The 60,472-nt window shown below is 28.6% G+C and overlaps 2 protein-coding genes across 7 annotated transcripts; one reads left to right on the top strand and one right to left on the bottom strand.

Moving 5' to 3' along the window:
• Window positions 1-318: 318 nt before the first annotated feature.
• On the bottom strand, window positions 319-32,966 carry Arf1 (ADP-ribosylation factor 1). Of its 3 annotated transcripts, none has more exons than XM_075381739.1 (5): window positions 32,837-32,966; window positions 24,845-25,013; window positions 13,462-13,571; window positions 10,009-10,134; window positions 319-8,719 (listed from the first exon to the last, which is right to left on the bottom strand). In XM_075381739.1, exons 2-5 carry the CDS (start codon window positions 24,990-24,992, stop codon window positions 8,555-8,557), a joined length of 549 nt encoding a protein of 182 aa, XP_075237854.1. In that variant the 5' UTR covers window positions 24,993-25,013; window positions 32,837-32,966; the 3' UTR covers window positions 319-8,554. The 3 variants fall into 3 exon arrangements, with proteins under 3 accessions (XP_075237854.1, XP_075237856.1, XP_075237855.1); XM_075381741.1 differs by lacking the exon at window positions 32,837-32,966 and adding an exon at window positions 32,595-32,707; XM_075381740.1 differs by lacking the exon at window positions 32,837-32,966 and adding an exon at window positions 32,591-32,611.
• Window positions 32,967-33,381: 415 nt separating this feature from the next.
• On the top strand, window positions 33,382-54,223 carry LOC142333834 (NECAP-like protein CG9132). Of its 4 annotated transcripts, XM_075381386.1 has the most exons (7): window positions 33,382-33,558; window positions 35,588-35,793; window positions 39,200-39,390; window positions 40,151-40,344; window positions 42,081-42,171; window positions 43,513-43,590; window positions 49,436-54,223. In XM_075381386.1, exons 1-6 carry the CDS (start codon window positions 33,473-33,475, stop codon window positions 43,582-43,584), a joined length of 840 nt encoding a protein of 279 aa, XP_075237501.1. In that variant the 5' UTR covers window positions 33,382-33,472; the 3' UTR covers window positions 43,585-43,590; window positions 49,436-54,223. The 4 variants fall into 4 exon arrangements, with proteins under 4 accessions (XP_075237501.1, XP_075237500.1, XP_075237503.1 ...); XM_075381385.1 differs by lacking the exon at window positions 49,436-54,223 and having other exon boundaries at window positions 43,513-46,098; XM_075381388.1 differs by lacking the exon at window positions 49,436-54,223 and having other exon boundaries at window positions 33,383-33,558; window positions 42,081-42,204; window positions 43,513-43,531.
• Window positions 54,224-60,472: the final 6,249 nt, after the last annotated feature.

The following is a 60,472-nucleotide window of genomic DNA, read 5'->3' on the forward strand; positions in this document are numbered from 1 at the left end:
AAACACAAAATAGCAGAGATATGAAAAATTAAGTGTTAGACGACTGAAGTTCTTCAGTAAATTTCAGATGCACTTTAAAATAATGGTATTCATTCAATCTTATTATTATTATTATATAAAAGCAACACATCTGGTCATATAATTTTCAAAGAAATTGGTTAAACCCCAATATTTTGTAAACAAACGGTATTAAAAAAAAAAAAAAAAAACTAAAATAAAATGATCTACTTTGTAAACAAACGGTATTAAAAAAAAAAAAAAAACTAAAATAAAATGATCTACTACAAGCAAAGCAATTAAAAAAAAAAAACATGTACGTATAATAAAAAAGAAACAAGGAAACACAGTCTATATTATCAATAATAACCAATTAATTACTAATAATAATAATTTACAATCTTTATCCAACAGTTTTTTATATGTATATCGTAGCAATATTTAGTGACGTGTACACAAAAATATACACAACAAAATTATTAATAGTAAAATATATGTATATATATATAATAAAAACTATACATTAATACATAAATTTGTATTATTTAACTATATAAATTTTATTTATTTTTAAAAAACTAATAATTTAGAGAAATTAGAGTGAAAATAAAATGACGTAATTAAAATAAAATTGACGGAATGTAATTATAATCTATAATAATAATAATAATAGTAGTTGTACATAAAGTAATTAAACAATATATTTTATATAAGATTAAATATGAAATATAAATAATAATTATAATTATGCACAATGTTGTCTGTACTTAGTATAAATTCAACTTAAATGTACATTCTTTCTTTAATACCTTCTTTTTCTTCTTTGTATGTAATTTTAAGTTCATAAAACATGTTGCATAAGGTGAATTACTTTGTTATATATCATGCCATGTATAACGTTTAAATTTTAACGGCTAACCACCAGCAATGAATTTAAAAAAACTGACACACATTTTTTTATCACCTAATAATAAATATTACCGGTTAAAAACCTTTTTAAAAAAATATCTTCTTAAGTTCATTAATAAAACAAAAATGAGGGATACAAGAAACACGATGATATATGAAATTGACAAACAAATTTGTTCAAGTGTTTTACGTGGAATATACTGTATTATAAGATTTTGAAAAATACAATAAATAACAGAAGTATTCTTCTGATAAATGTATCATACGGGTCAGCAGAAGCAAGGAAGAAAAGGGATGAAGTTATTAGATGCGGTGAAACTACAAGGAGATGAAGGAGAAGGTTTGAGACAGAAATGTATAGAGACCACAGCAGCATAACTGTCGCACATCATACGTCTGACAAAAATCAGTTAAAAAGCAAAAGATAAATAGAGAAAGGATTCGAATAAACTTGCCTTCGTACATTCATTATTAATGATAATAAACCAAATAGATATAAATAAATAAGAAAATAATTAAAAGCAAGATACAAGATAGTAAGATGGGATTCAAGAGAACAACAAAAGGAAAAATAGAATAGGCAGGATAAAAAGACATATCTTTTTATCTTGCCTCTGCCTTTTCACCCTGACAATGTTAGTCCATGAACTTTTTAATAAATCTTTATTTTAAAATATCATATAAGTTTTTTTTAGTTAAGAAATAACCCGTGCCAAGTACTTAATAATTTAGGATCAAACTTATTTTTATTTATAAGAAATAGTCGGTCACAGTTCCATCTGTTATGAAAACAGAAAAACATATCTAGTTTTATTGTCTTCATTTTTAAATTTCATGTATTTTATGAGGTAATATTTGTATATTTATTATTATATTAAATTTAAAATTATTCCAAAAATTTTGGCCAGAAATAGAATGATTCTAATTATATTTATTTCCTTCTCTAGCAACTATAAGGCTTTGCCAGATAACAAATATCTCCGTACAATTTTTTTTATGAGAAATGAATTTTGTAATGCGAGGAAAATGTAACCCATGTGGTTATTTCATGGTTATGTAGATTTGTTTTATAATTTGGCATGATTAAATTTTAAATGAATTAGTTTTCTATATATATATATATATATATATGTATATATATATATAATTTAAATATTGCTAAATGTCCCAGGATTCCGAGTTGTAGCAGTTTTCACAGACTGTAGGCTTCAGTATTTGATGGTTATGATATATACTTTTACTGTACATAATTTATACATTGTCACACATAAAAATTCTTTTCACTAAACATTTTTTGTATTACACCCATCAGTATTTAATAAAAATTGAGAAAAACCAGATAAAACAATCCTTTCAAAGAAAAATGTAGAAAAGCCATTTATTTTCTGGAAATATTTTATTGGTCATATATGATTCTTGTCATTTTTCATTTTAATTCTGAACGATATAATATTTTGAACTTCATTTTTATACAAACATTACTACTTTTTTTATTACTTTACTACTTTATTAATTTTACTGTTTATAAATTATTATGCCGTGCCGTTCACAAACAGAACTTTATAGAAACATATATCTAAATAAATCACAAAGTGTATAATTATAATCATTAAATCTACATTTTTTTCCAATTTTTATTCTCTAATGATTTTTTTTTATGGCGAGTGCTAACTGTTTTTTAAGTACCTTTTACTTTTAATTTGGAAAAAAATACAAAACTCAAAAACTGTCAACAAGAATATTCAAAACTTTAAGGAAGAAAAATTATTTTATGTAAATACTGAAATTTTAAAATAACCAAAACATAAGGCAATTTTATATTAGAAGACAACAAATATAAACATAAGCCATAATTTTTATAGGGTATGTGGTATGAAATCTTAAAAAAAAACTAAGCTCGTTCAGGTTTCCTATGAAACATGGCATTTTTGATAACTTTTTCACACAGTAGAATATATTTTTAATAGCTGAATCTACCAAAAATGCTGTCAATATTTAAGTTTAAGTTAACATTTTAATTCTACTTACCACAGGAATATAAGTATAATCAACATTACTCTCAAACATTTACATTTCAAATTAATATTTGCCTACTATTTTATACAAAATACTGAAATAATTCCTGTATTAAAATTCAACCACCCAAGATTAAGTTTAAGTTATAAACATCTAAGATTTACTTTTTTTATAACATCATTAAATTCACTAAATTATTTGTAATCGGATATATACGAGTAAACTATTCTGTTAAGAAGCCAATTAAAAAATTATTCATTTTTTAGTAGGCCATAAAAAAAAATCACATAAAAATTATCTAAATTAAAAAGGATGAACAACATTTTACTCGCTGCCTCTGTAAGTAAAAAATACAGATGTTATAAAATTCATATGAAAAAGGCAAAATCATTAATCGCATTAAAAAATTTTATTTTAATCATTAATTAATATAAACGATTTACTTAGTAAATAATCAACCTGTGACGACTTAATTGTTTACAAAACTACAAATAAAGTAAACTAGCGCATATTTAACTTACATATCGTGCAGCGAAGATGACAATTACACAATTATACAGCAGCAGTTATGTTGTTTTCATATGAACTGCACAGACTTGCAGTTCTGGGTAAGAACTGAAAGTCCTTGAACAATTTAAGAGATACAAAACATTAGAAATGGAACAAGGGCGGCCACCAACAATTTCTCAACACACATCTGAATTCAAGAATAAAGGATAAGAAACAGAAAGGGAAGCGGGAGAACACAATTGATTCACAGAGACTGCCTATGATCGTGATATATTATATAATTTTGAAAAGGCTAGAAAGTAAATTACTTGAGATATAAAATAGCAAGGGAATAAATGAATTTTTATTAGGCAAATCAGATGGGGTAAATAATTTTACTTATATCTTTACCTGACAAAACTGTAATTTTAATCAATCTGTGAATCTTTTAGTGCGATTTCATTATTTTTACGTGCAATTGAATTCAAATTTGACATAAAAATTCTGTTAAATTTTGTTAAAAATTCTGTTAAAAATTCATAAAATTTTGTTAAATAAATTTTTATGCAAATAATTTTAATATCCATCCGCTCTTGATTAAAAAATGTTTGTCATTCTTTATACTGCTTCTTATGAAGTTGTTCAAACACTTTAAAAATTGGGTAGTTTCCCACTATTTGGAAAACTTTTTGTGTTAACACAGTTACATAAAAGCGGTGAAATATCAGCACAACTTTCTTAAGGATAATCAATTCAAGACAAATTTAAGTGTATATGAAGTACATTGTTAGCGCTTTTAAATAAGGGTTCAATTATTGACAATTCCCTTTACTCCTGACTTTAGATTGCATTTGATGTTGTAAATCAATTTACAAGGAAATTATTGACTTTTGTATTTAATGGACCTTTACTTTCACAGTTTCATTCGTTTTTCTTACAAATAGATTTTAGCTGGTCAAAACAAATAATTTTATGTAAAGACCAATCCATGTAACATTAGGAGTCAATCAGTCAAGGTACTCATTTAGTTCTTCCATTCTATTTAGTTTTTATAAATGATAGTTTAATTATTCCATTTCGACAGATTTTGCTACTTACAGATAATTAAAAATTTTATAAACAATAAATAACCCTAACGATTTAATATCATAACTTCAAACCGATCTGTGTTATACAAACGGTGCAAATCTGAGGTTTGTAGAGCAATCTTGAAAAATGTTTTCATATTACATTTGGAAAAAAGTTAATGCTGTCGATCATAATATTACATGTTAAATGACACTTGTCTCAAAAATGTTTCATGCGCTATAGATCTAGGTATATTTACCGATAGTAAAGTAACATTTGCCGATACCATTTTGAACATATTGTCTCTAAAGCTTTAAAAAACATTAATTTTATTAGGAAATTTACAAAATTTTTGTACACTATTGAAACTTTTAGAACACTGTATTTTTCATATATTTATCCTGCTTTAACATATCGTTCAGTTATTTGGACATCAAACTGATTATCTAAATAAGTTGCTTGAAAAACATCATCGTGTTTTTCTAAGATATTCTGTGAACAAAATAGGTGAACCAATGCATTACTCTAATCATGATTATAGTTATATTTTGAACTGGTTGAGAACTGCTAATTTTGAATTATCTTTAGATAGAATTGATTTAACGCTTAGTAATTATTTTGACAGCTCTGATCTATTACAGTTATTTAGTTTAAATATTCCCAGTTATTACCTTAAACACAGCAATTATTATTTTTATATAGATGTAGATTTGTAAAGGAGATCACTGATATCTTGATTATCTATACTTTGTAATAGTCACACTGATTGGTTTGGCACTTGTAATACTAGTGTATATTCAATTTCTTATTTATCTAAAAATATGTTATTATTTGAAAAACATTTACTTTGATTATTGTTGCAAAGTCTACCTTATGTTACTTGTCTATTTTTATCCGTATAAAATTTCCCTTAGATTTGAAATAAATACGCCAAATGTTAAAAACACATCTACAATTAATTCATGGCATCAAATAAAACTAAATTTTGGAAAACTTTCACACTGAATAATTTTACTGCAAAAAAATTAACGTTTACATCTGGAGAATCGATTATGTAGACTTCTCATTCTTAAAAAAATTATACATATATAAAAGGATTATTTTAAAATGAAAGTAATAAAAAAAGGAAGAAAATTTATATATAAATAACAAAATTTAATTTCTTAAGATAAACAAATAATCAAGACATATAAAAAAAATCATCTACAAATGCTTATTTTTTATTAAAATAAATCTGTGGCCAAATATAACAATGCTAGTTAAATTAGCACCTTATAATTAAATAATACTTTTTTAGAATCTATATAAAAATTGCACTGGAACTAAAAAAAAAAATCTGTTTCATGACGAAGCACTAAACAATTTTTGAAAATTATCTTCAGCCAACACCGCTCGATTTAGACGGTTACATTAGGCGCTGTTATAATGGCATGTTATTAACAAAGTTTAAACACAAATTATTTCTCCAATAAATCATTCGTAATAATAATTTTTATACATAAAGAAATAAAACAAAAAAAATATAATCGATTGTTTTTTTAATAATAATAAATTATTTTTAATTTTATTTTTACATTATATTTATTTCTAAATTATAAATATATAACATTTTCCCCCCACTCAAACAAAACTTTTCTTTAAAAAAAAGAAGTAAGAAAAAATAATAAAACACACATAATTAAAAATAACTTAATACTAAATATATATAAATTAAAAAAATTAAGCATTTACTTTAAATATTATTATAACATAAATTATCTGTACAACATAGAATTTCTTTTATTTGATAATCATACTTTTTTTACTTCTATATAGTATTAATCAGTTCTCTTAGTTAACGTATGTTTTATTTACTTACTTTTTAATAACAAATACGTATTACTTTTTAATATCATGATCACAAAATAACCATAATATATATATATTTTTTAATTAAAATTCTTAAAATAAATATTAAAAAAAATCTGATGATTATGAAGAGAGATTATCATCATTGATAAATATTGTACATCAAATGGAGCCATTTTTATATTATAATAAATTGTCTGATGTATATATTAAATGTTTTATATACTCCTAAAAACAGATTTTGTTATTTTGCTTATACTTAGACGATAAATATATTTAAATTCCACCAGTTGTGTTTTGAAGGTAGTTTATATGAAGAGATTCAACATATTCACAAGACTTCTTTGATTAAATTCACCATTTGGATAGAGTTTTCACTTGTATTAAATATAGTGAAAAGATTTTGATAATCCCATTAATTTATAGGGCAAAAGAGAAAAAATCGTAACTGATTACAAAGCTATTTCCTTCTTTCAGTAAAATGCAATATAGATATTGTTTTAATCTTGGACAGAGTTTTCGTTCTTTTATCCATTACAAAATAATCTCTTCAACTGGAGAATGAAGAGATTGTAAAACATTGTTTATAATATTCTCCATTCCTTATCGACTTGTTATATAAAAAAAATCTATGCCGACATTTCTATCGTGGAAATATGTCTTCTACTCGAATAAGTTTTTAATATAATAAATTAAACGAGGAAGTGGAACACAAAGGGGAAAATTTATAGAAAATAAATATAGTTTCGGGAAAGATGATTGGTTGCTTTATTAAAAATATATTTTTTAACAGATATAATGTAACAAATTATTTAAACTATAAAAAAGCTTCTGTACCGGCTTTTTCCACCGTTTTATCCTTCGATAAAGGTATAATAGAAAATGACTCCATTTCATTTCAAGGTGTACAAGATAAATCATTTGTAAACATCTAAAGAGAACCGACTACATAGTTAAAATTTAAATTTCATTTTAGTATTGGAAATGGAAAACACAAAAAAATTAGATAACAGTCATGTAATATAAACATAACATAACAAAGTACATTCGACATTTCTATTTTTAATTTTTTTTTTATCACATACGCACGCTACACTAGATTTATATAATTTTGACGACCAGTACATTATAGCCTATATGTAAAAAAAGAAAGGAAAACATGAGTGGGAAGGCTATATATATTTCTGATCTAAAACAAAAAAGAGCAGTGCACATAAGACTATATGAATATAAGTTATCAGAATGAGATAACTATCTGAATCTGTGTAAACAAAAAAGACAAAAGAAAGAACAAACCCCCCCCTCTAAAATACATTTAAAAAATAAATGTACCACATGATGCACTGCGTCTATTTTATTTTAAGTTTATAAATATTATCATACATAAGAGCAGATCTGAATTATGTTAGCGGTTGTATATATAATCATGCGATTATATAGACTACAAATTAAAATGTTTTTTTTTTTTATATTCTAAGCAAAAACTGAAACAAAAATAGTCGATCAGTTTAACGATTTCAATATTAACCATCAACATAATAAAATGCGACACAGTATTACAGCGGCACGTTCATTTTGAATCGATCAGTTGTGTGTATTAACTTATATTACTTATATTAGAGTCTTTACATTACTTATTAAGAGTCCAAAAGAAAAATAATTTGTCCATACATACATTATCAGTAGCGATTTAAACATGTTTTCTTTTTTAAATAATAAATAAATAAATAAATAAATTTAATTTTTTATTTCTTCATTTTCATTAACTTTTATAATTAATAATTACAATTAATTCTTAATATAATTAATCTTAATTATAAATCGTCCCACTTATCAATTATTTATATTTATTAATATATATATATATATATTTAATCATTGACAAAGATTGATCGATGAAAATTGTGAATTTTTTTTTTGAGAAGACAACCGCCTAGCTGATCGCATGTGTATTCTATTGTATAAATAATCAGAAAAAGACAAAAATTCAGATGAAATGAAAAAAAAAATGCATTATATACACTCAATACACAAACACAAAGTTTGTTCTTTTTTTTTTCATTTCATTTGAATTATTATCGTGTTATTTATACAATAGAATACATATTCAGACAACCGGGTGATCATCTTCTCAAAAAAAAGAAAGAAAAAAGAAAGAATTCACAATTTTTATCGATCAATCTTCATCACTAATTAAACCACTCAATCAAAATAATAATAAATCACACTAACGATTAGCATTTTTCAGCTGGTTAGAAAGCCAATCTAGACCTTCATAAAGGCCATCACCGCTTGTGGCACACGTCGCCTGTATATACCAATTGCGGTTGCGTAGTGAATGTAATCCCAATTTGTCTGTGATTTCAGCTGCGTTCATCGCGTTCGGCAAGTCCTGAAAAAAGAGAAACAAAGTTTCACTGTTCTAAACATTCATACAGATGAATTCAATTTTTTGAATAAAAGAAACACATGAAAAGGGAATTTTGAATCGTTCACGACAAAGCTGGAGTTCCAAGTCAGCAGGACCGATTAATTTTTTTATAATGAACGGTATCAAGTTATAAAGCAATCTGTCACAAATGCGGTTTGTGGTAAATGCATTTTACAAAAACGATTGTCATGAAGCCGCAAGAAATAAATTTCATAGTCATGACTAGATTCGATCGACTACTGCTGTAAAAAAGCGAGTTTAAAACTTCTTTTCAACCCGCCAACTAAAGATTCAGTGCCAAGTAAGAAGCATCCAGGCGTGAGGAGCTTCATCCTTTTAGGGATCCCGGTTTTCTACAAATTGAAATGCTGAGTTGTTTGTTTTGTGCTGCGCGCAGAATAATGAACATACTAAATATAGACACCTCGTATGTTTTTTCTTATCTATGGTCCTTAAGTATGGGTTACATGGGTAGTGAGGTTTGGGCCCAAATGAAGAAATCTATCAGCGCTTTCCAAAATAATTTACTGACTTAGTTCATGACGATTTCATTTGAAAGCCGAATTTTGCACAGAACCAGAGACATTCAATTTGGTCCAATGATTCCACCAGGTTGCAGCGCACTTACTTCAGTTTGTTGCATTATTACTGTACGGCAAACTTCTAACTGCACATGCAATTTTGTAAACTATACACACGTTTGGTAAGTAGACGCTAAATTTAAATAAAGTAAAAAAAATCTTCTTTACAGAAGATGATTTTGCTTCCAAATGTAGTTTATCATAAAAGTTGTCCTGATAACCTCAAATAAGAGTTACCTGACCCAAACTGGATCTGGGTCCAAGTGATCCTGAACAAAGTTTTTGTTTGTATATTTTTAGAAATACTTATTAATAATTAATGTTTCTAAAGAACAATGACCATTTCTCTTTGTTTTTACAGGTATGAAGACAAATATGCCTACTAAATGGAAAAGGCTTCCTGTTTGTCAAAATTATGCTGGCTACTTGAAAGATAAATTTTAGCAGTGTCTAGAAGCTGTGAGATCTAAGCAGATAAGCAAAGGGAGGCTCTGAAGCTTTCTGAAATATTAATGTATCCGCTATTAAGAGGAAGTTGAAAAATATGAATTCTAATAAATCTGGGCATTCAAAGAACCAAAGAACAGATTGTCTTATAACACATTGTACAAAGCGTATCTGATAAATAGCACAAATACTTTCATAAATTAAATTAAAAAATGCACATACCTGTTTGTTAGCAAATATTAAGAGTACAGCATCTCGTAGTTCATCTTCTGCCAACATTCTCATTAGTTCTTCTCGTGCCTCACCTATACGTTCTCTATCGTTGCTATCGACCACAAATATAAGACCCTAATAAAAATTAATTACACTGTTAAAAATTTAATCCAATAAACTTCACTGTTGAACAACTGAATTTACAATTGCAAAACACAAATGTGTTTTGAAAATTACGCCCTTCTAAAAGTCTATTTCGCATAAACCTACAAAAAAGAATACATGCCACTCAGCTATAAAATAAGTCATCCAATACACAAATGCCAAAGTATACAGTTGTACAATTGAGTGTGAGCTAAGGGTTTATGAAATGCAGGGGTATGTATTATTTTAAATTTCGTGGATTCACAAATATTCACATAAAATCTTAAATTATGAAATCTATTTTAATTTATGGAAGCTAATAGAAGAAATTTTCCCTCTGATTTTCAAATGAAAATATTTTGAATAACAAAACGACATCAGAAAATATGTAATTACATAACAATCTGGTACTAAGAAATAACTTGTTTATATGGACCGAATACTTGTTTCGGTTTGAATCTTCCATTTAAGTTATCTAAATGAATTTTATTACTTTAGCACTTCAGGGAATTTCATACATATATAAATGTATATTTAAATACTACCTTCATTTATAGTTAAAGGCATCTTGATATGGTCAAGACATGCCTAAAAATGAGACAATCATCCCTAATAACAAAAATCCCCTGTCATACTTATCAGGGAAAGTGAGGAGTGTAGAGTTTACTACAAAAAAAAAGAAAGTACATTCCGACAGGAAAACTGAAATCCACAAACAACTATAAACTGAACCGATCCCACATGCTGTTACTTCCTTTCAACAAAGTAACTGGAATTGATAAATTATGTCCTCCAGTTTAACCTTCTTGTTAAATAAAAAGAAAGACGTCTTTTGGTTAAAATAATTTAATAATTTCTTTTACTTTCTCAGTTACAGTTTTATTGCTGCTATACAACTATTGCTATAAAAGTAAAGGACATAGATCGGTCCAGAATTTCTTCTGGTCAGGTTTATTTGTTGAGAAAATTGACAATTCACGATCCCGAGTACAAAAAAAACTGTTTAATAGTCTGGAAGATGTACATACATAGTATATGTGTTTGTCTATATTTTGAATAATATCTCCAGATTGCTAAACATAAACTCTTATTACTCAAAATAGAAGGGGTAGTTTTCCGCTTTTCAATTTTTGACTTTGTAATCGTGTAAAATTGAGCTTTAGTATCATGAAAATACTGATATTATTTAGAATTCCAAAGTTTTATATCGAACAGATTTAGGGACGAGGGAAATTCAACATTATTTTTAAACCGGTTTTTGCCCCCTACTCTGGATAAACCAGTCAACTAAAAAAGTTGACATTTTGTTGCACGATTTTATCAGCTCTGGCCTGATTTTCGAATTTTCGTCTCTGATACCCATATTTTCCCTCCCTCCATGGCAATAGCTATACAGTGTCCCAGGAGTTGTTGGCAAAATGTTAAGGGACTGAGATTCAGGACATTCAAAATAAACAAAAATATTCATGCGGAGAAACACCTTATCTTACTTATTTTTCTGTATAACTGCCAATTTGTTTTTTAAATACAAATTTATATCTTAAAAACTAACAGTGACATATTAATGAAACCTTATATACATGCACCACCAGATATCTTTTACAAAATAAATAAATCTGAAAATTTTACCTTTGAAAGTGATAAAATAAGTCATTAACGTTTTTTAATCATTAATAGAACCATAAACATTTAATTGAATTACGATCTATTTGAAACAATTTTAAGCATTTGATTGGGAAGATGATAGCTCATTTGTTCAAATCAATTGGTAAACAGCTGAGATTGTTAAAGTGGATGCAAAATTATGCAACCTGCCTGTTTTAATGTACAATTTTTGCTTTCAAAGTAGTTCTTATCTAACATAAAGTATCTCACATAAAGGTAGTTCTTATCTAACGTGCTTTAATAAAATAAATATTTGTTTAAAAAAAATTTATATCATGACAGGTGTTCTGACAGGTTTTTTTGATATCAGATTTTCTCTGTTCTTAAAACCCCATCTACAAGCAGTCTCTCTCAAAATTTTAAAGATGCCTTGGTTCTTTGGGCCTGGGGATCTCAATGATCGGAAAGGACCAGCATCATCAAGGGAAAGAAGTGGTAGTGATTGATATTGAGTCTACACCCGTAGGTGCTACAGAATGAAACCAGCAACACATTACATAGGAGTACTTAAGGCCTGCCCAGAAAGAGATTACCTGTCGCTGTCTGTGAGTCCTCTCAGATTTAACTACATAAATCATTAGCTAGATCTTGACCAAGGAGTTAGATATAGTACTAAATATTAACTATAACTAAAATATTGTTAAATGAATACAAAACAGTAAAAATTTTGCTCACTGTAAAGAAATAATAGGACGGTTTTTAGTTTTAATAGACACAGTCATATTATTTATACAAAAGTAAAGTATTAACTACATCAATAACATCAAAATCAACATATTCATTTAATGTGATAACTGATTATTTTGATAAATTACAAGCGTTCATAATTAGTGATAACTTACCATTTCAGAGTTCTTTGTGAATTTTTTTTTCATTCATTCAAATTATATAGATAGTGTATTTATTGCCTTGGCTTAAAAATGAGTATTTAATAGATAGTAAATGTTGTTAATGTTAATTTGATTTGAGTTTCTTACATATTTTTTAAAATTCTAAAATTATACTTGTTTCATTAAGTAGCACTAACATTTTCTACTCTTAATTGTAATGCAGTAGAAAGAAGTAGTTTTTAACTCTGGCATATGGTACCTTAAAATCAATATTCAATAAATCTACAACAATAAACCTGATATATATATATATTAAGTATCATACTTCATGCTTCCTCAGAAGTGTTGTTAAGTATTAATGACGCTAAATTATTCACTATCTCTTAGGTAGGCGGAGCGCATTTCATTAAAACAACGCAAGGTAAACATTAAAAAAATCTTTTTGAATGACTATTTTTAATCTATGAAATCACAAACACCAAACAAAGAAAGCAATAATCCAGTAGCGGTTTAACAAAGCCTTTCTGTTGATGTACCTAGTTTTTAACAAACTATAATGACAACTTAAATACATAATCAGGCTAAAATTTCTTTGTTTTAGATGTTTGAGAAATCACATCATTTTTGGTCATCAGTAACTCCCAAATCAGATGTAATAATAAGACAAATTTTTCATCTAAGTATTGGTTAAATTCTAAACATTTATGGATGAAAGGGGAAAAGAGTTCAGTAACTTTGTGGCTAGTACTTTTTTCATCTTAAATTCTAGAATAATAGCGCTTTAAAAAAAATTTACATTTTTATATTTAAACATATAATTTACCTGTGTGTTTTGGAAGTAATGCCGCCACAAAGGCCGAATCTTATCTTGGCCACCCACATCCCAAACAGTAAAACTTATATTCTTATATTCGACAGTTTCAACATTAAATCCTGAAATATATAAATACTTATCATTAAAAAATATAAAAGTAACAAATTTACATCGTATTAATTAAACCATACTTGAAAATTTCAATTTACAGGCTTTTTTTTATATATTGAGCTCTCATTGAATGAGAGTTTTCTTTTTTCTGTTTAGCATCTGGGAATTACCGTTCAGGTATTACTTCAGAGGATAAATGAGGATGATATGTATGAATGTAAATGAAGTGTAGTCTTGTACAGTCTCAGTTCGATCATTTCTGAGATGTGTGGTTAATTGAAACTCTACCATCAAGGAACACCAGTATCCACAGCCAATATTCAAATCCGAATAAAAGTAACTGCCTTTACCAGGACTTGAGCACATTCAGTGAGAGCTAAAGATTATCATTAAACTATATCATGCTTCACTGTTGTACCTGGTTTAAATGTGCAGCAACAATTCAATGGTAATCACAAAAGAAATGTTAATGTTTGAAAATAATCATAATTTAGGAATGATTTTCTCTTTTTTGCATCATTCTTGAGAATGATGCAAAAAAGAGAATGATGCAAATGATGCATTTTCATTTATTTTGAAAAACTATCAGGAATTTTAACTGTTTTTCCCAGTAATGTGATTTCAAAAATTCATTGTTATAGTCAACAGATTTATAAAATAAGAACTAAGAAATAAGTATACTTAGTTTAGTTCTTTATTTACCGTAGTTTTTTTCATACCTGACTATAGGGGGAGATTTTTTCTTTTGAACTGATCAGTGTGTGTCTGTAATTTTAACAAAATTACAGACACAATTTGTTTTATAATTTCAATTAACAAACAAGACAATTTTATTTATTTATTAGAGCTGGCAAAATTGAGACCTATAGATCTGTATTTCCACTATTTTTTTATCGCATACTTATGTTAACTTATATAAATTACATATACTAATTTACGCATTCAATGTTTGAATTTAAACAATCTAATTTAAAGCCTAAGTATGCAATAAAAAGATAAAAATATATTTTAGGAGAAAATTTCATATCGATTAAAAATATAAAACAGAAAAAATCGTCTGAAAGGATATGATATGTATGCAAAAAAAGGTATAGATTGATACAAACAAATTCTGTAATTATATGCTACATTAATTTCCTATTTATACTGTATTTAAAGAGATAAAAAAACAACTGGACTCAAAAAAATTGAAGTCTTATTTTAAAAGGAAAAAGAAATGTTAAAAAAATTATCATTTAAAAATTTACCCATTCAAACAGAACTGTGCATTTATGTTCACATTACTTTATACAGAGTTCAGAAAGTTGCTGTGCACTGGAATTACGGAAGTGTAGTAACAAAATTTTCTTAATTATTACTTCGTATTTTTATTTCATTATTTTATTGAAACTGATGTTACAATAACTGGAATAGTTTAAGGTGTTTAAAATGGTCTCCTTCAACATCAATAAAACACTGCATACGTTTCAATTTGTTTTCAAACATTTCAACCAGCTGATGTAATGGAATGTATCATATATATATGCCACCATTTTTGGTTTGTCAATAGTGCATGCTCTGTTGCAAAACAATGCTCGTTTCACTATCCTCCCCCCACCTAGGCATATAAAGTTAATGGGGGGGGGGGTCAGATCGGGCATTGTGCAGGCCGCACAAACCACCCTCTCGAAATGATTTTTCACCAAATACATTTCATAAAAATATTGATGACCTGTTACGTTATCTGTGTGCACTGTGGCACCATCTTCTTGGAACAAACTGTGATTGATTGCCACTTCTGTTAACTGAAAAATGAAATTTGTTAAAACAGTACAATAACGATCACTATTAACTGTATTTTTAAAAAAGATTGAACCCACAGTGCATGTTCTACTTACAAAGACAGACTCCAATTTTCACTTTGTGCAATTCATAGGGGTTAGTTGTCAAGAATACCTATAGAACTTAAGTCGATAAAATGTTTATATCAATGACAATAATTAAAATTTTTTTGGCATGATCAGTGGGTTTTAGTTCTTGATCACAGTGCAGGGTAAAAGTTTCAGTTTTTTTCTTACAGTTTTATGTACAGAACCAAGTCCGATATATTATTGCTGTGCTGACTTCGCACTGATTTTTTATGGACTTCGGCCACAATATCCAAAATATCAAGCAGCTTCTGTCTGATTAGTTTAGGTGATCTTCCACTTTGATCAGCATCTTCAACAGAGGCTGTTGCCCAAAATTTTTTGATAAGAGTTTGAACTGCATCTCATTGGGGAACAGGAGTATTTGAAAACTTGTACTTCTCTAAATCAGCATATTTGTCACCATCACAAAGACGCACTCAACAAAAGACCATTACGTTTCTTGCAACTATTGATTCCGATAAATGAAATGAAACATGTTCAATCCCAACTAAACAAAGTTGAGCCTTGGTTTACTACTGAGCAACGCCCAACAAACCCACAGGGCAACCAACTCAATGCTGAAAGAAAAGAATACACCACATAAATCTAAAACATACTGTACAGCAACTTTCCGAACAACTGTATTTAAATATTAAATTTATAATAATTGATATATTTCTAGATCATTCTAATTTTTTATTACATAAGGTGTGATCAACGAATTATGAGAACTTTTAAATTCTGTAGACTATGTCTTTTTTAAACTGAGTTCATCTTAATACCATGTGATGGCAGCACTATCTATAATGTATATCAACATTTTCAATCACATTAGATGCGTGGTTCAAATTTGACAGCAGAGTAATCTGCTTCTGTGTTTATTATGAGCCAGAAATTCATTTGTTTTACATGACAAAACAAAGATCTTACGCTAAATTTTGCATTAAAAACTGTATGAAGTACAGTAAAGCAGTGATGTTAGAAAAGATGTTTGACACAAATGTTAAGTCAACACCAAGGATTACATGTGGCTCAAACTGCTTTTAAGAAGGCCTTGAGATGAAAAAAGGGTTGATTATTCTAATACATTAATAACCAATGAAAACATCAACAAAATAAAGGCCATTGTAATCTAGTAATCTATTATCAAATCGTTATTAGAGAAGTCACTGAAAATATGGGTAGTGTAAAACAATTTTTGTTATAAAACGGAAAATTTGTTCCATAAATGTTGAATTTTCAACAAAAGTGATCACTGATGACTCAAAATTAATTCAACATGTCATAAAAGGTGACAAACCGAGGGTACGAGCAACATGATTATGATATGAAGGTCATCCCACTGGAAGCAACTTGAAAAAACTCAGATATTGAGTAAATTTTGAGGTTCAGTTTAACTCCCTTTTTTTAAATTACAATGCCATTCGCTATTTACAGTTTTACCTCATATACACGAGGTAATCTGAAGAAGATGACCACAAATGGGCAGGAAATTTTTGAACTTTCATCACAATAATGTTTCCTCACACTTCACTGTTAATTTATGATTGCTTATTCAAAAATAATACCACACTGATGTCGCTGCATGTTCTCTGGACACGGGCACCCTACTACTCTTATGCACTGATCAAGATAACATTATAAGGTAATGAACTGCTATGATAAGAAATAAAGAAAAACTGGTAAATGAACTTAAAGCTGTACCAAAAAATGCTTTCCAGAAATATTTTGAAGTTTGAACAAAATGCTGGTGTACATACATCAGATCTCTAGAGACTACTTTGAAAGGTGAAGCATCAATATTGAAGACTAAGTAAATTTTTTTTTATAAATCAGGTCAATAAAACTATTAGGTACTTTATTTATTCTGAACCATTTCTCTAATTTTTTTTTTTGAATTTCTTGATATCAAAGTTTTACTATTCTCATATCCATATGTAATGAGATGATCAAAAAGATTTTTGTTTTCACATATTCCTAAATGTTCTAAAAACAATTGTTTAAAGGACCTTCAGTATACATCTGTTTAAAACCACTACAATCAATTCTATAAATGTTAAATCGATTTAGCGATGAAATTTTATTACTATTTTAATTATTTTCAATACTAATTTTCACTATTTGTTATTTACTATTTTATTATTTCTATTACTGTACAATTGTGAATATAATTAAAGATTATTAGTAATGCAACTTACTATCCTATAAGTTAGTTTTAGTTTTCTTTTAAAATATATTTATCATTCACGTTCTCTAAAAATGCTTTCACAACATCAATTTTGGATATGTTTGATTTTTTTTTTTATTTACTTGTCTAATTCTGTTTCATTATCATACATATATCTGTAGACTTTGTGTATCATGTTATAATACAACTTACTTATAAGACTGAGGGCAGTTTAATTTTCTATGTACAGTGGAGAAAACATATCAGTTTTTCAAAACTCCAGTAACAATTTCTTTCATTGTTTTATGCCTAAAAAAATTTTCATCAGTTTTCACAGTAAAGTTTAATTTATTCCCATATAATCTAAAATGATTACATGTAAGTACAGGATAGAACACAACTAAAATGTCATCTATACATCTTGTCCATTTTTACATACATTACGACATATTTTGTACTAGATTATACAGTAGAAGTCCATTAGTCTGGCATCCAACAGTCTGGAATGCCCGATAGTCCGGCATCGCTCTGGAAAATTGTAAAAATTTTGTTTTTCTCCAAAAGTGTGTCTTTAAAGCAAATAAAAACGCTCGAGAGCTATTCGGAAGTTTTCGGGGTAGTTCGGGATCATCCGGAAGCGCTCGGTATTGTTCAGAAACAATTAGCGGCCGGCTAATCTCAGCTGTCACAACAAATTCAGGTGCAGTGCAGCTCCGTTAATCAATCACGAAGCATCTTCGCCATTTTTTTGTGCGTTGTTGTTTTGTGTCCTTTCACATCGCAGTAAACGTAACTTTTGAAACTGTTTATAAAAAAAGTGATTTTTGTTCTAACTGTACAGTGACCATGTTTTCAAAACCTAAGCCTTCGAGTTCAAAAGGAGAGAAACGAAAACACGTAACACTGACTCTCAATCAGAAACTAGAAATCATCAAACGGCTAGAATAGAAATATTTTAATGAATGGGTTTAATATTAGCTCATCAACTATTTATGACATTAAAAAACAAAAAGATGAAGTAATGAAGTTTGCTTCTCAATCGGTAACAACTGAAAAATTGGCTTCTAGATAAACATTAAAAAACCAAAACTGGAACAGCTAGATAGTGTATTGTTCAAATGGTTTAGTGCAGTACGTTCTGAAGGAAAGCCGGTAACAGGGCCAATGATTGTTGAAAAGGCAAAGAAATTGCACTCCAAAGATTTTGGAGTTGACATTATCAACATTGTAGTAAACCCTCAGCCTACTCAAAATCTTGAAGAAAGTGACTCAGATGCCGAAACGGAAGAAAAGGAAAAATCAGCTGGGCAGAAGCTGCAGAATCACTAAATAATTTTATCTCTTTTGCTGAGGCTAGTACTAGCTACAGTGCTTCAGAAATTATTGATTTCCATATCATTAGAAATAAATTTTATACTAAACGCCAAAAGTCAAGAAAACAAAAAGACATTCGTGACTTTTTTAAATCTAAGTGAAATATGTTTTACAGTACGTGTACATACATTATATGAAATGTAAAATAAACTTTGTTGTATTATCAACAAATTATTTGCATACTGTATTTGTAGTTTAATTATTAATCTAATTGTTCTTATAATTACCGCCCGATAGACCAGAATTTTCGGCAGTCCGGCACCGAGCCGGTCCCGAACGTGCCGGATTATCGGACTTCTACTGTACCATTATACTATACATATTAAACATAACAATTGATCATAATGGTGTGTCCATCTGTAAGCAAACTTTTATTCTAAATCTAAAGTTTATCATTAAATAGAAAATAATTTTGATTACAAGGGGATGGCTGAAGTGTTATGTGCAGTCGTACACAACTCGCAAATGAAAAGAGATAGTCCAATGAAACAAATATGGCACAAAAGTACATTTAATTTACTACAATAACCATACATTTATTTTTTCATGAATTCACCTTTTACAGTTACTCCACAACATCACTGTGTCCTTTAGTTCATCCATGGTGAAGTGAATATTCTTAATAACCCTCTTTAAACACCAAGAGAAGGAAAAATCACAGGATCACAAAATCATTTGTGCACAATACAGGTTAAAATTTCAACGCCACAAGAAATGGGTGGCACTCATTTGGAACAGATTTTATATAAACTAGCAATAGTTTCCTACACATTCTTTTGATACACCTACTTGAATGGAGATGTGCTGTAATGTGGTGCGAGTCATTTTAAATCTATTAATCCAGCTCCTCCTTTTGGATGACCAGCCTTTCAAACACAAATTTTTATCGTCCGCTTATTTACAGTATTTCAATCAACATCATAAATGGCTTTTGGACGAATATGAATGTCACTGGCATTTGCTTTTCCGTTGTTGAAAATTCAATCACTGCTTCTTGTTATAGAGGTGAGTCAATAAGTTTTGGAATGTGAGAAAAGGGGAATGAAACTACAACATTGCAGTACCTGTCGCTTTGCACATTTTGTTGTCCTTCTACATTCTAGTGTGCAGTACATTTCAGCTCCTTCTTGTACATGTAAAAAATTAATTTAATTATTTGTTCTTGTTATAATTGCATACATTATTAAACTTACTATTTTGGTGTGTTGATAAGTAATTTTTGCTATCACTTCTTATTTCATTTAAATATTTAATTTCATATTTTAGTATTTTATTCCCCTCAGGTGCAGCATCAAATTTTATATTTTAAACAATTTTTTTTTAATAAAAATATTTTTACATTTATCCATTTTTCTAAATTTTAATTAATTTTTCACCTCGTTTATTAACCTTAATTTAGCACTTATCACTTGTTTTATGTCGAGAAAGATAAGGTTAATGTTATAGACCTTCTGTTAATATTTTACGCATTGATATTTTTAATCTTAACATATTTAATTCTAGAATAGTTATGAAGGAAAAAAAGAATTATAATTAAAACAATCGGTGATGATCTTATATTGCACATCTGTTAAGAGAAGAATACTCGCTTCATAGGCGTTACACAATGTTAACAGCTGTATAGACAAGTGGAAGGTCTGTACTCACTCAATGTTATGTATTTATATGAGGTGACAACTCTCTTCTTGTAAATGTTCAAAATATATTCAATTTAATTGAAATTCTTTCTTTAACAACCCCTTCCCATTTCACAAACAATAAAATATGAAACTACATATGTACATTAATAATTGTTTCCACAAATGCAATGAAAAACATTCTTCATCATTACGAAGAGATAAAATAGCAATTTTTTAAAAATAGTTACCGTACTGAAACTAACCATCAAATTAATACACAAACGATAGAGAAAGTTACAGATTACTTGAAAATCAGGAAAAAGGCCAAGATATATTTTATATGTAATTGACAATAATCATTATAAGTTTTCTTCAAATAAACTAAATATCTCAAGAATAATACAGAAGACAAGTTTCAACTTAGTATAAATCCAACTATTTTATACAGTATTTTCATAAAACACATTAAAGATGCCTACTTATTCATAAAATTTACCTTTTTTGAAAAATGCTAAACTTTATGACATCCTGTCTATATGAAAGCAAGAAGCCAGAGTTATGAACTGAGATCACATGACTGATAAAAGTGAAATTGTTTCCCATAAAAACTAATAAGATTTTTATAAAAAAACTTAGAATAAATTTTTAATTTATAAATATTCAGATGTAATTTTTACTTTCCTGGCTATAGATACTGCTGCAGCTATAAAGGGAAATCACATACAGATCAGTCTAAAATTTTGTGTTTTTTCTTGGAAACCTCAAAGTTTCTGAAATTTGAAAAAGATGGATGTATATACATGTGTTGCCCTGTATTTGGATTAAATCTCCTATCTGGCTCAACATAAATTCTTTGAGAATTGGAGAAAAAGGTTTTTATATATGAACATCAGAGGCATTCAATTTGAGAAAAATTAAAAAAAGGTCACTAGCCATTTTCAACATTTTGAATTTTTGTATAGCAGTCATAGAAAATTGAGCTTCAATATGATGAAAGTACTTCTTTAAGCTATTTAAAATTCCAGAATTTTAAGTTGATCAGAAAATAAGGGATAGAAGGATTTCCAAAATTTTTCATCAACAGGTTTCACCTCAAAAATCCGTTGACCAAAAAGGCCGAAATATCTCAATTTATGATCTGATTTTCAACCCCATTGGACAAGGAGGCATCATGCTACCCATATTCCCCCCAAGAGGATATACAAGATACCAAGTGAAAAATACCCTACCTCATTTTATTTTCCCTCAGATCATCAACCACAAAGGGTGTGTGAGGGTGTTGACCAAATGTATGTAACTGAATTGTACGCTAAAAACAGATGCGTATTTATCTATTAAGTGAATGGTATTTAATTGGATACACAGAGATAATTTCTCTAAGCAAGTTTTACACGAAAAAAAAATGAACTACCTACATTAAATAAATTACAAGAACTTCAAATGAGTATTAAATTTAAAGGTTCTAGACCTACACCAGTAGTTATCTGAAAAAGTATGTAAATGGTGTAAAACTGATAACAAGAGGGAATTTTTGACCGACGAAGAAGACATCTGGTGGAAGAGGTTAGAATATTTAAGAAAAACGGCGGAATGTAGAAAAGAATATTCTTCAATGTGTATTTTGGTGAATTGTATTTTTTAATGTCAAGCTCAACGACAAAATTGTGGTCAGATGAACGGTGGTTGGATGAAGTGATACCAGAATAAAAGTGGCGATTAATAAAGATGATCAGATAATCATAATCCAGCTGGAGGAGAAATGGGGTTCATTCCGAATGTGGTATTAACTTGGAGGTAATCTCTTCTAGAATTACAAAAAAAAAAAACAACTTAAGACAAACCCAAAACACTTTTAAAAAGTGGCAACTATCATGACAGCAACAACAGTAACAATTTCATAAAGTGGGTATCTGAAAAATTAATTCCTGGTCTTCACCCCCCCCCACCCCTACAAGTGGTTAGATAATGCACCATACCACAATTCACTTCTAGAGAAGCCTCCCCCCATTCAAATGAGAGGAAAAGCACCACGATTAATTGGTTAAAAAAATAATAATATTCAGTTTAATAAAGCTATATTAAAATCAAAATTGTAAAACATCATTAAATCATATAGAAAATCAAAAGTAAAGTACTATGATGAACTATGAGTAGTACTGTGTGGTGACACACAGACATCAGGTTTTGCAACTTCCACCTTACAATCCCGTTTCAAATCTGATCGGGATGGTATGGTCGGCTATGAAAAGATATGTCGGTAGTAACAACAAAACTTTTTAAAATAGGATATTAAAACATTAGTCGAGGAAAAAATGAAAGTGAATAAGGATGACCGGAAACCACATTGCGATAAGAAAAGGCTGAAAATAAGTATAATATGGAACCGCTAATCATCGAAATGATGGAAAAATTTACCATACATCTAGAGAGTGACTGTTCCGATAAAGACAGAGAAGATAGTGAACTTGCACAGGAACTAGACACATAATGCAAATTTCAAGTAAATGTTAAAAAAAATAATAATAATAGTCAATCTACAATGAAAACAATCGTACAAAAAAGAATTTGGAAATTCTAAATATTGTACAAAAAATAACTGTACATTTAATTTAATGTAATTATGGATACAATATACATTAAGGCACTGGTTAAGATTTTTTTTTAGTTTAAAAATACACCTAAATTAAAATTTTTGTTTTTGCAATCTTTATTGAATTATCAATACTAATTATGTAATAATGAATCGCTAATAAAACACTACACAGTTAATAAATTAAATGCGCATAAATAAAACTATGATTATTATTGTTGTTGTCCTATTAGATAAGTGTAAATGATTTCAGATTCGGTAGTAATACAGTCTATATCTTCTCTAACACAAGCTTTTATTTTCACTACATGCACTGTAGTAATATGAACTTTTGTATTAATATGTATATGAAATGTTTAAATTGTCAGTCAACCCTTTTATTATCAGAATGACACCTCACTTATTTGAATAGAACGATAAAACAGCTGTGACATGACTGAAATAAGTGGGATGCAAAACTTATCTGTAAAAATACAGGCATAAAATTGTCAAGACTCAATAATTTCCAATCTGCACACTTATACAAGCAGGTAAGGTGGTATCCGATTTCACATTCATTAGTTTTCTTATATTTAATGTACAAAATTTAATTTACATGTCTTCTACGAGAAATATACAATGGTTTATTAATTTTTAAATGAGGTAACATTGTCATATTTGGTACCAGGTAGTGAAATATTGCCGATTGATTTAACACTGTCCGATTGATTTCTAGAATTATTTACTAAAATCAATTTTCAAAATAATTTCCTATTTGTATTTAATAATTTATTTGATCAATTTTAAGTAAAAATAGCCAATAATTAAAATTTAATGGTATATTTGAAATAAAGGTCCGTCCAGAGTGAAGCCAGTAAAGTTAAGCAACTCTTTGCCAATTTTTTTTTCAAATGACACTATAGCACGCTTGAAACAACTTATAACTTCATATAATAGTAAAACCACATCGATAAATATACTACTTGTTTCACAACAAAATGCAATATGTTAATTTTTTATTTTAATCTATCTCCCCCCCCCCAGACACCACTCTTCCTTTTTCTGTCTTGCCTTCGGAACCGCTGTAAGGTATTACTACTTCAGAAGACGAATAAGATATGTATGAATGTAAATGAAGTGTAGTATTGTGCAGTCTCAGGTCAACCATTCCTGAGATGGGCGCTTAATTGAAACCCAACTGCAAAAGAACACTAGTTAGTTATCTATGATCTACTATTCAAATCTGTAAAAAAATAACTGTCTTTACTAGGATTTGAACCAAGAACTCTCGATTTCAAAATCAACTGATTTGCGATGAGAGTTCACCACTCTGATGAGAGTCCAGTCATCACTCTGTGATTATCAAGCAGTCATTGAGGAGTAATTATATTCACTAAACAACCAATCTGTAAAAAAAATAAATGGCCTACAGGTATCGTAGTTGTTAAGTAATAATTATTTCATACAGAGCATAATAATTTTCCCTCTATATTCCTATTTTTAAGCTTTGTGCTTATAACATGAATTAATCATCAATCAGGTGATGTTAGATATTTTTTTGGCAAATTCTATCTAAAATTCATTACTTTTGAATAAAGTTAAAAAACGTCTAATATTTTCTACAATAATTATAATAATACAAATAAAATACTGCATTATTTACCTATAGTTGGTATAGTTGTGACTATCTCTCCTAGTTTTAGTTTGTATAAGATGGTTGTTTTACCAGCTGCGTCTAATCCAACCATCAGTATCCTCATCTCCTTTTTGCCGAAAAGGCCTTTAAATAAATTTGCAAACATATTCCCCATCTTGTGATTTTTCTATATTACCTAAAAAAAAAAAATTAACATGAAAAAAATTTTTATTATCACAGGGTGGGCAATTTAAAAACCAAAATGCAACAAACTAAACACAGTTGCAACGTGAACATTTTATGAATGACATGAAAAATTAATTTAAATTCTGTATTTACATTAGCAAAGGTCTACACAAAAGATGTTTAAAATGAGTGCTCTGCACTTTTGTGCTTGAATGATCATTTTGAGTCATCCATCAAAAGACATTTTGTCGATGTCATCGATTTCTTGTCCTTCAAATAGTCCCAAAGGCAAAAATCGTAACTAGGCAAATCTGGGGAACTGTCTGCAGAGGCACTCAATATAGTGATTATTTCTTGTTATTGATCATTTTGTGCTTATATATAAAACACACACACCTTTTTATTTAATTCTACATGACATAACCACAAAGTGGAACAGGATATTTCCAAAATTAGGGATAAAAACACACGTGTTAAATAATTTGAGAAAAACGCAATCAAACACTTCATTAGGAATAAAGATAAAAATGCAAATTTATTCACTTATGATTAAAAATCGATAAAATTTTTCTATGAGACATTCGGCTTAATAAAATCCATTCTATAATAACAAATTACTTTAAGACACCAGATAAGATAAGATAACACATTTTATTAAATAAAATTTTGTATTAATATAAAACGCTTCTATATGTTAAAGAAACCCCAATTTAAAACAAATACAATTAAAAAAGGGTACATTAATAGCAAATTGTAATTAAATTTTGATAAATTTATGTAAATACAAGACCATTTTATTTCCACTTGCCAGCATTCTCTAGTTCAAAAACAAACAAAGGGGCCTCTGTTAAAAACACATACTGCTAATCAGTGCATTTAATTTGTATGTTTTGTTTACAAAAATACACTGTATTGTCATCAAACTTTTGTTTGAAGTGTTACATTCATGTTTGTTAATATGCATTCATTGCTCTTTTAGAGATGAAAACAATCATAATATAATAGAAATCATGAACAGTTGTAGCAGTTTACTAATTTTTTGTCTGTATCAAACTTCTTCTCTTTTTTTAGAAAGAGGGAGGTTGGAAAAAACAATTTTACAAGATTACGGTTCAGTTAATTTAACAAGTAAACCTATTAAAACAATGCAAGCCAATCTTGCTTGAACCACTGAATGAGCTTATTAAGTATAAAAACAATACAAAATCTTTAACTTTAGTATTCAAATGGGACTTTGAGAGGGGCCAATAGCCCATCCTTATCTTATTTTACGTCAAGTATCTTCCAACCAATAGGTTAACATTTTAGGATTTTAAACTTAAGTATTTGCATTAAATATCAGTGGCCGGTAACAAAACTATCTCAATTTATTTTCACTGTATGGCATTTTACTCGATTCGATTACAAACAATGAGAAAAGCACTTTGAATCATTTTTTTTAATGTAAACTTTTAAAAATAAACAGTATGTTTTTATATGTATGAGTACACATAAAAATTCTTTGAATGTTAAATGCAAATAAAGAGCTACGTTAAAGAGTTATTTACACAAGTTGGAGAATAACGTTACATTCAAAAATCTTTTATAAAAATTCAACTTAAAATCTAAGACTAAACAGCCAACTTTGTTAAACAATCATTAGCAGTAGATACTGAGGAGGAAAAAAAGCAGAATAAAGTAAATAAATAAAAAACATTGCCAAGTAACTAATAATTAAAAAAATGATGGCTGTTTTAGGCAATCCCAATAGTATGGTTAATTTCGCTTAAAAATATTTAAACCAATTATACTTCCAATTTAGATTGGATAAATTAAAACATTTCTAAAAAAAAAGAAGATAAATATACCATAAAATAACACATATATCTTGTCATACCGTAAACAAAATTAGATGGGAAAGATAAGAGTTTAAATCTTCTTGTAATTCAAAACTTATGGAAAAAGGTTTTTAAAAAATATATTCACAAAAGCTAGTAGATACTGGTCTCTCATCATTTTTCAAAAATGAAGTTTCTGCATCAATAAATTTCCTAATAGATTCCTAAAAAGGACAGTTTTTGAAAACTCTCATTTATAACGAATTAATTTTACTACAGGTTTTTAAAACGATGCTGAACCCCAGCCAATTTCTCCCATTTTCTATATTAACAATCACCCAAACTATCTTTTATTCTAAAATCAAATTTTCTTTCTGACAACCCTAGGTATTTAAAGTGTATTTTTTTTTAATGCAAAGCAGAGGGATTCAATTTTTGTCTAAGTTTTTTCTGATCTTATTTCTCTATCCTTTTAGATTTTAAATAAAATTCTACTGAACAGTTTTTAGGCATAACCTTATTTTCAAATTTATTTGAATCTTTAAACTTTAAAAAATTTAGTGAATAGGGTAGAATTTTTACTTTTCTTCATCAAAAAGAGTAACAGTGGAACTTAATAGTTTTTATCATATTTTTATTAACAATTAGATTCTCTCCTGACCCCAAAGGCAATGGAATCATGCAGAAAATAAAAATAATTTTTTTTTTATCTTCATTCCCTTTAGAGCAGCAGTAACATTTTTACTTACGGTGAGCAACTGGACAGGTTATTATTAAAAGGCTGAACTTAAAACATAATGAAAAACCTCAAACTCTTTTAAGTGCGACCTAAGGATGGAAACACAATTAGAGATTGTACAAGGACCAACACAAACAGAATGATTCAAAGATATAAGTAATTTAACATCAGAAAATGTTCTCTTAAAAATAGAAATTTTTGTAATACTTTTTTTGTATTAACTTACAAATTTAGAAGTACCCGGCTTAACTACTTTAAATTTTTACATTTCGTTAAATCAAATTTAATATTTTATGCACTACAGTTGTGTTGCGTTATGAACATAGTACAGTTTAATTAATTATATAGGCATAGTACGCATGCGATTAATCATTATCAAATTGATCATATTGAAATACATATAAGATTGATAATAAGATTATTCAGTTCTAAATACTATACTTTTCCGACTTCCAGTGTATGTGAACCGTAAATTTCTTTACAAAACCAGAAATGATCAACCATATTGCAAAGTAAAATAAGTTTTTTATTGTACAACTTAAATGTAAATCATATCCTGTAAGTACTAATGCTAATCAATATTCATCGTAATTACTTCAGGCCGGTAACAAGTACACAAAGCAAAAATTTATCATATATCTAATTTATCATCTAAGCCCACATTCAACAAGCAAGCAGAAAATTAAGGTTTATCATTTAACATCTTTAAAATCTTCCAATACAATAACAGTGCTTTTATAATACAATTTATAGTTTTAAATAAATTTGTCAGAAGATCTTTTACATCATTAAGTAGTACAATACTCCCCAGTAATGCCACTGGCAATTTGTTTCCTTACTGCTCTTTTCTCAATTATATAATTTTATCATTTTTTTCTCTATAAATTATTAATGTATTTATGACATTTATATTTCTGTTCAACTATTTTACGGGAACCACTTGGTCCTATACTTGCAATGTTAATAAAAGTTAATTTTTCTTAGCAATCATCACAGCTATCAACATGATTTCTGTTTTGTTTTAAAGAATACATCTTATAAAAATAATGTATATTTTTAATTTTTTTTTTTACAAAAATTGATTTTTTAAAAGTTTTTTGTTGCATTTTGAAATTTTGTGCTGTACTTTAAATATTGTTAGTTCCAGTTATACAGCTTTTTGAGCTGAAGAAGCCAAAACAAAATTGAAGGTGATATCTCTAATAGTTCTAGAAAAAAAACTAATAAAACCACTGAAAAAATAAATTTTTAGGCCATTCCTGTTTTGGTACATTCCTACCACATAAGATGGATTTTCACCTTCCTTTTCCTCAATCAGATCTAACCTCAATCAAAAAGTTCTAACTGAGCTTTTTCTGCCTGCTTTATTCGTCGTAGGTTCAACGACCTCATTACACTGACAATGTTTACTAGGTTCGTCCAATTTTTTCAAGCAATTTACATTTTGCAATATGTCCTATGTCCATCATTGAAATGAATTACAGCTTGATACACCAACTTTCAATGTTGTTTGCTGTATAAATGTATTCTTGGGCGCATAACTCCTATTACATAATTTAGCAACTCATTAACATTTTGTTTTTCCTGGAAGGCATTTTTCTAGCAACTCAGGGTTTGTTACATCTTGAAAACTGGTTTTATAAATTGCATTGTTTTTTGGGGCAAATGGAAACGATCATCGTGGTTATATTTTTCTCCTCTTCTCATGGCTTGTTGGAACTTGCACCAAGTTCCATCCACATTTGGACACGACTGATGTAGTGGATTCTCGTTTGATGAAATTGTGTGAAAATACTCAGCCCAAACTGCCTTTAAATCATTAACAGTTTTATTGGTGTTTCTTCTAATTGCTGGTCCATAATAGGTCTGTAGTTAAAGGATGGAAGCATCAGTTAAATTATGTCTACCCTTAAGCGGAGTTCCAGCAGGCAGTTTCTTGGTTTTCTTTTTGAGGTTTATTAAACTGGAGCCCATACACTTCTGAATGCATCCTACGCATTGGATTTTATTTAATACTACATCATTCCCATTAAGACACTTCAGCAAAGGCCTTACTATCACCATTGCCAAAGAATTCAGTATAATGAATATTGTAAGATGGTATAGATCGTTGAAAGTTTTTACAGCTCCAGCTACCTTCACTGCCCCAGTTGATCCTGAACTATTTGCAATGCTATTATTGTTCGGTTTATCTTTACGATTATAATTTGTTGAAATTATTTCAAAATAAACTATTTTTCCAGTTAAGGATGCAGAAAATACTTCATTCGGGGAAGTGTGTCCACGTTTCTGCCACGTCCCGTCAATAGCTGCTGCAAAGCCTCTATTACTATCATTCTGTAAAAGTTCCTTTGATGGTATTTCTCATAGAATCTTTGCACACAAGTTCTGAAATAGATTGTAAATAGTTGGAATGTATACGAAACAAGTTCACAGGACTGAGATTCATAATAGCACATAAGTTATCAGCTGCCGCTCTGCCTTTTCCTATAATACATAGACCATAAACTTACCTAAGGTTTTTAAGTCATAGAATTTTTTTACTTCCATCATTGACTGTAGTTTCTATAACTTCACAGTTTTCAGAAATCACTTTTCCTTGTGTTTTTCATTAACACAACACAAAGTTATTTCAATAGTAGTCCAAACAATGATCTCCTTTGTTGTAAGCATAAATATTCAGATAGGCTAGCAAACATTTAAATTTGTGCATTATTATTTCAATTTACAATCTACTATTAATATTTCATAATGATTTCACTTTCGATTTGAAAATGCATCAATTTTTGACAAAATTGGAAGTTTTCTGAAAAGAGCTATGCCTTGGGTCACTATGATTTACAAATGTTTCAGAAAATAGTCAAAATTCTATGTCATCAATACTTTTAATAGAAGACTAGGCTGCTGCCATGTCAGAAATTTATTTTATAAAACTTACTTCAACATTTAAATTGTTTAAAAAATAATGTGCTTTTACTATAGTAAAATATTTAATGGTTTTTATTCAAATTTGTATATGGTGTACAGTATTATTCAAACAATTTCTTCAGTAAATATTATTCTCTACAAATAATATGGCCTTTCAACTGAAAACTTAGGAATTAAAAAACAACTAATAAATGTTTATAATAATTTGATTAAACCTTGATTCTTCCTCTGTTGAAATGTTAAATATTTTAACAATTTAATGTAAATGCCACCAAAAGAGAAAGTATGATGATTTTACTTGCACACTCATTTTGACATGTTACATCATCTATGAATCATTATTAAAGTAAAATTCATTATACTCTGTTTTCCTGGTATTTTCTAAAAAATTTGTTGAAATTTTGAAACAATGAAAGAACTGTTAAACTAAACTATTCAAAATCGTTCATTATACATAAGTTTTTTTAATAATTTATCTTTCATAATAATGAACCTGAAAACCTATATTTCTCACATTTTGAGAAATCCTACATGCACCAATAATTATTTATTTTATACTTCATAAAATCCAATATATTTGATATTTAACTTTTTTTAAATACAATTTTAAAATCATTATCCACATTTAAAAATTTTATCAACATATATATATATAATGTTAATAAAATTGTTAAGTATATATATCACAAACACACACACAAGATTTTATATTTTTAAAATAACCATAAAAGCATTTATTTTACAAAATCACAGTTAAGGAATACTGGTTGGTGCCTACATTAGATGTGTATACCCTGTAAACCATGAGGAATAATATTCTTTCACATGCTTATTATCCATGCTATCTCTGCTGGGCTGATTAATCTACATTATAGTACACAAAGATTAGTAATAAATATATCTGCATGCTCTAGGGAGTCATCAGAAACAGTTTAGTCACTTTAAAAACCACTCACAAAAACATGTAACTGTTTTCATTGAAACCATTCAAAATCATTTATTAGCATTTAAGTACAATGAATTTGATAGAGAAGGTTGAAAACTGTACAAAAAAAATATAGCCAAAAATGAGTTATTATACAACACACTGAGACATGAAAATACAAGTAAAACTTCCAGTAACACAAAACCAGAAACTAAAGCATCAATGAAAAAATAAGACAGAAAATGTGTTAAAAAGAATGTTTTAAAACAGTTAATTATAATCACCCACTTGTTAATAAAAATAAATTTTCACACTAGTCATAAAAAACACATAAATTTCTTCTCATAAAGTCTACTACAATTTACAAACACTTGGAAAACTGCGAACAGCTAGTAAAAATTTAACACTGAACCTAACTGTTAGAAAATGGTGAATCCCACACCCTAATAATAAATAGTATGGAGGACGTGTATATGCAATTACGATGAAACAAAAAAATAAATAATGTAATACCAAAATATAAAATTGAGTTTGGAAAATTCACACAAATTTATAGGCACAAAGAAACCACAAATTTAAGCTTACATGTAAACTAGACACTACTTAAACCTAAATAACCTAAAACGATTGGCTTAACATTAGAATGTATAAATAGTTATTCTATCGGATTAATACGTTTCTCGAGTAAAAAAACTTGAGAACGGAAAATCTATGGATTTCGGCCATACACAATGAATTACTACAAAATCTGCTACCCGCCCAACGGCCACGTTTAAAATACAAAAATTAAAACCAGAAATAATGTTAATAAAGACTTTGATAAAATTAGTAAAATATTACGTATAATAAAATCTTGCATTATACGACGTAAGATACATTTACAACTTGACCGGATAAAACTCCACGCAGCAGAAACAAAAAGAAACTTATTTCATTGTTTAACAAAGCTATATAAAAATATAAATAATAAACAAAATTCAAACGAAAGCACATAACTATAAACATACGCGATTAAGCAATAATACAATAACTATTCCAATAATAACCAAATGCTACGACGTACAGAAAACCCTACCACACTTTTATACACCAAGACGATTTGACAGTCTTAATAATCTAACTGTCAACCACATTACACCAAACATATCTCATTCAATTACTATAAATAAACTACTTACTCACAATCAAAAGAACATAAAGAAATACAACCGACAATTGAAAATTAATGCGGTGGACAATAAATGCGCGTATAGGCTACAGCAACAACGAAAACTGTACAGAAATGATATCCAGTACATCCAAGGACTCCTCCCAATAAACTGAAAATTATGTTAGATAATCATAATAAAACGACAAAATTGACGTTAAATCACACAAAAAAATATTTTTTGTAAAACAGTTTCATATCTGATGGCCATTCTTACCTTTTGTATATTAAAATAATTAAACCCTACGTATTAACACACTAGCTTCCGTCCGAAAACGGTAATAAAAGATGGCGGACGTGGATCAAAAAAGATTCGTGGTTCATGCCACGTATAGGGGTTCCCAAAATGACACGATTGGATGATTCACAGTCACGTGCTTTATAGGTTTTTGGATTCACTTCTAGTTAAGTATAAAATTATTTTTATTATTTAGTTCGCACTCAAATAATATTACAACTTAAAAACATAAGAAATGCATAAGAACTATTGTAAATTAACTTCATCAGTATAATTAATCAGCATAAATAGAATAATTAATCTTATATTACATGACATAATACCCTTACCTAACACATTAATTTACAGTTTTTAAATCTAATTTTGTAACTTTCAGGTAAGAGGTAAACTTCTCACACAGTTTGATGTTTGTAAATAAATATGTGTAAAATCTTGTGTAAGTTATTTTTTTCTTTTTTATATGGAGGAGATTATTATTTTCATCATCAATAATTTACTACAGCTGATCAGATGGTTAGTACACGTTGAAACAAGACACGATCATAAACGCAGTTGCTGTCTTGTCTTTCACTTCATAAATGTGTGACGTCAGTTAATACGGTTGAATGTTGTAAAATGGAAACCTACGAGAGCGTATTGCTTGTCAAATCTGAAGTATTTGTATTTAAAATACCACCAAGAACTTCAAACAGAGCGTACCGGTAAGTCTTATAATTTTACAATTTATTTATCTTTACGGAAGTAATTTCGTAATACTAATTTGTAATTTTTTTATGAAAAGTGTTATTAAAATAACTTTTATCAGGGAGATAAAGATTTTATCATGTTTTACCAGGACGGTGATATATATTTTTTTTATTTCAGAATAGAAATCAAAGTTTTAGTATACAATCGTTTATTTACTGTTTATAACTGAGAGTATCGCAATAGCGACAAAGTACATTTATTTTCTGATAATTTATTTTGTTTTGTTCTATTGTCGGTTTTAGTTAACATTAATTCTTTTACTTAAATTATCTTCTTTTTTTTATACAAATTATTTAAAATTTACTATGCAAAAATTCATTATCTAGTATAGGTGGCCTACATTTATATTTAAACTATTTTAAGCCAAATGTCAAATGCAGTTTTCGGGAATAGATGTTTTATAGGATTTTAATTAATTTATTAACAAGAAAAATCGATGTATTAATTTAATTATTACTTCTAAACGGCTTTGAGTAAGTGGAAGGCAAAATAAACAGCATATTTTTGTATTGTGATTCACCTTGTCGATCTGACTTTTCTCATTTCTTCATTTGCAAGGGTATTTTGATTTCTTTATAATTAAGAAGAGTTTTACATAAATTTAACCATTCATTTGACTTATAAAGTAACAGGACTCATGATGAAAAGCCATAAGATAATAGAAAACATTTAACATACTAGAGAACATTTTGTTGTACCTGTAGATAGGGAGAGGTTGAAGAAGTCGTTTTAAATACCATTTAATCATGCATTTATTTTATAAAGGATTTTGCATTAAAAATGTAGGTTTTCAACTCCCAGAAAATTTAGATTATATTACTATAAAAATTGAATAGTATTAGCTCGAGAATCTCTGTGATGGTTAGATAAAATATAAAGATGTATTATAGTTATCCAATGTAGCTTGTTTCCAATTTCATAACGTTGCTAATAAACAGAATTATTTAACTACCACAAGTAAAACCTTAGATTGCCTGTATTGACCATTTAATCAATAGTCAAATAAAAATCTACTAATATGTTTATTTATTTTATTATAAATATTACTGTGCTGCTAAATATTAATAATGCACAATAATTATTTTTAACTTTTACAATTTTTCTCTCTGTGGCTGAAATGCAATTTTATTATACATACATGCTTTTCCATTTAGGCAATGAGTAATTAATTTGTTGTATTTAATAAAAATTGTCTAGTGTTGTAATATATTCATTGTTACTTTATACCCCTGAATAAAGTATATTTTAACAGATAACTTAAGTTTTATCTAAATCAGAAAATTTATTTAAATGGATTAGAAAATATTTAATCAGCAGTTAAAAAAATTGTTGACTGGATAAATTATAACTACCTTAACTTTTTAGTATGGATAAAACTGTTGCAATATTATTATGATTCACGATGAAAATATTTACTTAGTTAAATTTTTGGGGGTTTTGTTGAGAAAAAATTTGTTAGACAATGATGAAATTGATTTCATTAAGTTGCAGTTAGTTTTCAAGGATCAAGAAATGCATTGTTAACATTTTTTGAAATCCTTAAATATGATTCATTTTTATGTAATTTATTTTAAATGAAATAAGTTTTTTTTATAGAAGTAATGTCTTACCAATTAATAATTACATTTAATAATAATCAAACATTTTTTTTTGTTAAATTCTGAATTCTTTTTTCAACTTTTAACATATATATAAATATGTGATCAAATAATTTTCATTAATACATATTCTGAATTCTCAATTAATTTGTAGGCATTTCACCTATTTCTACTATTTTCATTATTAAAGTTAGTATTATTTAATTTATTTATATTAATTGTTTACTTACCATGATTTCTCTCAATTCATCCAGGCAAATACCGAGTCCTTTTTTTTTTTAGCATATCTGGAACGGGTAGCTTTTATACCTACTGTTGGTGTGTTACATATAATGTGTTTATTACATACCAATTCAGTTAGTAATTATTTATTTTTAATTTTCAGAGCCGCTGATTGGAATTTAGATGAACCACAGTGGATCGGTCGTATGAGATTGGTCGCTAAAGGTAAAGAATGTATATTAAAATTAGAAGATAAAAATACAGGAGAATTATTTGCAAAATGTCCTATAGAACAATATCCTGGTATCGCAATCGAATCTGTCTCAGATTCTTCAAGATATTTTGTTTTACGAATACAGGATGATAATGGTTTGTAATTAAATTTAAAATATTTTATGTAATTATGTTTCACTCTAGTTAAAGTGTTTATGGAAAACTGCTAGTAATAATAACTTTGACTGAAAGTACAGTTCAGAACACCATTAATATTATTTGGTTAAGGTCAAAGTATTTAAAAACCATTAATAACATAAAAATAAAAGCTCATTAATCATTTAGACTTGTGTGGTATATTGGATGTCAAAATTGGTATTTTGGGGTTATACTGCTAGTGTTATATGTTCTTTATTCTGGCAGCATAAGTCATAAAATGGCTTAATATCTCTTGCAAGTTCTAATCCATGATTTTTAAATTTGAAATGCCACATTAGTTCACACAATTAAATGTGGAGTATTTCTTAATGAATGTCACATATTTTTTTGATTTTCATTGTAAGAAGCGTACTACTAACCATTACACATGCTGCATCCATCCACTGTTCTGAATATGTTTCTGATTCAATAAATTTCAGTTTACGGTCAACAGTTTGTAATTAAATGTTTTGTCATCACCAACCATACTGTACTCCTATAAATAATGGTGAAACTAGTCTCACATTCTTTTCTAACAATAGAAAAATTTCAGAGTAATGGTTTTGTACAGAGACTAGGAAATTCTCTTTGTTTCTGAAAATCCCACAAAATATTGATCGATATGGTTGAACATAGTACTAATAGTTGTTCTTTCTCCTATTAAAACAAGTTTTAATGATTCCCATTACGGCATTCTCTTACCACCGGTTTAACGAGGCTGCAACTGTTTAAAGGGTAACAGTTGTAATAAATAGTGGTACTGGTTCCAATTTCTAGTTCATATTTACAAAACGATACAGATAGATAATGCAAAATGTAACACTACTGATATAAATGATTTCTAAACTTTTATCTAAATCTTAAAAAATAGTTTAAACCTATAAAACTATATACTTAAAAATAAGAAAACTGAATTTCATATTTCATTCAGCTTAAAAGAAATGTATATAGAAATCTGTCGCTAAAAAATAAATACCAAACTCCCTTAATGCTGCTAATGACATTAGCAATAAAATTAAATAAACCTTTTTTTGATTCAGTATTATTCTACATTTAATGATAAATATTACAAGAAGAAAGATAAAAATAATGGGTTCTGCTTTAAGCAACACATTACAGAAATATTCTTTCAGTGTGCAGAAGACATAACAATTTTTAATATCATAAATAATATAAATTAAGACTTCAAGCCAGGACATTTTAGTAATTTATAATAGACAAATAAATTTCTGAAAATTAAAATGAATTGAACACTTAATTATAATAATGTTATAACTTAAATAGATATAAAACATAATTTAATAATGGTTTTATAATATGTGCTTGTGTGTATCTGTATACACACACATATATACAGAGAGAGAGAGAATGTGATCAATTGTAGTTTAAAAAGAAGAAGCCTTCACAACTATACAAGTATGATAAGCAAAAAACTAACTGCTTTAGGATCATATTAAAAAGAACAGATATACTTTTCTTCTAAAAATTTTAATATACAAAATAACAAATTTTGTTATGTTTGTTAAAAATAAAGAGTTAACGAATTCAATTTTTATATTCTTGAAAAATTAGACCAAATGAAAATTTAATAAACAAACAACTAAAATTTGAAAGTGGCAGCTTTGTCGGAGTTAATGTAAATATAATTTAATCACTCATTTTAAATTTAAATTACAATTTAATAAATAACCAAATTATTAGCTCTTTTATTCACAGAGATATAAACCAGTATTAGATAATCAGTTTTATTAATCAACTAAAAAAGACATTTAAAATTTTTTAATTTAATGAATTCAATTTTTTTAATGAAATATCTTCTTCTGATGAAATAGCGGTCATAAATTTGTGTTAAAAAAAAATTTATAAGCAGAAAAAGATGAATTTTTATTAAAATAATAATAATATGAAGCAAAGTGTGGTTTGATTGTGATGAATGTTTACTGATAGGACTCTTCACTATCTTACCCAATATGTTGCATAATTTTATTTTGCTTATAAATTCAAATTGGGAAAATGTCCAAGTCAATTAGAGAAAAAGCAGATGATTTTGATAAAAAACATCCATTATAAAATTGAGCAAATCTTATTTTTCATAATAGATAGTGATTATATAAACTGTTAAAAATAATAAAGCTCAGCTATGTGTAAAATGCTGATAGAAAGTGCATTATTTTAATCAATTTGGCTTAATTCTTTTATTTTAATTGTATGGCTACCAAAAGCTTTGTATGAGAAACGGTGTCATTGTACTGCCTTCAGTAGTCATTCGTGTACTGAATAAATCAGATGAGTTGATAATTTTAATAAGTTTAAAAAAAAGAAGAAATATGTATGTAGTGTAGAATATGTGTCAAATTTTAAATTGTTCTTAGATATATAGATTAAACCTACTTAATCTGAACAATGAACAGTTTTGTAAGCAATCTCCAACTATTGTCTAACATATTCACTATGCATACTGTCTGAGAGAAAGGGAGTGTTTACCCCTTCTAATTGCAATACAAGCCGATAGAATTTCCAAGAAAGCATGCTCTTGCCAAACCTTTTAGGAAAATTTAATTAATTCTGACTACATTTTCTGTCAGATATCTGCCAAAGGGTGGCGACTTTAACTTCAAATTAATGAGTTTATTCAGCACTAAATGTGTTGTTTGCAACAACAGTAATTTAGACCTCAGTAAATTTTATTCAACTCATATTTATAAAATTAATAGTTTTGTGAGATTATCCGGTTATTTTACACATCTTAGATGGTTTTGCTATTCATAAAATAAAAGCAATTTAAAAATGAAATTGTATGATCTATAATAAAATAATATCTACCTTTCTTAGCTTCATCATATTAAATCACATGCTGAGGCGTTTCGGATGTATACCATTTTCAAAACTCAGTGTACTACAAATATCGATGTAATATGAGTACAGCAAGTTTTGAAAGTGGAATATATCCGAAACGCATCAGCAGGTAATTTAGTTTTGATGAAGCTAAGAAAGATAGATAAAATGTACTTTGTATAAAAATTATGACAATTTTAGCAGAAAATTTAATATATATTTTAATGGTAATTTTGATGAAATAATACTTAACAAGACACATCTAAATATTGTACTATGCAAGCACAAAAGCAGATTCACCGTTACATAGACCAAACACTAGATATGTATTTTTAACCAACACTTATGGTGCAGTGTGCACTTATGGTACATAAGCAAGAGTGGTAGGAGGTAATGAAGGTTCCATTACCTCCTCCCACTGCCACCAGAAGCATAATATTATTGCACAATGCTTAGCATTAGTTAGTTAACTTCTAATTTTATATTACTGAATCGGTATTACTTTTCTTGAATTTATTTTATTTTACAGGTCGTACAGCATTCATCGGAGTTGGTTTTTCTGATAGATCTGATAGTTTTGATTTAAATGTCGCATTACAAGACCATTTTAAATGGCTTAAGAAATCTGAAGAGATTGAAAAAGAGAAAGAAGTTCCGAAACAAGAACTGGATTTACGTTTTAAAGAAGGAGAGACAATTAAAATTAACATGAAAATTACGGTAAGTGAAATTTTAACATCGATTTAATACTGTCTATGGTTTATTTGAAGTAGTGAAATTGATCCTAATGATCCTCCAACACTTAAATCGACTAGTTCACAGCCACTAATTGATTTATCTTGATTCATTTATCGTTTAATTCAGTTATAGTTTATTTAAGAAAAGAGTTCAACGTTAATTAGTTTTAGACATGTACTGCTTTCTTGTGACAGCTTATGAAATACAGCATTATCTGAACACTCAACTGTTCATATGTTGTTACTGTGCTTTAAGTGATCTTTTATTTTTTAAGTGTAAAAAATTGAGTTTTCTATTTTTAAAAGAATATTTTAAATCGGGTTAAAATAATTTTTACTTTTTTATATATGGGAAATTGGTTATAATTTTCATAAGTTTTTGTTTGTGTTTCAAGGTTATTTTTCATATTCTTTTTTTTCTTTCACAATTAACAGTTATTTTGAAATATTCAGATATAGTTACAGATTACACGTATACAATTCTATTAGTTTGTATTTTTAATATCAAGATATTCCTCATGCCAGCCTCTGTGGCACAAGTGGTAGCTTACAGATGTAAGCTACCACTTACAGGAGGTCCTGGGTTCGAATCCCGATCAGGCGTGGCATTTTCACATGCTACATCATTTATTTCTGAAGCAATACCTAACGGTGGTCCTGGAGGTTAAAAAATCGATCTGAAGTAATAGGTTTTATACGCTATTGAGATAAATCAAGATAATTTGTTTCATTTTTTTTTTCAGAAGAAAGATGGTAGTGAGGTGACTAGTAAGATGAAGTCACGCCCTACAGTTACTGGTGGCATATTGCCTCCTCCACCTGGAGGTGTTAAAATTGCTCCACCACCAGCACCATCTGTAAACAATTCACCTTCACATCAGTCTGCACCAACCAAACCTGATTCATGGGGTGAATTTACTAGCGCAGGCAACTCGAGGTGATTTTACATGAATCAACACTGAAACCATTAATTAATTTCAATTAATAAAAATAAATTGATTATTATAATAAACTAGTTTTTACTATATAATCATTATTCTTACTTCCTTTTTCTTAAAGTATTGTATTTTTAAAGTTACATAACATTTTGAATCCTAAGGCTGTGAATGTCATATTTCCAGGGTTTTGCATAGATGACTGATGTTATGTATATCACTGGCATACATCTATAATATATTTAACTAAATTATTTAGATCGTTATGAATATTTCGGTTTCTCTTTATTTATTTTTTTAATATATTTGAAATCTACCAGAAATAAAGAAAATTTCAAGTAAATGCTGAATAAATAGAGATAAAAATGAAAACTAGATTCCATACCTGGAAATTCAATCATTGTAAGAAATTTTCTATAAAGAAACTGAATTTTGTAAAAAAAATTATTCATTAATTTACATGTTATTCTGTCTTATCTCCTTCAGAGTACGTCCTTACACTGTTAAAACATTGCTTAACAAATTTTTTCTTGTAGTTGAGTATTGTAGAGGTGTAGGTCCTAAGCAAGTTTTCCATAATCTGTTATATTGTTTGAAAACACCAGGCTTTTAACATGAATTTTGATTTAAAAAAAAGAAAAGATGTTTGAACTAACTGGAAAGACCAAGAAAAATGTCATCATTGACTGAAAAAGGAAAAGAGAAAAAACTGCTCGCATTACTCTTTTCATAAATTTTTTTCTTATGATTTGTGTACTTTTTGTTATGACCCTATTTTGAATTGCCCAACATAACCGTGCATGACCTACTTATCAAACAATACTTTAAAATATATCTAATGTAATTCACAACATCTATAAATATATATATATGTATATAATATAATATTTTTCAGCCTCCACAAAGTACAGAATTAGAGAGAGAACACTCTTACCTTTACTTTTTTTATGTTCAAAACATTTTCAAGCCTAAGCCCATCTTCAGTGATATTTTCTAATAATTTTTCGTTTGTTTACATTTACACAATAAATTTCATCTTTTTACTTTTATTTTCAAAAAATTGTGATTAATAAAATTTAATAACATTACAAAATTCAGAACAAATATTTGTTCAGTCAAGAGAATGAAAAAGTATTGCAATAACTACTAATTTGTCAATATCTTATCTTTGTATGCCAACTTAAATAATTTTAATAAGAATGTCCTCCATCAAATTCTGATTACAGATTTATAAGGATGAATTTACATTTATATATATATATACAGTTGACTGGCTTGAAGCCAGATCAACTGATCCATGAAGCCAATAATTCTGCTACATGATAACGCTTAGTCACACTCTTCGCAACTACCAAGGCTCGGTGAAGTTGAAATTTGAATCTCTTGTATACCTTTTGTACTCACCAGATTAGCTGTATTTTTAATTAATTTTCACAATTAAAGAGGAATATTAAATGGCGTTTGTGAAGGAAACAGTGAAGTCGTGAATCAAAGAAAGACTGTCAAGATTTTTCATCGACTAGAATGAGAAAACCGGTTTGCCATTGAGAGTCTCTTTTCATTTATGAGTTAGGAGTAACTGTGTATTATATTTCAGCTACGCATCGTATGTCTGTTCACTTAGTGAATGACCCTCAGGAATATATAATTATTTGTTTGTTATTTGAAACAAGGATATTGTAAGAGAATTATTGAATGTTTGACTAATTGGATTTTTTTATTTATTTTATTTTTTTAGTTCATCAGCTACATTGAATGCTGCTCCATCTGGTGGAAATAATAATAACCAGTCTGGTACGACAGTAACTACACCCAGCAATCCTAACTGGGTACAATTTTAGATAAATGTTATTAATAGGAGAGTAAGCTATAAAAATATATTATTATTTTTAATAAATAATAGTATGTATTCATAAATAAATTATTTTAGTATATATTTAGTTAAAACAATAATTACATTAAAAAGAAAAAAAATTAGTAAATATATTCTGATGAATCATATTTGATTAATTATTGTCCTAGAATTGCCTGCCTGGACTTGTTCTACTTATTGTGAATCTAATTAATATTGTATTATTATGTTTGCATAAATTCCTTGATCAAGCCGATTGTTATATATATATTACATACAGAGATATAACATTAATTTACAAATTTCTTTTAAAGTATATTATTTTTTCTTAGAATACTTTATTTTTAAAATATCAGAAATTAATTATATTTTGTCTTTTATTAGTAATTAACCATCAGATTGATTTTGCACAAATAGTTTTATAATTAAAAATTCATAATTTGTTTAAATTAGTTACAATTTTTCTAATCTGTAAACCAGTAATTTTTTATTGTTTGATAGAAATTTATTGGTAGCTGAATGCAAATCATTTTTTGATTGAAGCAAGTATATTTTATAGTCATTATGGTGGAGATTTCTCTTTTAATCTCAAGCGAGATAATTTGGTTAAGATACCAGAAAGCTTGGATTATAGTGTCTTTTAACCTTCTATCATAATTAAATTATAAAAAACCCAGAAAATACTCAGAATTGATGGATAAAATGTTAGATCGAGTGGATTTTGGTTAGGGAAAGATATAAATAAGTATAATTGTTTATGATCATCACTATATGAAATACTGCACGCAAAAAGATCCATATACACAAATTAATATGATGTTTAAAGTTTTTAAACATAAGATTTAAATAACATATATTAAATATATATATATTTGTATATATATACAAATATACATATATTAAATATATATATATTTGTATATATATACTTATATATTTGTCTTAAACATATAAGACAAATCTTATATGTCTTTAAACATATAAGATTTTTTTAAAATTATTCAATCGCTGTCATTAACAATGTATTGACTCTTTTCTCTTTAAGTCATCCAAAATTAAATTTTTTATTACTTTAAAATCCATCATATCTTCTTCATTTATTGTTAATTAGTATGACATTTCTACCATATCAATGGTAGAATTCGGCCTTACTGCTGTATTAATAAGGCTGTACATTACTGATAATGTATTGATTCGGACAGAATCGGTTATTATTTTTTATAAAGATGCACAGTTTTCTAGTATTTAATTATTAAGTATTTTGATTTAATAATTTTTATTTTTTAAAGTAGTTTTTTTTTCAACAAAATGATTATAGATGGCGCTCCCATTCATGCATTTTCTATCTTCTGTGCATTCAGTCTCTGCTATTGAGGTTATAATAAATTAAAAAAAGGTAAAATTATTTTCATACTAAATTATTGCCACTTCTTAATGTAATATTAACATGGTTTAGACCATCTATTTTTATTATTAGTATTTTTTTAGTTGATATTTTTCAACTTATTATTGTAGTTCTAAATATTTTAAATAGAAAGCAGCATTATAGTTCTAAATATTTTAAATAGAAAGCAGCATTAGTAAGTAAATAAAGCAAATTGTATACCGTTCAACTAGTGGAGCTCAATTCGTTAGGCAATGACGATGAGCGTTCTCAACAGATTATTAGAATCTACTGTATCAAATTAATTATTTTAATGCGGCTTCTCTTATTAATTTTGTCTGATTCTTATTTCATATCCTTTTATATCAGGATGTTTAATGTACAACAAATGTTAGCATCTGATTACTATATATTTTATAAAAACTGTGTGAAACATCATAATTTAAAAATTAAGCAATTTGCTATCATCTTTATCAGAATTACTGATATACTGTGAAGTATTGTCTCTGTAAATGCGTAAAATTTTATTCTGAAAAATGTAAATCAGAAGATTATTTTAGTTATTTAATTTAAGAGAAATTAAACAATATGTATAATCAATTAATTATATGTATATATCTAAAGTACTTCCTAAAATTACTTTGGCAGCTTTTTAATTGAAGAATTTTTAATCGTTATATTTACATAAGCCATTGGTATTCCTAATATTTAAAAATACTGAATGAAATACTTGTAGAAGTATATGTAATATCTCATCAGTTAATTTAAAAGTTACATAAAACCTCTATTTAGTTAAGGATATTGTCATAATTTTTTTTAAAAACATTGGTAAATACTGGCTGTTGTGTGTTTATGTAATGAATATAGAGCAACATTGTTACTTAAAAAAATAAATGTACTACTAGTCATTTTCATTGAAATATTTTTTTTTTTTGTAATACAATCCTTCTATAGATTTTTTGTTAATAACAAAAAATTTATTTATTTTGCAAATTTATAACCGGCTGACAATGAGGTCCACACTTTTTGGAATATAAAATTTATTGGAGTATCTACAAAAAACTTAAGTTGATTTGAAATTGACGACCTTAAATTGAAAATAAAAATTATTCGGGCAATTCTAGGATTAATTGTTAATTTGGATATTTATATATTTATACTCGGCATTTCAAAAGTCTTGTTACCCATGTTCCTATATTATATGTGTATTATTTAGGTTTACTTATAAAATAAGTGAGCTTTAACTATCTGAATTAGATAAATTTTCTTAATTATTTTGTCAGATATATTTTAAAATTTGCTTTAGAAAATATTCGTGATGAATTTCATAAAGTGTTTTCACCGGCCTATTTTTAGTATAATACTACCTAAGTACTTGAATGATTACCATTCTGTTGTCTGCTTTGAATCAATAACACAGTGTAGCATGGCGTTCAGTACTTTTATTACGTGAACAAGAGATGCAGCTGCCTATTATGGTTACTGACATAACCATTTAATTTAAAATATAGCCTTAATATTGGTTAAACAATCAAATTTAAAAGTTTTTGCAAAACTCCGATTATTCTTAATGATCTTTATTAAGAACTTGTGAAAATCTCTCGTTTAAAAAGCATACAACAAAAAGAGAAACATGAAATTTTTAAAGCGTTGAACACAATTTTTAGTGATCATTTCTAACTATTAGACATTTTAGTTTGGACCTACCTCATCACTCCACCTGTGTAAATTATAAAATTTTCTCATTTATATTTTCACAATTTAGATAACACCATGTATTTAGTAATTAATAATATTCATTAAATTTTATCTACAAAACGCTTAGTCTTTACTCTGTTAAATAACTGTTATTTAAAACTACTTATTGTACAAAAGGAGTATTAAGTAGTTTGATGGGATAAAACCGATTAAGCCCTATCGCTGATCACCTGTTCTTTAACAAGGCAAATTTATAAGCTAAGTTGAATAAAAAAACTGCCTGAATACTGATCGGGTTTATATCATGTACTTGCACGCTTACATGATACAGCATTTGATTTCTATATTTTTAGCAAACCATCAGGAAATGATACGGTTGTAAGACCAGATCAGTTGAATTAACAGAAGAATTATCTCTTCTATTCAAAAATTATATTTTTAATTATGAAAACTACAAAATATATAGGACCAATAATCAAACCGAGAACAAACTGATGCGATCAGTGTTTTAATCATTACATCAAATGGCTCAATATATTGTAGATTTTTGTTAATTTTGTCACTATCTGATTGATATTTTAAAAAAAATTATAAAATAAACCGCCTTAAAAACTGGGTAACATGACTTTAAATCTTGTATATATATAGATGTTAAAAACATCATTACTAAGGAGTATGTTAGAGTATTTTAAAAATATTAATTCCATATGAATCTATTATAAGATTTATTTATGTAAAAAAAAAATTAATGCTTATGAGTCTTGAACCATATATAAATTGTGATAAATTGATGTTTATTCCACATATATATATATATATATATATATATATATATATATATATATATTACTCTTTACAGCGTTAATAAAACTGTAATAAAATTATTTATACTTGATAAGTAATCTGTTAAATAAATAGATAAGTATGGCTTGGTTCTGTTTTATAGTTTTTTTATGTATTTTTATATTTATATTTTATTGTAATTATTTTCATTAAATAAGTTTTTTTACATTTGTTTCAACGTTGCTTATTAATTTTTCTTTGTTTGGAATCGACCTTTGAAACAACTTCAATACATTTTTCAGTCAAATAGAATAATTTAATCATTAAATTATTTAGCGATGTCTTTTTGCTCTAAGAGAACTGATTTTTTTCATTTTTTTTTCAATGTATGTAATGGATTTCTGGTAAGGTATGCACTCATCTTGAGTCGCACTCCAGAAGTACATCTTGCACAACATACTATCATTTTAGCTGTAACTTGTTTGTCCATCATATTACATGTTACAACATTTTTTTTTTAATGAACTTTTTTCAAATTAACTCTGCCTTTTTTATAAGCAGTATTGAAGATGTTTTCTAAACCTGTATATGAACAGAATATTTACATCATAGTGTTAAAGCTAGTTAACAATATTTTATTAAATATCGGTTATAAGTAGTAATGACAAGTAATGGATGTGATGAAAATAGTTCTGCAGAATATTTATATCAAACAGAATAATTTAAAATACACACATAGCCTAAAAAAACTCACTGTAAAGAGAGCAACAATAATGTATTTTTATAATGTCACAAATTCAAAGAGATACAGCAATGCATCTATTCCGTGCAGCAATACTGCTTATGGTTTGCTTTAAAATTTATATATTAAGGTAATTATATATATATATATTTATATAAATTCAACTTAATCCACCCAAGTACAGATATAAGACATATAAAATTAACATATATACAATTATTATTAACAGGACTATCCATTATACACAAAATAATAAGAAACAGAGAAATAAGTATAAAACAAAATGGATATAAGCAAATACAAAGCAATTCAAAATGGATATAGTGCTTTAACATCAAACCTTAATAGTATAATAACTTTAAAACCATTACATAACGCAGAAGATTGATAACATTTACTTAAAATATTCATACGCTAACACTATTGTTGGAAATATAACCAAAGTTTATGACAAGGATAAATTTAAACCTGCATATAAAACTAACAACCACATAAAATATTTAAAAAAAAAAAATACAGATTTATACAACGCATAGGTGATCTAAACCCCATTCATTATCCATGGAAATAAATCTTTCATCTACGAAAATATTTTTAAAAACATATCCTACATTTTTTTATGTCATAACTGCATGCGACTACTATCCCTTAACTATAAATTCAACAGATTAAATTCCCCTTAATCCATGTATTAATTTTTACAATTTAAATCATGATAACTCTATCCTGTATTACAGAAGAAAATTGTACATTATTTCTTACAAGAGATTCATGCAATAAATAAATAACAGGTAATACTCTCAAAGTAGCGTTACACTGTAAAGAGAAGTATTGAATCGAAAAGCGAGTCAAATCCTTTATACATTTTTCGTTTTTAGATATTTGCATCAAACTTATACTCAAAGATAGAATTGTCTTGTCTTCTTACTGAAATTATTTAAGGTATAAATGTAACATGAAGTAGAAATTTACCTTACCTAATACGCTACTACATTACAAAATCATTAACAAAATTTTCACTACTAAAATCATGTTTTGAAGCGCTGTAACAAATCTGATTTACCAGTAATGCCAGTCAAAATAACATTGACTGGCATTACAGTCAACATTAACATATTCAATGCTGTTGATTGCGAAAATAAAAAGATATAATTTCCTGCTACTTTTACAAATAATTTTTCCTTTTTTATTATACTTATAATTATGGATAAATATAAACAAACACATGCTTCAATTTAATTCATATAATTGCCACCATAAGAGGCAATATAAAGCCAGTCTTTTATGATATATTTTTATTAAAAAAAATATATATATATATATATACAAATTTATTTTTAAAAATAATAAATAAAGGAAGTGTTAATAATCTATAATCTATTTAGTATATTTTTCTTATATATATATATATATATATATATATATACACACACACACACACACACATACATGTATGTATACATATTGTTGAAAGTAGCTTTGTTGTTAAAAATATTACTATATTTACCTTAATTTAATTACATAAATAAGTTTTTAGTTAATAAAAATAATAATTATAAATATATATAGAGCCTATAAATATGTATGTAATAAATGTAGCTTGTTAAATGTAACATGTTGATGGGTACCTAAAGAAACTATAATATATATATATATATATTTGTATATTAAGAAAGAATTTGTTTTATAAGCCGTGTTCAGAAAGTAAGTAACCATAAGTAATTACAATTTATTAACAGTTTTATTATTGAAAGAAGGAACCTTACACAATTTTTCAGCATTAATACGTTTTATCAGGTGGAACAATGTTACATTGATAAATACAACTGGTGTTGCTTAGCTACTTTTTGTATCATTGTAGTGCTGACTGGCATGGAAGCAGGGAATGTTTAAAATCATTGTATATACGTTTAGGCTGTTAACATTAATTTCTTCCTAGCAGAATACTTGCAAATTTTTGAGTTTCAGCAATAATATGGTCAAAGGTACACGTATCGCAAGTGTTTTTTTTTGTTTTTTACCACACCTTTCCACTGAAAAAAGAGTAAGCATCATTTTTATAGGAAAAAATGACCAATATCCATTTCATTTATCTTAAAAACACTATGACTATAAAACTAACTTGAAAATATTACGACTTCAATAAAAATTGACTTATTAAATATGAATGAAAGCATGAATGTGTGTGGATGACCGTGAAGAAAACTTACTTTCTGATCATGCCTCATATAATATTTGTATGACGTCCCAGTTATCCGACCGATAAGTATTTTAAGATGAAAATTTACCTGAAATTGTTATGTTCAATTATACTTTCTGTCCTGAAAAATTATTTAATAGACTGTCATCTTGTCATTATAACTATAGAAATTATAGCTGTAACTTTTAATTAATAAGTTGTCTTCACGAATCAAAATACTTTTCCATTGAAGAATTAGCCGAATCTTTTGTCAGATACATCCACAAAAACTCTTTCATCGCAGCAGATATTTAAACAGATGAATGCAAAATCATTGTAACTACCGATTGAAAGGATTAGAGTTTATCTCATTATTTAATTTGTTTTAGTTTAGATTCTTTCTCGTCATCCACTGTTTTTCCTTCTCCTTCCTAATTTTGGTTTCTCAATTTCAGTTCTAGTGCTGCTCAGAATTTTGAGGGATCCTGGATTCCAGTGCATCCATCAGCTACATGATATGATTTAACAGCTTGTTTATAAAGTAAAGCAGAGCCTTCTAATCCCTTCTAAAATATTATACATGCCAAAGTACTTTGCACTTGTCTCAATTCATTCGCCGCTATGTAAGCAGTAACAATAAAAAATTCCAATATAATATAGATACATCAACATACAATACATCATTAAAACTTTGCTTCATATTGCTCAATACTGCAGCATATATCTCTTTTATAAAACGCTTAAAATTTTTATTTTAAACATATAGTATAAACACTGTTTCTATTAGAGAAAGAGAAAAGAATTGATTTATTTATTTTATTGTTTAAATCACAGTGACCGTTTGGTTTCTTAGAAGTATCATAGACTGTAAAAACTTATGAAAAATATAACAATGAAATCTAAAGATATTTCTGTTCAATTACCAAAACAAAAGTTTTTGAGTAGATATGACATAGTATGTTTTTAGTCGGTATCTCATAAATTATCTCATTTTTTTATTAACAATTAAAAGTTTAATGTCAAATATTAATTATAATTAACGTTCAACATATTTACACTAAAGAGCATTACTGAAGAAAGTATAAAATCCATCCTTCTCTGTCCCCAAACCTTCTCCTTTACATCCCCTTGTAGTTTCCAGTCTTGACCTAATCTATTAACTTCACCCTTTTTCTTCCTTGCTTCCTTTCTCCTTCTATTGACTCTTCCGATGTAGATGTCAAGATTTCACTTCCTCTAACCGTCACTTTCATCTCTACTTTCTACTCACAATCATCCACTACTTTCATAACCATTTCCTAGTTTATTTTTTTGTACTTCCTGCAAAAATGCTCTTTCTTCTTTAATCCTGTTCATTATTTCTTCAATTTGTCCGTTTATCTTACTTTATGTGTCCATATTCTTAACAGCCTCTCAAAAGCCTCAAACCAGTCCCTTGCCCCTCTTCCTTACCATCCATTCTTCAGTCCCACAATACAAGATGCTTCATACATAGCACTTGGCTAATCTCTTCCTTAACTGTATTCTTACTGAAGGCTTCCTTAGCCATTGCTAATTACATTTTTAAAATCAAATATTAAATGGTAAATTCCAACATCTGAAATAATTTAAGAGCCATGATGCAAAAAGAATATTTGTATCAGAATCCTTTATAGCACCTTTATATATTATGAAGAAAATTTTTAATGCTTTTATTACAGTACGATTACTCTATTTAATATAATCCACACACATTATATTTTTATATTATTTAAATTATATAATGTTATTTTATTTTAGTTCTTTTATTAGCATCAAAATATCTAATTAATTTATTATTTTGTGAACCGCTGAATTATCTCACTGTATTTGCATCATTTGACAGTAATGATTATTTTTGGGTTTTGTTTAGGTTGGATAATTGGGACTATGCTTTATTTATTCTGTATGTATATATAATTTGTATTTTTTTCCTTAACTGGCCTACATAATTTTTATTATTTTAATATTATATTTAAAAGTAAAAATTAAAACTGTTTACAATAAAAGCAAATCATTATAATTAACAAAAGGGAGTTCATATATATATATATATATATAGTCACGGTTTTAACTTTATTTTTATATACAATTTTTTTCGGTTTTACATTTTTTGGTCTATGTATATGTATTATAATTTATTTTTTAACACCAATTTAAGATCAATTACTCTCCTTTAATACGGTACTAATTTTAATAGAAAATATAGACTCTAAGAACTTCAAAATATTTCAGAAATAATTTAACCGTGTCACCGATAACATTATCCTGAATGAAAAGATTTACAGGATATATTACAGTTTATATTAAAGACTACAATAAGTTTTGATATACACAAGTATTTTAACATCGGTAAAAATATTATATAGATTGGAAAGCAGCAAAAATCATGGAAACTGACTTACGGTCAAGCGGTAGCATTTTCACATTTTATATGAAAGGCTTTGGGTTCAAATCAGCTAGGCTTTGCATTTTTCATTTGCAACAAAATTAATTTATTGTTAAGAATTATGAATTGACCTGTTGTTTCTGGTGAAAATGAATATGTTGTTTCTGGTGAAAATGAATAAATATAATTTCATCATACTGGATGGAGAATTCTGGATGCTACAAAAAAAATATTGTAAAAAGAAAATGTTAATGAAGTAGGACAACATTCCATTTTTAATAAAAGTCTATGATCAGCGTATAACAATTTGTACAAAACTAGGAAAATGTATGTTCATCGTGTTATAAAATAAAATTTAACATCGTGTAAGACAATATGAACTGCAGCAAATTTATTATTTTTTTAAGTAAATTTTTTCTGGATTTTTATATTTGTATTTAATTTAAATTTATGTTTTCTTAAATATAATGGTAACAGTTTTGCAAAAACAGAACTACAATGTAAATGAGAATAATACGGTTGGAAATATATAATTTGTTAAACTTAACAGCTTATGTTAAAATTTATGGATGATCTGCCTTTGTGAAAGCCAATTTCATAAAAGTAAAGCTTAAAATTGCTTTTTTTTCTATCTAGAGCGAAGACTTTTAATTTAGTATTTTAGTATCTTCTCGGTCCATAGATTTAGTGTCTATTCCCTCTTAACCTCTTTCACAACCGAACCGTATTTTTTAAAAAGTGAAAATTGAAAAATGAAACAGACTTCAGATTACCCTACTCGCTAAACATTATAAAATAGGTTTCTTTCTGTCAGATTTTTGGCATTTAACAGGGTGACTAACACGTCTCCTGTTCTTAATCTAAAATAACATAATTATCTTAAATATGTTCAATAAAAAAATAATGCAACCACAAAATAATTAAAAAAAACATGTACTACTATACAACCATACTTAAAATCATATACTATATACATATAGTACTTATTAAAAGGTTACAACATACTTTTTTTATATTACCTTTGTAATGTTTCATTTTACCATTATGATAATACATACATACATAATACATATATTAAAATTAGGTAATCCAGCATTACAGTTTACCATCTTCATTGGACCTTTTTTCTTTTTGTTTTTAATGTTAAAATATAAGTTACTTCGCTAGAAATTGATATTTCTATTAATCATTATTTCACAATAAAATATAATACATTGTCTGTACTATAGTTAAAATATTTTATATTAATATTTAGAAAATCATTTTATATTCTGTTTTGATAAACTTAATGTACCTCGTATTAATATTGTTTCCTTAATTTTTAATATACCTTAATTTATAATTATATAGCACGGTCTGACTTCACATTACATTCTCTATACCATATTTATTATATTATTTATAAATCAAATTTGATTTTTTTCTTTTATCATTACTTGCATAGAACCTCCAAAATACTTAATTATTGTCAGAAATCATATCTCCACAAGGAAGTACTTCGATAAAATATTTTTCAACAAAGTGCTTTGATAATCTATTATTATTTTGACATATCGAAAATTTGAGTAATTCATCAATGATTTGTCGGTAACATATCTTCTGAGTGAAAAATACTTTATACGTCTTATATGTATCTACTGCTCACAAGAAAACCTGATTATCCAAATTTTTTCTAATTAACAGAAATTTGGATATTCAGAAACTCATAAAATATATCAGAATTAGATTTTTATGCAGAATTTTTTTTAATTATAATTTTATTAATGGAACAATTTTAATTATAATTTTATTAATGGAACAAATTACAAAGGTTATAAGTTTCTGTAGAGTTCTAAGATGTCCCTAGAGGCTTGAAAATCACTTTACGTAATCGGTTAACTGATATTCCATTTGCCACCTCACCTCTGGGTGAAATAATGGCCCAGACCCAGGAACTGTTATTTATTATACTATTAGTAAGAGACTTATTTTATTTTAAAATTAAATTTAAAACAGAGTATGTTTAAAAGGCGGCTTACTAGGCTGTAGTGTACATATGACCTGCATGTTGATGTAAATTACTAAAATTAAACCTCCTGATTATATAAAGTAAAACAAACTACAAATTAAAGAACACTGTGGGTCTTCTTTTAATTAAGAAGCACAACTTACTGCTAATCCAAAACACTGATGCTATTTTATATTAAAATAGATACGTATTCAATTTCCGTAATAATTTCACATGTAATGACAGATATAAAAAAAGAATGACCCAAATTAATTTTTAAAAACACTTAAATTCGTCACTTTTTAATCATAAGTTGTTGCTCTCTCCTACTGGAACAATTTGGATAAATAAGGATTTATTGCACCTGTTTTTGTACTGTATAAGCTTTGGATAGAATATCCAATAACTCAAAATAATTTCTGAAGGTAATCTGTAATTTGTATCCCTGACTTTAAGGCATTACTGTTTTAACTTGTTCTTTAATTAATAAATAATTTTATATTTAATATATAAACTCCAATTGTCTTAATAAATTTATGTAATTTTTTCATTCTTTTTAAAATAATGAAAAAACTTTAACTTTTATTTGGAAGGGGAATTACTTTTGTCAGACCGTGCAAATGTAATGCATTAGTGTTTTTTTTTTAATGATATGTAATTTTGTATTATTTACTTATAATATTCTTAATTTTATATTATATATATTTCATTAAAAAATAATAAATAAAAGTTACTTATATAATTTAATAGTATTATTATAAATATATATATATCAGTTATTATTATTTATTGTTTTATATTATTAAAAAATTGTATTGCACAGATCTGAAAATTGAATAAATTATTTGAAAATTGTTTGTTTTTTTTTAATGTAGTCATTATTTAATACTACCTTACATTTTAAGGTCACATCTAAAGTTTGTATGTTTTTCATTATTTATTAAATCGATCAATTTATTTTATATATTTTTTAGTTTTGTTAATTCTGAAAAATTACGTGATTATTATTAAATTATCTAAAGGGAAGAGAAAATAAAGCCATTCTATACAGTCACGTAACAATGTACTTACTTAATAATGCTTAACCTCAAAACTTACAACAAAACATTACAATCGACAAAAACAAATAGTACAAAGCAGTTGTGAATGTAATGTCACAATAGCAAAATGTATTGTATAAACAGCACATATTGTAAAAATGAAGAGATGTGCTCATGTTTTAATTTTACAATGATTGTTTTGAAAATGATTTCCATTAATCTATCCATTAATCTATAGTAGTGGTGACACAGTGACTAAAAGTGATACAGGTAAGAAAACTGGAACAGAACACCTTATTTTGAATAGAAAGCAAATGTTTTTAACATATACCAAAAAATAAAAAAAATAATATAAGGTCTCATTACATATGTATTATTATGTATGTATAAACCGCAGGGCGACTTTTCAATATCTTATGTTCCTAATGGTTTATACGAGGCCCAGCCAATGTGTGAGCTAGTGATGTCATGACCAGGCTGCATATTACTACTCGGCCTGGAAATATCAACTCCACATAGTATTACTTATTATCATACTGCATGCAGTAATAACCTATCGTATTTACATTTAATAATTAATACTTTTATAATCTTTATTTGTACTAAATTATTAATTTTTAATAATAAATAAAAGCTTACTTGAATTTTCTTTTTTCATCTAATTTAAACTTCTAGCAAGTTCACCATCCTTGATAAATGAATTGCTGTCACTTGCACTATCAGAGTCTACACATATAATATAATGTTCTGTTATTATGTTCATCTATCAGTGGTTGCAGTTTTTCTCAATATTTTTTTTACTTTTTCACAATAGGGTCAATCTTCTTCATTCATGGAATTAATTTTCTCCGTAGTTAATTTTTCAACATTTGTGAAAGAAAATGTTGTTATGACTCTCCATATGTCTTTTTATGGCTGACCATACAATCTTGATCAGATTCAAATCGGGATGGTACAGTGGGAGTCTAAGAACACAATGCCCATGTTTTTCCAAAGGTTCATCCAAGTGATATTTTTGTACTTTTTAGTTATGTAACTTTATATAACTTTGGTTTCAGAATTTTTAAACTATACGGAATAAGGGTTTTCTCCAGCCAATCGGCATATCTTTTCTTCTGGAGTTAGAATTTGGCCCTTTATCAAGACCTGTATACTGTGATAAGGGGCATTATCAACAACTACTGCTGACATTTATGGAAGATTTGGAATCAATTTTTCATGTGCCCATTTCATGAAATTGTCTCCATTCATGTTGTCATGGTAGTCGCCACTTTTCTGCTTTCCAAGTTAGTAATGCGTTCAGAATAAAACCGATTTCTCATCCAGCATGAATTACTATTAATCAGCACATGAAGTCCCTTAAAAATACCATCAGACCGCTACTTTATTGAACAATGCAAACTTAAAACCACATTTCATCCACATAAACAATTGTAGCACTGCTTTGTCTGTACTAGGCCATTGCCTGCAAATATTCACTTCTCTTCCACCTAATATTGCATTTCTCAATTAAAAAATTTTGTTATTTTTAGTTTTACATCATTTGAAAATCGAACTCTTTCAAAATAACACAAAAGTTGATTCACTGCCTTCAAAATCGATAGATGACTGAAGTTCTTGCCTTATTTTTTTTAAAGTAGGTAATTCATTCTTCTTTGAATGAAATTTATTAACTCTTTTAACTACACATAAATCAAAACTGTCCAGTCCACTGACAGGTTTCAAATGTCATTTATACTTTTTCGGCATGCTAAATAAACACAATTGGGATGTTGATTGAAGAATGGTGTCTTTTTTTCTTCTGAGTTTTTGAACCTGTGTTCTTGATATCCCACAAGCAGCAGCAGCAGTTCTTTCTTCAAAATTTTTGAATGCCAATTATATGTTTGTCGTCAGTTAATTTACCTACTTTTAGAGCTTCTTTTTTCATAAAATAGACAAAAAAACTGGAAAAAAATGAGCAATTATAAAATAATATGATCGCACAAAAACGCTATGCGAATACCTTCATTGAACACTATATAAACTGGACTAAGTTTATTTCTTTACACACTTTGTGTACTATGAATGACAGATCTAAATATAATCATAATAAAACACGTCATTTCTAACTGAATGTATAAATTTTTATAAGCCTATACATAATAACAATCTGAGCATTTTTTTCCGTGGGGGAGGAAAAAGCTCTGCCAGCTGCCGTCAGGCCTGCACTGACAGCAGTGCGGGGCTCTCACCCGCTAAAAAAACCTCCCTCTTATCATGCAGGGGCCGGATTTAAGCCATATGGTATGTACAGCCCTGCATGACCACCCAGCCACTCTATTATCCGAATCTGTATGACCGGAAGGCATCCCCAGGGGGCGATCGACGATCGATGACTCCGAGGAGCCCCCGCCGCTCTCCTTTGATCACCCGTCATCGAACTCCATGACTATAGATCTGCATCTGCTCAGCCTGTGATCGCCTCTTCATTGGCCTTCTCTCCTATCAGTGATGTGATCGTAGTCAAGATACATCCCCATTTATTGCTATTGCTGAGCATCTCCTCGAGCACTACTCTTTAGGGCAAATTGGAGCATTAGTCATTGGTTAAGGAATTGTTATTGTTTACAAGATTGAGTTGCTAAGCATTAAGCATTTTTATATATGTATTCAACTCAAGGGGAAAGAATTGAACACAAAAAAAAAATAAATATATAGTTTGGGCGCCTGTATTGTTTGTAAGTCAAAAGATGAAATAAAAAGAATAATGACATGCAAAAATAATGTTTTGGAAAACAATAATATAATGAGATGTCAGTATGTGACATCACAAGCTCATAGATTTGCTGGGGCATCTAAACTCTTTTCTAAAAGTTTAATTTTGACAGCTATCTGTTCTTCTGCCAAGGTGGTATCACTCAACGTTTTCTTTTCTTCATCCAGTTTTTTTATTTCTGCTTGCATTTTTCTTTTCAGAGCTCTATTTTGTTCATCTTAAGAGAAATTTTTTCTACATCTGCTAGAGCTTCTTACTGCAGTAAACATTCCCCTTGCCCACAGCACCTACAAATATACAAAAACTTTTCATTGATAAATTATATCTTCGTGCAAATTCTCCACAAGATGAGATTTGTTAATGAAGAAGTCACCTATGAAAATGTAATTTTCTGAAATTTTTTTGCAATTATTCCTGACATTTACTAAAAATTCCTGACTAAATTTATATTTTCTGCCTGTGGGAACCATGTTACCATCTATCTGGCTTCCAGGTAGTTGGCCACGTACAGATATTTAGAATCCCAGAACTCGATTGTAGCAAAAATATTTGTTGTGGATTCCAAGACACCAAACCTGTGAACAATGCGAGCAAAAGGTGCATGTTGTACACAACTACCGAGCAATTACATATAAGATCACTCTCTGGGATGATGAGAGGAAACTCACAACCTGGCAGGATGTTCCTGCAAAAGCCAGAAACATATTGGTTTGTTTGGCATTTCTCCCACCACTACCCTATTTAGCCTAAAGCATAAGACTGAATGTCTGTGCCACAAATGGCTACTAAGCCTCAAAATAGTTTAGCGACCAGTGTTGTAAATAGCTCCTAGAGCTTACATAACAGCACGAGTGGACTAAGCGTGTTGCCATACACCACCGGCTTACATGTCTCAACCGCTCACTTGTCATATATTTACTAAAATGGGTAGGCGCACCCCGTCAACTACTAACAATATCTATGACATCCATAAATTAAAATTTACTTCATCTAGACAGCAATTCACTGTCACACCTAGGTCGCTGAATGCCAGCAAGTACCTGTCCACCTTATTAGAGCACTTGGAGCCTTAACTGGCTGGTGGTCAGCCATATATCTCTAGGTTAGCTTCTGACAGCAGTGCTGTAGGAGTCTTTCCCTTAAGTAGGACGATTGAACATAGCAACCACATTAAGGAATTCCCACACGGTCCGACAATGCGGCTTTCACCACATTGACTTAACGCTTATGATTGGCCAATTTTCCCCTTGATGTCTAAGTTCCAGGGTAGCCCAGTCTATACACCCCCCCCCCCCCATCAAGAGCAGGGTAATCCAACATCAGGTATTCATTTCAGTGGACCTCTCAGCAGAAGCACAGCTCATCAGCTGCAAAGTGGAACCGAAACGGATATTGGTTCAAATTAATATGGTTGGCGAGTACCTAGGCACCCGTTGCCCTTAAAAACTAACTCTAGGCATACAGTCTCGTATAAAAAGGTACAGGGATCTTCCCTTAAATGTAGTGTCACATTCCAGCTGCCATGCTTCCATCGGGAGGCTCTGCAGCCTCTACCGCAGGCAGGAGATGGGCAACTGAACAAAATTTAGATCTGGTGCATTTTGTTTTAGAATTGGCCCGGCCCGAAACCACATCCCAAATACCTCGGCCTCCTGTCCTCTTCACAATCTCCACACGACTGCCTGAACTATCACCACTAAATTGATTGGGAGATCCTTTCCCAATACAGTGGTAGCCGTGTAGAGGTTGTTTTAAAAACACCAGTGCATACAATTAAGACTTTGCACTGGGCACCCCTTAAATTTTGAACAATTGCTTTATTCATATCCAACCTATGCACCCAAACAGGCGCCATGTATGAGGTCATGCTTTTGAAGACACCTCAATACACCATGTACATTTGACGGCCAGACAACCCATAGTCCTTCCAAGCAGTTTTCCTAAGTTTGTGTATCACTGAGAAGGTGTTCGCCGCTACTTGCCTAATGTGGTTGCTAAACAGCAACTTCTCATCAAACAACACCTAGGTACTTACGAACTCTCACTCAGCTGATTACACAGCCTTTCTACTTAATGTGGGGGGTTTCAACTGTATGATAATTTGTCTGTACCCTTGAGAAGCATAAACTTGTCTTGGGCACAAAAATCTTTAAATCTTGAATGTCCAACCAGCCCTCCGCAGTTGACAAGGCCCCTTGTGCTTGATCTTCCAGCTGCAGTAGTGAATTACCACGAACTAAAAGGAGACAGTCATCGGCGAAAGCCTGGGCCGTGACCCTTCTGGGAATGTCAATCCCAGAAACCCGTCAAATACCAGGTTCCACAGCAAGGGACTGAGAACGGAACCCTGTGGGCTTCACCGGTGACGGATTTTTCCACAGCTAGGTGTGCATCTTTAAACAGAGCCATACAATTAGACAAATAGTCATGTACTATGGCCTGCAGAGCTACAGGAACATTGGGGCGTTCCAACTCATAGAGAACAGAACTCCAACACAAGGAAAGAAATGCTGCTTCTATGTCTATAAAAACTGCCAAAACATATTTATAGTTGATGCTTTCCACCTTGGCAAGAGCATTTAAGATGCAATCCTCGGTGCCAACCCCTTTCATGAAGCCATACTGGCCTTGGTTTAGAAAACAGTTCATCTTGATACTTTCCCAGAGCTGTTCCACAACCAGCCTTTCAAGCAATTTTCCAATTACCGCAAGAGGCTGATAATTCGATATCTGCCGACCTCACTGGATTCTTTCCTGGTTACGAGCACCCACACCAAAGCCACTTTCCAACAAGTCGGGAAGCAGCCCCAGCTAAGGCACCCCGTGAACAGGCTGCCAAGCGACTCTTTATGACAGGCAGCAGATGGTAGAATATATTCAAATCAAGTTGGTCAATCCCCGACGCCTTTTTCAGTGCCATTTGAGAAACTAATTGGTCTATATCTATGGGATCCACAACTAGGAAGGTTGTCATACGCTCAGGCAGGAGGCTCCTGCCCAAACGATGACCTCTGCTTCACCCTCGAGAGTATCCAGAAACACCTGGTAAGTTGCCACAGATGTTAAAGTGTGGAGTGTGGTCACAGCCACCAAACTCGCATCAAACACTGAACAGCATGTGCAACGGCTTTGGCCGGTAACATGATTTTGCGAGCTGCAACTCGCACATGAAGTCTTGCCATAACTTGAGTCTGGCTTCCTTGATGGCATGAACATACTCATTACGAGCGTACTGGTAGATCCACAGATGCTCTATGTGCACATCAACGATAATCCCCGTTAGGGATGATGCTTGTATCT

Source organism: Lycorma delicatula, chromosome 13 (genome assembly GCF_047948215.1).
Source record: "Lycorma delicatula isolate Av1 chromosome 13, ASM4794821v1, whole genome shotgun sequence".
NCBI classification, from domain to species: Eukaryota; Metazoa; Arthropoda; class Insecta; order Hemiptera; family Fulgoridae; genus Lycorma; species Lycorma delicatula.

Bases quoted from the DNA above. Each gene is read 5' to 3' on its own strand.
- LOC142333834 (XM_075381386.1), top strand. From the start codon at position 33,473: ATGGAAACCTACGAGAGCGTATTGCTTGTCAAATCTGAAGTATTTGTA. The intron at 35,794-39,199 runs GTTTGTAATTAA...TTTATTTTACAG, and splicing joins ACGAATACAGGATGATAATG to GTCGTACAGCATTCATCGGA. The intron at 42,172-43,512 runs GTACAATTTTAG...AAATGATTATAG, and splicing joins CACCCAGCAATCCTAACTGG to ATGGCGCTCCCATTCATGCA.
- Arf1 (XM_075381739.1), bottom strand. From the start codon at position 24,992: ATGGGGAATATGTTTGCAAATTTATTTAAAGGCCTTTTCGGCAAAAAG. The intron at 13,572-24,844 runs GTAAATAATGCA...TATATATTTCAG, and splicing joins CACAACTATACCAACTATAG to GATTTAATGTTGAAACTGTC. The intron at 10,135-13,461 runs GTAAATTATATG...AATTTTTATTAG, and splicing joins ATTACTTCCAAAACACACAG to GGTCTTATATTTGTGGTCGA.